This window comes from Heptranchias perlo, chromosome 19 (assembly GCF_035084215.1).
Source record: "Heptranchias perlo isolate sHepPer1 chromosome 19, sHepPer1.hap1, whole genome shotgun sequence".
In the NCBI taxonomy this organism is placed as follows: domain Eukaryota; kingdom Metazoa; phylum Chordata; class Chondrichthyes; order Hexanchiformes; family Hexanchidae; genus Heptranchias; species Heptranchias perlo.
The window spans coordinates 27,961,813-28,033,901 of record NC_090343.1 but is presented as its reverse complement, the minus strand read 5'-3'; the positions used below and the strand labels follow the sequence as shown (position 1 = coordinate 28,033,901).

At 42.1% G+C, this 72,089-nt stretch overlaps 2 protein-coding genes across 6 annotated transcripts; one reads left to right on the top strand and one right to left on the bottom strand.

Moving 5' to 3' along the window:
- Positions 1-20,158: 20,158 nt before the first annotated feature.
- arfrp1 (ADP-ribosylation factor related protein 1) lies at positions 20,159-44,279 on the bottom strand. Of its 4 annotated transcripts, XM_068000554.1 has the most exons (9): positions 44,177-44,279; positions 43,994-44,047; positions 42,224-42,317; positions 40,253-40,340; positions 36,421-36,503; positions 27,372-27,453; positions 26,465-26,535; positions 25,198-25,298; positions 20,159-22,524 (listed from the first exon to the last, which is right to left on the bottom strand). In XM_068000554.1, exons 3-9 carry the CDS (start codon positions 42,314-42,316, stop codon positions 22,437-22,439), a joined length of 606 nt encoding a protein of 201 aa, XP_067856655.1. In that variant the 5' UTR covers position 42,317; positions 43,994-44,047; positions 44,177-44,279; the 3' UTR covers positions 20,159-22,436. The 4 variants fall into 4 exon arrangements, with proteins under 4 accessions (XP_067856655.1, XP_067856656.1, XP_067856658.1 ...); XM_068000555.1 differs by lacking the exon at positions 43,994-44,047; XM_068000557.1 differs by lacking the exons at positions 43,994-44,047; positions 44,177-44,279 and adding an exon at positions 41,063-41,252 and having other exon boundaries at positions 42,224-42,310.
- Positions 44,280-48,105: 3,826 nt separating this feature from the next.
- zgpat (zinc finger, CCCH-type with G patch domain) lies at positions 48,106-64,766 on the top strand. 2 transcript variants are annotated; one of them, XM_068000551.1, is made up of 6 exons: positions 48,107-48,812; positions 54,371-54,504; positions 59,820-59,972; positions 61,842-61,973; positions 62,543-62,966; positions 64,096-64,766. In XM_068000551.1, the coding sequence occupies exons 1-6, from the start codon at positions 48,247-48,249 to the stop codon at positions 64,232-64,234; spliced, it is 1,548 nt and encodes a 515-aa protein (XP_067856652.1). In that variant the 5' UTR covers positions 48,107-48,246; the 3' UTR covers positions 64,235-64,766. The 2 variants fall into 2 exon arrangements, with proteins under 2 accessions (XP_067856653.1, XP_067856652.1); XM_068000552.1 differs by lacking the exon at positions 59,820-59,972 and having other exon boundaries at positions 48,106-48,812.
- Positions 64,767-72,089: the final 7,323 nt, after the last annotated feature.

Sequence of the window (72,089 nt, the reverse complement as noted above, 5' to 3'; positions counted from 1 at the left end):
TTTGTTTTTTAGTGATGTTGATTGAGGGATAAATATTGGCCAAGACACCAGGAGAGCTCCTGCTCTTCTTCGAATAATGCCACCTTTTATTGCATTCTTTTATATCCACCTGAGAGGGCAGATAGGTCCACAGTTCAACATCTCATTCGAAAAATCAGCACATCATCAGTGCAGCACTCGTTCAGTACTGCATTGGAGTGTCAGCCTAGATTATGTGCTCATCTCTAGAGTGGGCTTGAACCTACAACTTTCTGATCCAAAGCTGAGAGTGCTATCACTGAGTCATGGCTGACAGCTATGCCACATAATGAGGTAGAAATTCATCGGCGGCCGGTTTCGGGCGTGAAGGTGGCAACACGGCTGCAAACCATGCCTGAACCAGGAGGCCCGAGGCCAGCCCAGCATTGGGCCCCGGGCCTCATCTAAATCATGTGGTGAGCTGCCGGCACTTGTTGCGCCTCAACAGGAAGCTCGCCCTTCTGCAGGATCGAATCTTTGGGCTGCCTTCCTCGCCAGCAGTGGCCTCACGTAAGCTCTGGGAGGGGGAGGGGAAGACAGAAGGAAGGAGGTTGGTTGCAGCCGGCAGCAGTCCTCAGGAGGGCTGTGGAGCGAAGAGGAGCACTCCTGGTCCTCCTGGCTCCACATCAACATTTTAATAACATTTTTTAAAAACTTGCCTTTTTGGTTCTTTAAACTGCTTGTTAGGCTGCATTCACTTTAGCAAAACCTGAGCAGAGCAGGCCAGGCATTATTGGCACATGCAAGGGGCTTAATGCCTGTTTTAGGAAGTCGCCCCAGACACCTGAAAAATGGCATGACCCAATATTGAATTGGACGTTCAGGCGTCCTTGAGGCAAAGGACGATGGACCCAAAATTGGCCCTTGTTGCACCCATTTTACGCCCGAGGTATAAGTTCCTACAATTCCCTTGCTCAGGGGCAAAGATCGAAGTGAGGATTCGGATTGGATTACCCTTCATGTGGCTGTGGGTAAGGCAGGGGCTACAGCTTAAAAGCTAATCTGTTGTTTTGATGATGTGAATTTATCAGCTTTTGGGGTCTAAAGAAAGTCACACATTATATAGAAATACATTTGTAGATCATTTGTAATTTTTACTGTCAGGTGATGTGATTAGCCAGGATCTTGTCACATACATATATATATATATATACAGCTTTGCGGCTGTGAGAGTTGTTAGGCGTGGCAAGGTGGGTCAAATCTCCACCATTAATTGTTCCACATACTTCATAATCCAGTTCTATTTATAACTCTCTTTCTGTCTCTCCCTCGCCTCCGCAAACTGATACTTAACTGAAATGCTTTTGCCTAATCTGAGTGTATATCGTTGACCATATATATTAACTTTGACATTTCCTTCTTTCTCCGAGTAGTTCTCATTTTCTTACCCCAGCCATTATTTACCTATTTCCTTATCGACTCCTTTTATTACAGTGCAGTTTAAAGGTGCACTGATCTTTCCATAAACTATTTGGAAAGATTTTTTTTTGTCAGCGGGACCCCCAGAGAAACAGCATAAATGGTTAAGAACGGCTGTTTACATTGTTCCTTCAGGTGTTCTGTTAGCACCTTGTTGCTAGAAATGTTGGGTGGATCAAAGATAGAGAGAGCAGCCAACGTAATGGTGAAATCTCCTTAGATTCTCTATTACTCTTGGTGCAGGAACCACAGATACAAAAAGCAGCAGAAGGGGCACCAATATGCAGCTGGCAATGCCCCCAGTACCATCTAATCAACATGAGCTAGTGCAGAAAGCACTTTACAAGCATTAGCAGAAAGACGAGTTAAGACTGGTTGGCTTCTCACCAAAGGGAGCAACATCTGCACCAAACTGCCTCTGCTCCAGAGCAGTTTCTAGTTGGAAGGCGGCAGCTCCATCCCCACTAGGCACAGCAGTTCCCTGGGGCCGAGAGCAGTGAAGAGAGGAAAGAAAGTCATACTGTTTGCACTCTCCTCCATCTGCTCCTTTTTAAGAAACACACAAGCAACTAACCTTTGATATCTTTTTCCAGCATTTAATAAGACTACCTGAAAAACGTTACCAAAGTATTGCAAAAACAAGAGTAGTTATATATATATATTTTGTTTAAAAAATGCTCATACTTAGAATGAATTTGTTCTCAGACTTTAAGTTATAGAATCATAGAATCATAGAAGTTACAACATGGAAACAGGCCCTTCGGCCCAACATGTCCATGTCGCCCAGTTTATACCACTAAGCTAGTCCCAATTGCCTGCACTTGGCCCATATCCCTCTATACCCATCTTACCCATGTAACTGTCCAAATGCTTTTTAAAAGACAAAATTGTACCCGCCTCTACTACTGCCTCTGGCAGCTCGTTCCAGACACTCACCACCCTTTGAGTGAAAAAATTGCCCCTCTGGACCCTTTTGTATCTCTCCCCTCTCACCTTAAATCTATGCCCCCTCGTTATAGACTCCCCTACCTTTGGGAAAAGATTTTGACTACCTTATCTATGCCCATCATTATTTTATAGACTTCTATAAGATCACCCCTTAACCTCCTACTCTCCAGGGAAAAAAGTCCCAGTCTATCTAACCTCTCCCTATAAGTCAAACCATCAAGTCCCGGTAGCATCCTAGTAAATCTTTTCTGCACTCTTTCTAGTTTAATAATATCCTTTCTATAATAGGGTGACCAGAACTGTACACAGTATTCCAAGTGTGGCCTTACTAATGTCTTGTACAACTTCAACAAGACATCACAACTCCTGTATTCAATGTTCTGACCAATGAAACCAAGCATGCTGAATGCCTTCTTCACCACCCTATCCACCTGTGACTCCACTTTCAAGGAGCTATGAACCTGTACTCCTAGATCTCTTTGTTCTATAACTCTCCCCAACGCCCTACCATTAACGGAGTAGGTCCTGGCCCGATTCGATCTACCAAAATGCATCACCTCACATTTATCTAAATTAAACTCCATCTGCCATTCATCGGCCCACTGGCCCAATTTATCAAGATCCCGTTGCAATCCTAGATAACCTTCTTCACTGTCCACAATGCCACCAATCTTGGTTTCATCTGCAAACTTACTAACCATGCCTCCTAAATTCTCATCCAAATCATTAATATAAATAACAAATAACAGCGGACCCAGCACCGATCCCTGAGGCACACCGCTGGACACAGGCATCCAGTTTGAAAAACAACCCTCTACAACCACCTTCTGTCTTCTGTCGTCAAGCCAATTATGTATCCAATTGGCTACCTCACCTTGGATCCCGTGAGATTTAACCTTATGTAACAACCTACCATGCGGTACCTTGTCAAAGGCTTTGCTGAAGTCCATGTAGACCACGTCTACTGCACAGCCCTCATCTATCATCTTGGTTACCCCTTCAAAAGACTCAATCAAATTCGTGAGACATGATTTTCCTCTCACAAAACCATGCTGACTGTTCCTAATCAGTCCCTGCCTCTCCAAATGCCTGTAGATCCTGTCCCTCAGAATACCCTCTAACAACTTACCCACTACAGATGTCAGGCTCACCGGTCTGTAGTTCCTAGGCTTTTCCCTGCCACCCTTCTTAAACAAAGGCACAACATTTGCTACCCTCCAATCTTCAGGCACCTCACCTGTAGCTGTCGATGATTCAAATATCTCTGCTAGGGGACCCGCAATTTCCTCCCTAACCTCCCATAACGTCCTGGAATACATTTCATCAGGTCCCGGAGATTTATCTACCTTGATGCGTGTTAAGACTTCCAGCACCTCCCTCTCTGTAATATGTACACTCCTCAAGACATCACTATTTATTTCCCCAAGTTCCCTAACATCCATGCCTTTCTCAACCGTAAATACCAATGTGAAATATTCATTCAGGATCTCACCCATCTCTTGTGGTTCCGCACATAGATGACCTTGTTGATCCTTAAGAGGCCCTACTCTCTCCCTAGTTACTCTTTTGCCCTTTATGTGTTTGAAGAAGCTCTTTGGATTCTCCTTTGCCTTATCTGCCAAAGCAATCTCATGTCCCCTTAAATTGATAGTTTAGAAAATTGTAATAAATATTTGAAATACAGCTATAGGTTTTATATTAAAAGTTTTCCACAGGGCACACTCTTGCTGTCCACACACCTTACTACCTATTGTCATGATTTTTAGTCACATTTCCCATTCAATTTTGCTGTGTTACCAGTCATAATGTATTTGTAGCCTCTGTCCACCAGATGGCTTTGTGGAGCAAATTTAGACCGCATTTCCTGCTGCATCTTAGCTACCCTCCCTGCTCACTTCAAAATTGACATATTTGAGCCTGAGGTTGAAGGTGCAGAGTGTGAGCTGCCACAGGCATGGACTCCCATGCACAGCACTCTGAGTTTTTTTTTAGTGCTTCTCCTGATTTTTTTTATATACACTTACCCCTGGTGTTTGGCTATTTTTAATCCTGCTTGTGATTTTTTTTATATCATTAGTACGGCTCCTGGTATTCATGTACTTTTTAAATGTTGCTCTCAGTATCTCTGACTTTAAGTATATCTCTGCTGTTTTCTTTCAATCCTTGCTTCAAATTTTTTTTAAGTACAGGTTGGTGTTTGTTTTCCGTCCTACTCTCAGTGTTTATTACCGTCCGTACAGGTATTTAGTATTGCTCTCAATATTTGTGTTTTTAAGAATAACTCTGCTGTTCCCTTAATTGTTATAGACAGCATATCCTTCTAATTACCAGGAGCTAGCAAACAGAAGGTTTGTATAAAATAATATAAACATATATAATTTCAAATGGCTCATACTTTGGGTAAGCATTTTTTTTAACTTTGAGGTTTATTTTTGAAAGTTTGATTATCTTAATTAAATTTTTATCACAACTTTTAATATGTTAAATGTCTATTTTTGTTGAAATGATATTTTTTTTTATAATGACATACCTACCTAGAAAGATTGGGTAGGGGGTCCTACAAGGGATCTGTTGATCCATTATAAATTCCAAAATGCTGGAAAATGCACTAAATAAAATGTCAAAAATCAAAATTTGGGGGAGTAGGGTGAAGACTGTCCCTACAATCCCCAGAAAATAAATGTTGCACTTTCACCAGCATTATCACACTTTAGGCTTTTATGTACTTATGTTTTTTTCCTCCATTATAAATTAAAGGTATGACTGCTTACGTTTTGTAGCTTAACAGGAACAGTCCCTGGCAGTCAGTGGGAGGAGGAGTATGGAGGCAATTGGTGAGGAGGCCGGAACTAGGGAGGCCCAAGGACTCTTTGCGGAGCCTGGGGGGAACACTCCTGCTCCTCCAGGCCCACAAGGAGTTCTGACAGAAGTACTTTTTTAACGCTTATCTTGGCCTCTTCTGGCTAGTTGGCACCACCTGCTATGGTTCTGCCGTCAGGCTGCAGACGGTGCGGGACTTCCCCTGATTTTTAGTTAAGATTATTACCCGGCCCAATGACGTCTTTGGTGCGTGACTTTTGAATGTAAAGTAGGCCCCCGAGTACTCCACTCTGACCTACATACTAATTAAATCCGGCATATTTATTTTAATTTGATGTAACCGAAACAATAATGTAAAAAGTGCATTGTAAAAGATTGTTGCAACAAATGATAGCATCAGCTGGAGTTCAAATGAGGTTGCAAGGTGGACTGCTTCAGGAAATGATTCTACATAAAACTTTCCTGCAGGGGGGAAAACGTCCCCAGAACGGAGCACCACCACCTTAATGGAAAAAAGTGTTTGGAAGAGTTTTTGTTTGGGGTGGGGTACAAACGTAAAGCGCTGAATGTTGTTTTTAATTAATCATTTCACACCCAAGTGATGTGCTATGTGGTCTGAAACACAAAGAATGAATTGTGATTGCAAAAACAAAAAAAAAGCTTTCCAAATCGAATGTGGAAAGATCAGTCCACCTTTAAACTGCACTGCAATAAAAGGAGTCAATATAACGAAATAGGTAAATAATGGCTGGGGTAAGAAAATGAGAACTACTGGGAGAAAGAAGGAAATGTCAAAGTGATATATATTGTCAACAATATCATGAAAAGATATACATTCAGATTAGGCAAAAGCATTTCAATTAAGTATTAGGTTTGTGGAGGCAAGGGAGGGGCAGAAATAGAATTATGAATAGAAGTGGATTATGACGAATGTGAAACAATGAATGGTGGGGATTATGAGATTAATTAGTCAACAGAGTATTTAATTTCTAGTCAATTCCATTTTACAATTTTGAATCTTGGCAGGTGATTGCATTCTTCAATGATAATGTATTGTTGGACTCAAACTTCTGGGAAGCTGAATATTTTCAAAGATTTACTACAAAACTAAACTTTAAGCAGCTAATAGTTTTCCCCTTTCTGCTCCTAAAGTCATTGATTCAAGCTGAAGTGCAGTTCTGTAGACATTGGTTAACCTTTAGTATCTCCATCACCAAAAAACTATTATTGTATGAACCTAGACAGTGAATACCAGCAGGCTATTTATCTATGATGGAAAGAACGGGGGCACCACATACAAACTAGATCCTGTCCTCGCCTGACATATATGTAAAAATCCTTTACAAAAGTTAGTGGACAGTAGTCAGAAGTAGGCATCCTAGATGATTTTTGGCCTCCCATCCCTGGGGGCACCGAAGCCAACTGCAGCGGGTCTATTACCAGCCCAGTCGAGATCAATCAACTCAGCAAAAACTGAACTAGGTCCCAGGTATCAATCCAGCTGCTTTCCAGACTTGCCTAGGATTTCTGCAGGGTTCTCTGGTGCGAGATCAGCATAACCCCCCCAGATAAACAGCATGAATGGCCATGAATGGCTGTTTACAATGTTCCTTCAGGTGTTCTGTTAGACGCTTATAATTTGGATCAGATCTTTCAATGAAGACACTCCATAATGTAATCTATTTTAACAGGATTTATTGTAAGTTACAGATTTAACAGTGAATCAAATTGTAAAGTTCTGAACACAAGCTTAAATAGACTAAAAGAACAGATCTTACCTCACCGATCTGGGAGTCATGAAGGTCTACTAATCAAGGTTAGTTCTTTCTTTCTTGCAGTCTCCTGGGCGTGTAGTCACCACAGCTGCTCAAAATCTCTCCTTTTAAACTCTCAAGTGCTGGATGTAAGTGACCACAGCCATGTCTACCCATCATACGATTGTGCCAAAATGATTTAAACACAAGTCCATAAGCCGTAAGTGATTGCCTGAATAGAGAGTAATTACTGTGAGCTAGAAGCTGAATAAGCAGTTGTAACTGCAGTTCTCAAAAGGTGTATGAAGTAGAAGGTTATCTGCTCAACCACAGAGTGGATTGTGAACTGAGTGGGAACTGAGAATTTGGTGAGAGTGGGAATTAGGTGCCGAGGGGGAAGGACAGTGAACCGAGAGGAGGAGCTCTGAGAGATCTGGAATAAAAGGATGGGTTATTCAGGGTAAGTAAACTGTAAGTAAATTAATAAGAGTATCTAAAGGGAGTTTAGGAAAAAAAGGTTTCCAAACATAATGGACGGGCAGCCAAGGCCCATTGCTGCAATTCCTGCGCCATGCGGAAACTTCAAGATGCTTCATGTATCCTGGAGGGCCACATGTGCAGGAAATGCCTCCAGTTGCTCAAGCTGAAGCTAAGGGTTTCTGAGCTTGAGGGGCAGCTGGAGTTACTACAGAGAGGCTGAAGGTTTCCTGATTCATACATTCCAGGAGTTGGTCACCCCGCAGCCACAGAGAGTTCAGGATAGCAAGTGGGTGGCCATCTGAAAGGGTAGCAAGAGGCAGACAGTGCAGAATCTTCTGGGTGCATAGCACTCTCAAACCAATATTCAGCACTGAATATCAGCGAGGGTTACGACACCTCAAAAGAGTGCAGTCCTGAGCATGACACCATGGGGCAAAGGACTGCACAGGTGGGCACAGTGAAGTGTAGAAATGCAGTAGCCATTGGGGATTGGATTGTCAGGGGGACAGACAGGCGTTTCTGTGACCGCCGACGTGAGTCTCGCATGGTGTGTTGCCTTCCTGGTGCCAAGGTAAAGGACATCATGGAGAGGGTGCTGAACTGTCTATGGGGGGAAGGGGAACAGCCAGAATTCATGGTCCATGTGGGTACCAATGACATAGGAAAGAAAAGGGATGAGTTTTAGGAGCTAGGGAAAACATTAAAAAGCAGGACCTCAAAGGTAGTAATCTCTGGATTACTCCCAGTCCCATGCGCTAGTGAGTACAAAAATAGGAAGACAAGGGAGGTTAATGCTTGGCTAGAGGGAGGGCTTCACATTCTTGGGGCATTGGCACCAGTTCTGGGGCAGGAGGAACCTATTCAAGACAGATGGGTTGCACCTCAACAGAGCTGGGACCAATGTCCTCATGGGGAGGTTCACTAGTGCTGTGGGGGAGGGTTCAAACTAATTTGGCTGGGGAATGGGCACCAGGATGTAGCATTAGAAAGGAGAAACAAGGTGCACAAAGGATTGGGAGAGACAGGTAGCACCAGAGTAAGAAATAGTACAGTATTAGGTGGGATCAGGCAGAGAGAATTCGAGAAGGTCTAAGATAGGTTTAGAGTGCACGTGTGTAAACGCACGAAGCGTGGTAAACAAGGTTGGTGAGCTGCAGGTGCAATTAGCCACATGGGAATATGATGTAGTGGCGATAACAGAGACCTGGCTTAAAAAAGGGCAGGATTGGGTACTAAATATTCCTGGATCCAAGGTGTTCAGGAAAGATAGAGAAGGGGAAAAAAAGGAAGGGGGTGGCAGTATTGATTAAGGAGAATATTGCAGTGCTGGAGAGAGAGGATGTCCTTGAGGGGTCAAGGACAGAATCTATTTGGTTAGAGTTAAGAAATAATAGAGGCGCCATTACATTACTGGGTGTATCGTATAAGCGACCAACTAGTGGGAAGGATACGGAGCAGCAAATTTGCAGGGAAATTACAGAGAGGTGCAAGAACTATAGAGTAGTGATAATGGGGGACTTCAACTATCCTAATATAGACTGGGATAGTAATAGTGTAAAGGGCAAAGGGGGGAGGAATTTCTGAAGTGTATTCAAGAGAACTTTCTTGATCAGTATGTTTCCGGCCCAATGAGGAAGGAGGCATTGCTGAAGCCGGTTCTGGGGAATGAGATGGGTCAAGTGGAGCAAGTGTCAGTGGGTAACATTTAGGGAACAGTGATCATAGTATCATAAGGTTTAGATTAGTTATGGAAAAAGACAAGGAGCAATCTAGAGTAAAAATATTTAATTGGAGGAGGGCCAATTTCAGTGGGTTGAGAACCAATCTGGCCCAAGTAAATTGGAATCAAAGACTAACAGGCCAAGCTGTAATCGAACAATGGGTAGCCTTTAAAGAGGAGATGGTTCAGGTACAGTCTAGGTACATTCCCACAAGGGGGAAAGGTAGGGCAACCAAAGCCAGAACTCCCTGGATGACGAAACAGATAGAGAGTAAGATGAGGCAGATAGGGAGTAAGATGAGGCAGATAAAGGGGGCGTATGTCAGATTGATAATACAAGTGAGAACCATTATGGAAAGTACAGAGCAGAAATGAAAAAGGAAATAAGAGGGGCAAAGAGAGAGTATGAGAATAGACTGGTGACTAACATAAAAGGGAATCCAAAAGTCTTCTATAGGCATATAAATAGTAATCGGGTGCAGGAACCGAGAGACAAATGTTTGAAGGTGGCAGGACAGGTTGAGAAAGTGGTTAAAAAAGCATATGGGATCCTGGGCTTTATAAATAGAGACATGGAGTACAAAAGCAAGAAAGTTATGTTAAACCTTTATAAAACACTGGTTTGGCCACAACTGGAGTGTTGTGTCCAATTCTGGGCACTGCACTTTAGGAAGGATGTGAAGGCCTTAGAGAGGGTGCAGAAAAGATTTACTAGAATGATTCCAGGGGTGAGGGACTTGAGTTACGTGGATAGACTGGAGAAGCTGGGGTTGTTCTCCTTAGAGCAGAGAAGGTCGAGAGGAGATTTAACAGAAATGTTCAAAATCATGATGGGTTTAGATAAAGTAAATAAAGAGAAACTGTTCCCATTGGCGGAAGGGTCGAGAACCAGAGGACACAGATTTAAGGTTATTGGCAAAAGAACCAAAGGCGACATGAGGAAAAACTTTTTTTTATACAGCGAGTAGTTCTGATCTGGAATGCACTGCCTGAATGGGTGGTGGAAGTAGATTCAATCATAGCTTTCAAAAAGGAATTGGATAAATACTTGGAGAAAAAATTTCCAGGGTTACAGGGAAAGAGCGGGGTAATGGGACTAACTGGATTATTCTTATTAAGAGCTGACATGGGCTCGATGGGCCAAATGGCCTCCTTCTGTGCTGTAACCATTCTATGATTCTATATAAGGTAAATCCTGCCCTTTGAGCTTCACATTTAAGTAAAATGCTGTGCCACTACAACATTAGATATACAATTAACACAATTATAAGTAATTGGTTGAACATTTAGTTAATCTTGAAAGTCATCACGGACACATCAGGGTTCCCCCCCACCCTATCTCTGCAACTGTGTCTTGCACTAGTTTCTCTCCCATCTATGTCCGTGCCCACTCTGAGCTCATCTTGTCCATGAGCCCCAAGGCTGACCACACAATTTCCTTCCTAGTCTCCATGCTGGCTAACATTGCAAATGGTTCCCTCTCCTTGGGTACTATCCCCCTTCTTTTCAATACCACCGTTATCACCCCCTCCTCAAAAAAACCCTTGACTCCTCTGTCCTTGCAACCTACCACCCCAACTTTAATCTCCCTTTCTCTCCAAAGTCCTTGAACATGTTGTCACCACCCCAATTCATGACTGTATCTCCATGTTTGAATCTCTTCAATCAGATATCTGCTTCTGCCACAGCACCAAGACAGCCCTAACCAAAGTCATGACTGATATTCTCTGTGACTATGGCCATAGTGTATTTTCCATCCTTGACCTTTCTTCAGCATTTGATATGGTAACCATACCATCCATCTGCAATGTCTCTCATGCGTTTTCCAGCTCAGTGGGAATGCCCGCACTTGGTTCCATTATTACCTAGCCGGTCATAGCCGGAGCATCTCCAACAACTCCTTCTCTTTCCACCTCTGCACTTGGCCTCCTCCTCTTCCTTATCTACATGCAGCCGCTTGGCCACACAATCCGCAGACATGCGGTCAGCTTCCACAAGACTGTGAAGTAACTGCTTGCAGTTCTTATAAGCCTAACCATGGATTCTGTGTTTCATTATAAGCCTCCCACATGAGAGAATAAAGTAGCAGAAACTGAATGTTTAAAGATGGAATGGAATGGTTTAGGAACTTGTCCGTAGTGAAGACTATTGCAAAGAAAGGGAACTGACTGGTTCCAAGAAAGCAAACAATGTTTTTGTTGATTTATAAAAAGTTTACAACCTAAAAAAAAACTTACCATTTACGTACATTTTTCACTTAGAATTTCAAAAGTAGGAGCATTTGCTACTTTGAAAATTAATTTCATTGCCTGCCTCTTCATGAATAAACCAGTCTATAGCACTTACCTGACCACTGTACAATGTGGATGCAGCTGCATAAATTAGAGGGACAAATAGAGAAAGAAACAAATTCTAACAATCTTTATTTTTAAAAAATGGTTACAGGACATAAAATTTTGCCAGGATCATAGAGTACTGAAAATGTTTGACCAGAAATCTGTGCTAATGTTCCACTGGAGAAATAGAAAAGCTGTGAATGATCCTTTTTTTTTGAGGAAGTAAAAAAGACATGAGTCATTTCTTTAATTTGATATCATGTGCAAATCAAGGTTACCAATGAGATTCACACGAATAGAATTAGCACAGACATAACGTCCAGCAGCTGCAATGTTAGAGAGTGCTGATTTTCAATGGTAAAAGGTATAAAATGATTCATGTTTAAATACAGTCAAAGCTAATCAACTATATATCAGTGCAAATCACACCAGATTAACCTCCTGCAATGTAGTATGACTCAGAAAGCTACTTTATCTGAAACAACTCAGACTGAATCAACTCCATTCTGAGGAAGTGATAGTTACAATTTAGGCATATTTTCCTCCATTCACTAAGGGCTAGCAAAAAAACAGAGACACCTATTTTATACCTACCAATGTTTTTGCCAACATTAGTGAATGGAGGTAAATATACCCCATAACGTCTTCACCCAACAGTCACGTGCAAATTTCTAGCAGAAGTCAATGGAATCAGGCTTGGGAAATTCGTCTTTCATCAGTTTTATTCCTCTACTGCTGCTCCAGCTGAAATCAGCTAGCTCAGCACAGGCCACACAATCAGACCGGGGACTTTTCGCATCTGTGTGGAGGAGGTGCCATATTGAGTTCACGCGTGGTCAAATTACATAGCACAATATCATTTTTGGTCAAAGCAGGTTCTACACATGCAAATCCATTTTCCAATCCCACCACCACCACCAACTTCAATGTGGCTAAAAAAAAAATTGCCAAAAATATTAAGGTAAGTTCCTCTGACAGTGCACACACTGCCTAATGTAGTCTTGAGCCATAACTTTGAGGAATGTCTCAGGGTCCAATCCTGATCTGTAAATGAGTTAGTTATTCAGTCCTGGTGGTAGTAGGGCATTACAATTTGGCTTCAGTATGGTCTGCAGGGGGTGCGGGTGGGAAGTCAAGGTTCATGTTCCTGATCGCTATTCAGTGACCTATGCTAAAAATGCTCATATAGATGTTATTGTGAACTGCATTAGGCTTGACTATGATATCTCCCAGATCTAGCTGAACTCCAAGTTCTGACAGATAATTTCCAGACTTGATAGCTCCCAATCCTTCACTTTGACTGAACGTTCTAAATATGCAGAGACTGGGTAAGGTGTTGCCTTGGCTATGGTACTGGACCATAAACCCAGAGGTTAAGTTTAAATCCCATCATGGCAACTTGTAAAGCTGAATTAAATAAATCTGTTAATTTGTGAGCTAACACCAGAAAAATAACTCTGAAAATTGCTGGATTGTGGTAAAAACCAAACTGGTTCACTATTCTTCAGGAAAGGGAATCCGCCTACCTGGTCTGGCCACACTAGTCCACACACATGATTCACACTTAATGTCAGGTGTCAGCCTTGGCTCAATGATAGCATTCTTGCCTCTGAGACAGAAGGTTGTAGGTTCAAGCCCCACTCCGGAGACTTGAGCACATAATCTAGGCTGACGCTCTAATGCCGTAATGAGGAGTACTGCACTGTCAGAGATTATGTCTTTTGGATGAGATGTTAAATCAAGGCCCTGTCTGCCCTCTCAGGTGGATGTAAAAGATTCCACGGCACGAGTCGAAGAGCAAGGGAGTTCTCCTGTTGTCCTGGCAAACATTTACTCCTCAACCAACTCATAAAATAAATGATCTGGTCATTTATTTCATTGCTGTTTGTGGGAGCTTGCTGTGTGCAACCTCTTGGTTGCTGCTTTTCCTACATTACAACTGTGGCTACATTTCAAAGGTACTTAATTGGCTGTAAAAAGCTTTGGGATGTCATGAGGGGGTGGAATGCAAGTTCTTTCTTTAATGACCTCTAAAGTGGCCTAGCAAACCACTCATTATAGCCCTATCTTACTTTAACAGCCGACTTAACTCCATTGTCTGTGCCTATCCACCCTTATACCTGCCCCTTCCTCCTTGGATTCCCTCTTCTGATAACACTAAGGGGGTACATTTTCAACTTACTGCTGGAGTGTAAAACTAGTGTTGGAGTTGAGCACCTGTTAATTTTCCTTTTCATTGATTTCAAACGGTTTCTATACTAGGTGCTTACCGACAATGCAGGTTTTACGCTCCAGCGGTAAATTGAAAATTACCCACTAAGTATTTACCTAAAGCTCTGACAGGGCACCCTTGGTTTATTTCCCCAATTCTTCTTTTGCTCGTCTAATGAAATAATGCATTGTAGGATTCAAAGGAGAGATTAATTATCCAGGCATGCGTCTTTGCCACTCGGTTTCTATTTCTGGTTATATTTTTATGCTGTTGGTTCCTGTTTTAATTTGACCCACCTCCTGCTCCCTTGACCCCATTCCTGAACACCCAACTTCCCTTTCTGGCCCCCATACTAGCTGCCATTGTAAATGGCTCCTTCTCAAGTACGGTCTCCTTCCCTTTCAAAACCGCCATCAGCCCCGTCAAAAAAGCCAATCTTGACCCCTCTTTCTTTGCAAAATACCACCCCATCTCCAACCTCACTTTCCTCTCAAGTCCTTGAAATCTTTGCCCATCTATCCTGCAAATCTATGTTTGAATCTCTCCAATTAGGTTTCTGTTCCTCCACAGTATTGAAACGGCCCGAATCAGTCACACATTACATCCTCTGTGACTGTAAACGTGGTGCATTATCCCTCCTCATCCTTCTTGGCTTCTCTGCAACCTTTGACATCCTCTTCCAATGCCTCTCACCTGTTGTCCAAATCAGTGGGACTGCCCTAGCTTGGTTCCACTCTTACCTATCCAAATGCATAGGTAACATGCAATTCCAACAATGGCTTCTCTTCCCATCCCTGCAGCATTACATCTGGAGTACCCCAAGGGGGAACCTATCCTTGGCCCTCTCTTCCTCATGTACATGCTGCCCCTTGGTGACATCATCCAAAGAGATGGGGTGAGGTTCCACATGCAAGCTGACGATTCCCAGCTCTAGCTCCTGTGATCTCAGACTACTTGTTCGCCATCCAGTCCTGGATAAGCTGTAGTGTTCTTCACTTAAGCATTGGAAAGACTGAAGCCATTGTCTTTGCCACTTTTTCTAGCGACTGTCGCAGGCTGAACCAGATTGTTCATAATCTCTGCGTCCTATTTGACCCCAAGATGTATGTGTTTCTGACCCCATATCCTCTATCACAAAGACTGCCTACATCCACCTCTGTATCATCATCCGCTTCCGCCCCTACCTCAGTCCATCTACTGCTGAAATCCTCATCTATGCTTCAGTCACTTCCAAACTTGACTATGTCAATGCTCCGGCATCCTATCCGCAACCCTTCATAAACTTTAAATCTTCCAAAACTCTGCTGTTGTAATCTATTTCGCGCTAGGTCTCACTCACCCATCACTTCTGTCCTTGCTGACCTACATTGGCCCCTGGTCCCCCAATGCCTCAAATTAAGAATTCTCATCCTTGTGTTTAAAGCCCTTCATGGCCCTACCTTCCCTATCTTTGTAACCTCTTCCAGCCCTCCAACACCCACCCCGCCCCGAACCATCCCTTCCTGACTTTAGCCTCTTGTGCATCCCTTTACCAGTCTAGGCCATTCACTCTGGAATTTCCTCCTAAACCTCTCTACCTCCCTCTGCTCCTTTAAGACACTCCTTAAAACCCACCTCTTTAACCAAGCTTTTAGTCACCACTTCTAATATCTCCTTCTTTGGCATGGTGTCCTTTTTTATCTAATTACACCTCCGGAGCACCGTGGGACATTTATCTATGTTAAAGTTGCTATATAAATACAAGTAGTTGTTGTTAAAATCGTCATAGAGATAGCAGAGTAAGAAAGATACCCCGCCTATTAGTTTTCTAAACATTACCAGACACCCGTGTTGGATTTAGTTAGTCAGTATACCACGTATCATTACTCATTCAAAGGGACTGTTTATCGACATGTTCCACTTCTTTCTGGAACCACCCCACAATATAATAGTTACATTCAAGCACAGCTGTGTGTGATTGAAATTGCTGTAAATGACACCCTGTTGATGGGAACATGTAATAGTTGTTCAGACACTAATTTAGTCCACATATGTTTTTGTATGTTTTCTTAGTAGGAATGACAGAATACAAAGTCATTCATCTTGCAACCATTCCCCTTATCATAAAAGGATTCAACATTTCTTTTTTAAAAAAAGCCTAATTTACCAAACATATGCTCAATGGGGTAACTGGAATACAAAATGTATTAAATATGTTAGAAACATTTAACCGATGTAGCACCACTGACTAGGTTCAACCGTGTTGCTGGGGCTACTGAGAACTTGTCATGTGATGGTGTTTCCTGCTTGACACTTAAAATCACAGCAAAAGTTGAATTGATTTGTAGAACAGACGAGGAAAAGACCATTTGGCTTAAAGCAGCTCATGCGACTGGCACTCTAGCTCCAATGTTAGCATCCAACTGCATTTTGAACGTGCCTAATATTTTGTTTTTACTACTGTGCCTAGCAGATTATTTCAAACATCTATCATCCGAGTAAAGAAATTCTATCTAAGGGTTTTAAATTTACACTAATTTAAATTTATGTCCTCTGGTCCTACTTCTTTGGACACTTTGAAGTATTTTACTTTTTAAAAAAAAATTCGTTCATGGGATGTGGGCGTCGCTGGCAAGGCCAGCATTTATTGCCCAACCCTAATTGCCCTTGAGAAGGTGGTGGTGAGCCGCCTTCTTGAACCGCTGCAGTCCGTGTGGGTTAACCTTATTGAAACAACTTAATATTTTACTTACCCTTTGAAACCAGCTTTTTAGACAATGACACTTGAGCTTCTCTAATCCTGCCTAATGGTACATCCCTTTACACTTGGGATTGGTCTTGTTGCCTCACTTACTCTGTTGCTTCCAAATGTTTTTAGCCATGGCAACCAGAATTGAATACAGTATTCCAGATGTGGTTTGACCAGTGCATTGCATAACTTTTGTAAAGTTGTAATTCAGCATTCTATTAGTAATGATGACAAGAGTCAATTTAAAAAACACTAATTCAAGGAGATGAGTTTAATACGCCCAGGGACCTTTCTAGGTCTCCCTGTGCTAATTCAATTCCATTCCTTGTATATAGATATTTCTTTTTCAACCAATACAATATACTTCATCAGTGTTAAATTTCATTTTTATTTATCTGCGTAATTGCATAACCAATTTAAATCCTTTGGCAAATTTTCAGCAGCGTTGTCACTTTTACTCTCCCTATTTTAGCATCAATAAATTTGACAAGCTAATATTTGGTTCTGTTATTATTGACACACCTATATCAAGCTTTATATTCCTGAGCCTCCATGTTACTGGCTGCAGCCAGTGCCACAAGGCTGTTTTTTTTCCCCCAAATCAGCTTTGGATCCTTCCTCCAAAGTGAACAACTGGGCTCTTGTGGCACCAAATCTCACATAAGTTAGAGTTTAACAAGCAACAAAAAGTAGTCAGGGATATTAGAAGTAAAAGTAAAATTAAAAGGTGCTACACACTCACTTTTAAAGCGAGAATCAGTGATTCTTCAATTGCCTTTGGCAACACAGGAACTAATAAAATAAATTGAGTGCTGTCTTGACATGGTCTGAGATAAAACTTACTTCTGATAGAGAAACATTAAGGGAATATATTTGAAGGAAATCCAGGCAAGAATAATGAGGAAGGGCAGAGAATTAGAATGCTACTCTTTTACATCCTGAGATCTGGGTTCATATTCAATCTGATGGGATGAAAATCTATCCTTTCAATGTCAGCTTCAAGGGGCTTTCTATGTAAAATGAGTTTAAGCACTCTTAACTAAGTTTTCAATACAAAGGGTTCCAAAGCACAAAGTTGCTAAAAACATTCAGTACTATAGGTAATCTTACTTAGGTATGAAAATAGTGATGTGAAAACGGGAAACATTTACAATGGTTTGGTTCACCATGATGGGACAGTTGAGGGAGCTTGGCTCTGATGCATCTTACCCGTGGTCACTTGAATGCCAATATTAGTTGCCAATAGTCAAAAAAATGTTCCATTCTCCTGCAGACTCCTCGATGACCACAAAAATTCATTAAAAAATCTTTAGAAAATAATCTGCGTCAGATTCTACCCTTTCAATAAGGAGATCACAGAGATAAATTGGTATTATATAATTACTATTAGAATGTTATCTTGCAGAGCAGGCAATTCACACCCACAAGCAGTAACAATCACTTCAGCTCAAAGTAAACAATTTTACAACACCAAGTTATAGTCCAGCAATTTTATTTTAAATTCACAAGCTTTCGGAGGCTACCTCCTTCCTCAGGTGAACGATGCGGAAAATTTTCCATTTTCCGCATCGTTCACCTGAGGAAGGAGGTAGCCTCCGAAAGCTTGTGAATTTAAAATAAAATTGCTGGACTATAACTTGGTGTTGTAAAATTGTTTACAATTGTCAACCCCAGTCCATCACCGGCATCTCCACTTCAGCTCAAAGAGTTTTGATGAAGTGATAAGCTATCTTCGCAGAATTGCACGACAGCAACAACGAGAACATGACTGCTTTCTACTTCTAATTTTGTCAATAGAAATTGGCATGCAGACTGACATCCTGTATTTCTATGGCTGCACTGCTACTTAAAAGTATCCATAGTGATAATAGGACAGACCTTTTCAACAGACCATTGGAATGGTTCAATGTGAATTAAAATGATAAAAGTCATGGTAGAAAGCCCCTTGTACAGCTACCGGTAGAGGAGGTAAAGTAGGAACAATATCAACTTGTATTCAGTTTTAATTTCTCAATGTTTTTACTGGGAAAGCTCTAGGTGAGGTACTGTCAAACAATGTCACTTTCCAGGCAATAATTAGCTTTGGGATAACTTGCTTGTACATGTACTTTTACTGGAAATTGAAGTAGATCAAACATTCGGTCTCACCCTCAATTCTTGCTGTAGGATACAAGCAAGCAAATTCCTGGAAAAAATCACAACCCCAACTGGATGTGCATCCTTCCATATACCTGGAGTAATAGACACAATACAGTGCTTAGTGTTATGCTGCTAAAAAAGCAGAAGGGTGGGAACATAGAGCTGCAGCCCATCCATCTATAATATGATTGCCTCAGCATGTTGCTCCCCTTTCAATTAAAGAATTACTCCAAGACAAATAACAGATTTAAAATGCACCTTTAATGTAAAAAAAAATCGCAAGATAGTTCAGAGAGACAATATCAAAGAAATGGACACCTAGCCAAAGAAGGATGGGTGACCAAAAGCTTGGCCAAAGAGGTGGGGCTTAAAAAGAGGAAAGGGAGCAGAAGAGATTTAAGAAGGGAATTCCAGAGCATGATGCCTAGAGTGGAGGCACAACAGTCTGTGATGGGTCAACAGGAATGGGATGCACAAGAGGCCAGAGTCAGAGGAATGGAGAGTTTGGGTGGGTGGGTGGGGGTTGTAGGGCTGGAGGAGGTTGTAGAGACAGGAAAGGATTTAAACACACAGATAAGAATTTAAAATTTGAGGCTCTTTCATTTGGCCACTAAGAATAGTGAACGGTGTTGAGCACAAATTAAAGCAATTTCCAGCCCAATAGGTTTTAAAAGGGAAGTGGATGAATATTTCAAAGAAAAATGTAAAAGGGTATGGGAAGAGGGCAGTGGACTAGAGATAAGTGAAGAGAGATTTTTTTCCCCAAAAAGAGATTTAGCACAGACACTGGGTCAAATGCCCTCCTTCTGTGCTTAATAGGATCCTAACTGGCAAAAATTACTCAATTGGAAAGTCAATCATTGCTAGTTAAGATTTTAAAAATTCAGACTTTTAATTCATTAAAAAGTTAAATAGGACAAATATTTTACCCCAATAACCACTGTAGCACCTGGTCTTAATACATTCCTTTAATACTAATGGCTGATGGTCAAGGTTCAACTGTAGCCAGCCTATTACTAACAATTCTAAATTAAGATACACAATTCCAATAAATCAGGAGTGTCAGTGTCTGATGGCAGTAATGACCAGCTTCACAAAAGGATATTATACTCCATTGTTACATCAATACTGCAGATTTACATGAAAAACAAACTATGTGCAAATTTTATACATTGGTAAGCTATGAGGATGGGGTCACAAGTGAATTCCAGACACATACAGTCCAGAGTTTTGAGGGTAGTAGGTGCATGAGTTCTGACATACATTCCTGTAAGTGAGTCATAACATCCAATGTGTAAAACTATTCTTCCTCTTCCATTTCTTGGAAGGCTGAAGGACATCAAGAAAAATGGAACAGCATGGTACAAAAGGAAAATAATCTTGAAATTCTGATACCAGAACATGCAGTTCACAGAAATTACAAGTGGAAGCAAGCACAGGATCAGGTGTACATAGTGTGGGTATGCAGTGTACTGCTAAATTGGAACCAATACCGCAATCCCTCTTACAGCACTGTTTTATATATTATTTTGCCCCAATAGTTCCAACTAGTATATACCAATAGGATTTGACTGAACAACAGGATTAGCATTTTCAGTTTATTTGTATAATAATGCATGTCAAAAACATTCAAACTTCCTAATTATACATCATAATGTTCAGCATTGTTTACAGGAAAGTCACTTCTGTGGGCAATAAATAAATGTCAGTATGTGAATCCAGTGGAACTTTCGATTATCTGCCATAATAATGGGTGCTCACCCATTGGACAATGGTAACTGAAAGATCCCCTGCACTTAAGGCGGTGAGATTTTAGCTTCAGATTACTAATCAAAGTTATCAGCATGTGCAGATAACCCATGTTTTTCCATTTAAAAAAAAAAGCTATTATTGGGAAGGGAGGGGGGAGTGCTGACAGCCCAACTCCTGTTACTCTTCCAGATCAAAGCCCTGCCTCTCTCTGATCATCTATCAGCTACACAAAGTAAATTCTACCAGATTCTGGACATCTAGATTACTTATCCTCCTGGAGTATGAAAAATAAAAATAAAAATGCTCAGTTGCATTTTGGGTTATGTAAAAAGAAACCCCATATCCCAGAAAAAATCTTGCAGATAATCAAGAGGGTGGATAACAGGAATAGGAATAGTAGTGGCTTCACTATATTGAAAGCAAGAGAATGAACTATCTTCTCCCAATTATTGAGGCAGAAATTTTAACTTATAACAAGAAACATTTTTATTTTTTATATATCAAATGGAATGCATTACAACATAGATCACAGCTTCTTCAAACCCAAAGATGTTACTAATACATTTTTATACAAAATAAGGAAATAGAATGATTGACTACCAAAATACATTTCCAATTGCCATCCCATACCTTTGGATAAATACTTCCATAATAAAGGAATATTAGCACAGCAAAAAAAAAAATCTACATTTTAAAAATTTCTGCAGGAAAGTATTACTGTTCAGATATTTAGCCTCAATCCTTGTCCTGAGCCAACATTGAAAAAAAAGTGCCTTTTGCAGGAACTTATTGCAAATATTTAACAGTTGCAGCCAAATTTACTTGAACAGTCACAGATGTAAAAGATATATCATCTCCAACATTTATCAGTTACAAAGTCAGCAAAACAAAGAAACATCAGATAAAAGTGCACACAGCATCACTGGCTGCTTCCATCTAGTTCAGTGGTTCTCAAACTGTGGGGGTGTGGTGCTGAGAAAAGTAGAAGTTCCAGGCCTTTTCCCAACCTTTCATTTTACATATTACAACCATCCTGTTGCAGCCTTATATCACACAGGAAACCCCATTGCTTCCCAGAGGGATTAGTAGCATTTCCAGTCCAGCCATTCAGTGGACAATCAAAGCTTTCCTGGAAAATAGTCTTATCAGTTAGGATATCTCACGTCAACATTGCTTCCAGGTTGAAGCTGTTTAGTAAATATGTAGGATCTAAAATCACCAAGTTGTAACAGGTTAGAATTAGGATAATGTAATCTAAGTAAAACAAGCACTGGTCTTACTTGAGTGTAAAACCATTAAAAAAAATCCTTCCCCTCTCTTTTTTCCAATTTTCTCCCTCCCCTACCAATTGGCTCACTGGAGTATTGTTCTACAGGTGTCAAATGTGCTTTGGTACCTTGCTAAGTGACTGTTATTCATGAACGATCCATGGTAGGATTCTTGCAGGCTATCTGATTGTGGAGGACATCAGAGCCAAGCCCAATCTTGTTCTCACTCTGCATTCATGCATGCACACTTCAAAAACGGATTACTGTATAGCAATCAGGAGTCAGAATCTGGCTGATTTTTCTTCCCTAGCCCAGGAGTGCTGTGGTCATAGTGTTCCTTTCACTGCCCCAGCTGTGATTAGCTAACTGATCAAATCTAGCATCGAACATGAGTCTTTCCTGGTCTGCATGGTTCAGCTGCTCATTGGATAAACTCAGTCAGCCATCAGGAAGCTTCTTTTTTGCATTTAGTAAAAAAGCTGGAAGGCAGGAGGAAAGTTTTCTTTCTAAAACTGTTCAAGAATTATGAAGTCAATAGGCTTAATTGTTCCAATTAAATTATCAATGGGCAGAATGCAATATGTGCACTGAAGATACAGAAATGCACAAAATGAAAAGGAGACACCGATGCAGTGGGAAGTACTACTGGAGCATTATAGTGGTTATGCAATAGAAACGGATTTGCATCTGCTACAAATTATTGGGCATGAGAGGTTTTGACTATTTTCAAGTGGGGTATTCCCCGAGGAAGTCAGAGATCCACTGAACTAGTTGAACTACTATTCAGCAACTCTAATAAAACAGGATATTTAGCGCCCAGTCCAAGGTTTGAAAGGAGTGCTTTATGTGATATCCTTTTGCCTTGGTGGCCTGTGAATGTTCCTAATCACACATTTGACCATCCATTCAATCCCATCATTTACACCTTGTCTGGAGGAAGAAAAAAATGTTTTAGTCTAACAAAATCCGTAAGCTATCAAAAGGACAAAAGTGAGACATGTTCAATCAAGGCAGACTTCTGAAGAATCATTATAACTATAGAAAATTGGGACAAATTTTACAAGTATATGTTGTTAATTATTCTATTAAACAAATTTAAAAGAACCATTAACAGCTGATTTAAGCATATTCCTCTAAACTTGTGTGTTGACAAAATTGTTTGATACCTGACCTTTTTTGGGTATGGGGGATGGGGGAACAGAAAATACACATTTTGGTAAATGTAGTGGACATTTGTCTTAGTATTATTAAATGCTGCATCAATTCAATGTCCGGTTAGTTCTTCCCAGGACACTAATAAATTAGCATGCCATAGCAACTAGGGAGAAGCAGATAATAGATTTTTTTTTGGCTTGAGCCAAAATGTAACATTCATGAATGAACCCACAACATGCAATGTTAATGACAACACACCACGTGCACTACTACCATAAGTCCCTATCTCAGCCTCAATAAATTAGACCAAACACAAAGAAATAAGAACATAAGAAATAGGAGCAGGAGTAGGCCAATCGGCCCTTCGAGCCTGCTCCGCCATTCAATAAGATCATGGCTGATCTGATCCTAACCTCAAATCTAAATTCATGTCCAATTTCCTGCCCGCTCCCCGTAACCCCTAATTCCCTTTACTTCTAGGAAACTGTCTATTTCTGTTTTAAATTTATTTAATGATGTAGCTTCCACAGCTTCCTGGGGCAGCAAATTCCACAGACCTACTACCCTCTGAGTGAAGAAGTTTCTCCTCATCTCAGTTTTGAAAGAGCAGCCCCTTATTCTAAGATTATGCCCCCTAGTTCTAGTTTCACCCATCCTTGGGAACATCCTTACCGCATCCACCCGATCAAGCCCCTTCACAATCTTATATGTTTCAATAAGATCGCCTCTCATTCTTCTGACCTCCAATGAGTAGAGTCCCAATCTACTCAACCTCTCCTCATATGTCCACCCCCTCATCCCCGGGATTAGCTGAGTGAACCTTCTTTGTACTGCCTCGAGAGCAAGTATGTATTTTCTTAAGTATGGACACCAAAACTGTATGCAGTATTCCAAGTGCGGTCTCACCAATACCTTATATAACTGCAGCAATACCTCCCTGATGTATATTCTATCCCCCTAGCAATAAAAGCCAACATTCCGTTGGCCTTCTTGATCACCTGCTGCACCTGCATACTAACTTTTTGATTTTCTTGCACTGGGACCCCCAGATCCCTTTGTACTGCAGTACTTTCCAGTTTCTCGCCATTAAGATAATAACTTGCTCTCTGATTTTTCCTGCCATGCTCTCTGATTTTTCCTGCTCCGCCATTCAAACCACATACAAAATACCTTCTCTCTTACCCCAGCCAGTAATGGATCACATGCTTCCCTTTTTTTCCAATTTACCATCTGGCAATATGCTACAGGTTATTTCTCCCATTTTGTCTTTATAAGATCACAAAATAATTACAGATGAGGAAGGCCATCCGGCCTATCTTAGTTCAGCCACCCAGAAAGACCCTAAAGACCCCCCTTTGCAGCATCCAATTGCTTCTTAAATGATCGAGGGTTTTTGCCTACACTACTCTATTTGGAACTCCATTCCATATATTGATCACTCTGTGTGAAGAACTTCCTGATATCAGTCCTAAATTTGCTTTTTGCTAGTGTGAACCAGTGTTCTCTCGTCTTAGTCTTGCAATTCAGTTTAAAATAATTTTCTGGATTAACCTTTTCTGTCTCATTTACTATTAAGTCACTACACAGACACATCTGGTCAAGGCTGAAAAGTCCAAGTTTCTCCACTCTTTCCTCATAACTCAGACCCCCAACACTAAGGATCAGCCTTGTGGTTCAGCTCTACTCTGTCAATGTTTCAAGTTTTAAAACCATTCCTCAGGTCGGAGATATTACAGATGAACCAGTATCTGTTTACAGATTTCGAGCATCTGGAGTATTTTGATTTTTCTCAAAACAAAATATTTATTTTGTTGATTGCTGTTCTGCACTGGTCGGAAATAATGAGCGTTAAGTCTACAAGTCCCTTAGTCTATTTCAACTTCATCCTTAGCTAATTCAACACCATTCATGGAGTACTTGTGTCGCTCAGTTCTCCTGTCAATTTGCACTACTTTACATCTGTCTGCATTAAAATTAATTTGCAATTGTTCTGTACTTGCATATTTTGCCCATTTCATTTTGTAATTTTTGAGTTTACTCCCAATAATCAATTCCACTATGCTTCATGGGATTAAAGACTAATAGGCCTGTAGTTACCTGTGTTTGTTTTGTCATCTTTTTAAAAACTGGGTGCCATATTAGAATATTTTCAATTGACTGACGACATCTCAGTGTTCAATGACTCACAACGACCAGCTTCCCCCTCACTCAGGAATGTGTCTTCTCATGTCTAGCTAGTATTGTGAGTAGGCTTCTGTTCCTTCCTTCTCCACAAGTTCAATCACTAATCTGCTATATGTTCTCCCTGTACCCAATTCAAACAGTAATGTCTTATATACTCACTCTCCTTTTCTTTTCTTTTCTCCTCCTCCTCCCCTCCCCCCCCCCCCCCCCCCCACCACCAATCCAACCAGAGCCCTGCTGCAAGTGAAGATAATCATTACTTACCCATTAAGTGCTGAGCATGGTTGCACCAAGCAGTCTCTCTTCCCTATTTTTGGAGCACAATCACTAAAAGCTGTTTTTATGTCTCCAACTGAAAGGCAGGTCTACCAGTCACCGGAAAAAAAATGAAGCATTGTTAGAATAATTGGGCTCAAACTGTCACAAGGTGAGAAAATGGAGGGTAGTCATCCCAAACCATACAAAACAAAATCTATGCCATGCCAATGTCAATTCTACACTATGAAATAAACAGCAGTTTTGTTTGTAATGAGTAAATGTTACTGTTTGCAAAATACTTGATTGCATGCAATAGAGGAATAATTATTTTCATTAACAGATGTTTTAACGAATACTGAGCATGATACAAGTTTCTTTAAATTGTACAGTACAAGATGAAAAATAGCTTACTCACAAGAATGTTGCAGATCAATTTTGATATTTGTTTGAACATTTATTTGGTTTGTCTGAAAACCAGTATCAGAGGAGCCAAGCCATTTAATCAAATGCAAACATTCTATACAATTTATTCAAATGAACAGTGACTTGTTTATTGGCTTGTCTATCCATACACTTCCTTTCCCCTCTAATAAAGAATGATAGCTCCTTTGGTGCCCAGTGGGGCAGCACTAAGCCGTACAGACCAGAGTCTTCGGGTTTGATTCTTTGCCTGTGCTCAGTTAGCCAAGGCAGCATTTGTAGCCACAGGCTGGGGGGGGGGGGGGGGGGGGAAGAAATAAAACTGTGCTAAGATTCCTGTTCCTGATAGCTATCCAATGATCTCTGTGGGACGGTAATGTGCAAACATAAAGGCAAAAATAGCCTTTATGTCCTCAATGATTGAATAGCCTGCTGACACTTACTATCTAGGCTCATACTTGAAGAATTGCTACTTAGGCGAGAAGTCACAGAGCTGTCAATGCCCTTGGAACAGTACACCAGCAAAATAGAGTGCCTTGATGAGACAGCAGAAAATTGGAAAACAAAATGAAGACTGAATGAAGTTACACATAACTTCCCTTCATGAAGAATAGTCATTAGCATAAAGGGATAATGGAATTCTTTGTTCCAATATGCTAACCGCAATGTTAGAATATTCAATATAAAGAGAATGACTCCCCAAACTTCTCTGGAAAGATAGGCCGAGGGGGGTCTCTTCAAGTCTGCTAGTAATGCGGCACGTTTTAAGACAAACGTTCTCACCTAGGAAAATTGCATAGCATAAGAAAACTAAATAAGGGACAATAGGGATGAAAATTGCAAAAAAAATTACCTCAATGTCCTGTTTGTTAGCCAACACCAACAATGGAACCCCTTCAAGTACTTCACTAGTGATCATTTTTTCTGAGGAGGAACAAGGTTTACTAGTGTAATTAAACACCTCAGGCATACTTACAGCATCTTAAGAAAGAACTGGTATTTATATAGAGCCTCAATGTGTACTTAGAACATTCCAAAGCGCTTCAAATCATTACTGGAGCAATTAGAAAACAAATGACAAAACGCCATAAGAAGGAATCAATTCGTACATGCAGCATTTTGTTTAAGCCACAAGGACCGGGTGGTGCAATGGGTCAGCACGCAAGCCTTTCACTTCTGGGACCTGGGCATTAATTCAGCCTATAATGACAGGATGAAAAAAAATCTCCCTCTATCTGTAGCAAAGATTCTACGTGAAATCAGTTGGTGCAGACTAAGTGGGCAGGAGTACAGATTTAAAAAACTGCCCACCATTTTTAATAACTAGCAGTCTTGCTGAGAGAGCCATAAATGTCACATAGGTGCTGACATTAAGACAGAGTATATAAGAAATGCACTCTTATCTATGCTTCAGCTAACCTACATGATTAATGTTGACACATACAATGCAAAAAAAGTAGAAAAATGTTCCACTCCCCAGCACTGACCTTTCTCGCCTTGATGAGCAATCAGAAAACTATCCTGACCCAAGAACAGAATGGAGCAAGTCAGATGGGGGTCCAAATCCTGAATGAGTGATTTTCAAACACTGCACATTACCCTAATTCTCAACATTTGCAGAATGTCTTCAAAAATGTGCACTATATATGAATGGGAATAATATGGGAATAATATAGAAGACTTTAAAATTACTTTATTTACACTTGCTTGTGAATCAGAAATATTTAACAATACTTGATATCTTTTTGCGCTATACATACCAAAGGCTATTTTTGATTCAGATAATCTCTCTTCATCGGTTGAGTCAATGACATATATTACACCATGGGATTCTGCATAATACTAAAAAGAAAGAAGTTCATAATCTGTAGAGTTTAATGACAGTATACAGATAGAACATAATTGGTTTTGTAGCCACTGTAATGAATCTCCCATGGCATTGCTCAGAGGATGTGTTGTTTTATGCTATGTAGTGTACAATATATTGTCAAGGCCACTGCTTTACAATGTTCGCATAAATCAAATTCTGTTTTAGATTACAGAGTATTGTAGGGTGTCAGATATTTTTAGGCTCAATTGCTATGATTATGTGTGTATTTGTGTGGAAAACCATAAATCAATGCATTTGATTACTATTAAGTTACTTTAACTATGTAGTTAATTTTAAAATCAGTTTAAAAAAAATAATCCAGGAAATAGAAAATGATGATAGGAAAGATATTCCATGTTCCAAGTAAGTCGGAGGTAAGTTGATGGAACTACTTGTAGCAGCAATAGGGAGTTAGTTGACTGTACCAGTGATATTGTTGGGAGGGTAGTCATGGGGTTTGGGAGCAGACATCATGGGGTATGAGAACATAGAAGGGAAAAGAAAGGTCTGAGAGAACCAGAAGTGGGGTTGTGGGATGCCACTGACTAAACTGCAATAATGGGGGTTCCCACAGGGTGGATCAGCAGTGGGGCATGGGTCCTCAGCATACCAGCACAGGTGTTGGGGAGGAAAAGTACAGTTGGGGCAAGGGGGGGGATTTTCGTAAGAGGGCTCCTAAAGCAATGACTTAAGGATTCCTGTATTAGTTAAAATACAGGCAAGTAATTTAAATAGTAAAGATTTCCCCAGGTCACATCCTTTTAAGAAATCTTCTTCACTGTCCCTGCCTCTACTGTGACCGGACCCCAAACTTTCCTTGTGGACAAATGGTAATAGCCAGAGTGAAGGAATTTCTTTAAAGGTTTTCCCCTGCAACACCTACTGATTAACTTGCCAGCCTAGTTCATTTATAGGATCTAGAGCAGTCGACCCACCATAGTAGGTTGTAATTCTTCCCATTTGACTCCAGGTAATACAAGTCAGTGAACCGACGGATAAGGTGGTCCTGGTTGAGTATGCAACAGGAGACTTATTAATATTAATTGTGGTAAGTTGCATGGTTTAAATTAGTTAAACTCCAGCAGTACCATTACACATACTTGGGTATTCATCAACCTATACCTAAATTTTCTCGGCTTAGGTATGGGTGGGCATGACCCTATAGGGCGAAGATGTATACTCCACATCAGGCACGTGGAAACTTTACTTTAGTGGATTTCTCAGTAACATTTAGAAACTCCTCAGTGAGGTGATGAGTTTCTGGATTCCAGACATCCGGGTAATAAAAAAAGATTGCTTTGTTGTTCACAGCAGACAGGAGGCGTCATCTAACAAATACTCATCATGCAGTAATCCAACATAATTTAGTAGGGATCAAAGGTAAGATTGTGCTCCAGTACAATCCTCCTTTCATCTGAAGTCCTGATAACAAAGGAGACAGAATTTCACCTCATTAGCCCTACAGGAGAGGAAAATCCCCTTCGCTACTCCTTCCTGAAAATACTATCTACAAACCCATTGTCAAAGTAAATATAAATATGAATAGTACTGTTTAATATTCTACAACCACACAGAAAGCAATTTATTTAAAATGTTTTTTTAACCATGTTTCCAAGTTCAAATCTCACGTCTCTGCTGAGTTAGCTGATTTTAGCCATGGCAGCACGTGGGATGCTACAATTAGTGCGTGCTCCTAGGTTAGAAAATGGAGGAGAATAAACGGCCAGTGTTCTCACTTCGTTTTGCCATCCTTTGATCACAGTTGGAAAACGTATGCATGGATTTTGGTCAAGAACAGGATTAGACTTCTGCGATGCCCTTTATGTCAAAGAATCAATCACCCAATATCCACCGTCCCGAATCACCCAATATCCACCGTCCAAGCTTGAACATGAAAACACAATAAAACACTTTTCATAGAGTCATAGAGTCATACAGCACGGATAGAGGCCCTTCGGCCCATCGTGTCCGCGCCGGCCATCAGCCCTGTCTACTCTAATCCCATATTCCAGCATTTGGTCCGTAACCTTGTATGCTATGGCATTTCAAGTGCTCATCCAAATGCTTCTTGAATGTTGTGAGGGTGCCTGCCTCCACAACCCTTTCAGGCAGTGAGTTCCAGACTCCAACCACCCTCTGGGTGAAAAAGTTCTTTCTCAAATCCCCTCTAAACCTCCCGCCTTTTACCTTGAATCTATGTCCCCTTGTTATAGAACCCTCAACGAAGGGAAAAAGCTCCTTAGTATCCATCCTATCTGTGCCCCTCATAATTTTGTACACCTCAATCATGTCCCCCCTCAGCCTCCTCTGCTCCGAGGAAAACAAACCCAATCTTCCCAGTCTCTCTTCATAGCTGAAGCGCTCCAGCCCTGGTAACATCCTGGTGAATCTCCTCTGCACCCTCTCCAAAGCGATCACATCCTTCCTGTAGTGTGGCGACCAGAACTGCACACAGTACTCCAGCTGTGGCCTAACCAGTGTTTTATACAGCTCCATCATAACCTCCTTGCTCTTATATTCTATGCCTCGGCTAATAAAGGCAAGTATCCCATATGCCTTCTTTACCACCTTATCTACCTGTTCCGCCGCCTTCAGGGATCTGTGAACTTGCACACCAAGATCCCTCTGACCCTCTGTCTTGCCTAGGGTCCTCCCATTCATTGTGTATTCCCTTGCCTTGTTAGTCCCTCCAAAGTGCATCACCTCGCACTTTTCCGGGTTAAATTCCATTTGCCACTGTTCCGCCCATCTGACCAACCCATCTATATCGTCCTGCAGACTGAGGCTATCCTCCTCGCTATTTACCACCCTACCAATTTTTGTATCATCAGCGAACTTACTGATCATACCTTTTACATTCATATCCAAGTCATTAATGTAGACCACAAACAGCAAGGGACCCAGCACCGATCCCTGTGGTACCCCACTGGCCACAGGCTTCCAGTCACAAAAACAACCTTCGACCATCACCCTCTGCCTTCTGCCACTAAGCCAGTTTTGTATCCAAAGTGCCAAGGCACCCTGGATTCCATGGGCTCGTACCTTCTTGACCAGTCTCCTGTGGGGGACTTTATCGAAGGCCTTACTGAAATCCATGTATACCACATCCACTGCGTTACCCTCATCCACACGCCTAGTCACCCCCTCAAAAAATTCAATCAAATTAGTCAGACGATTCAATCAAATTAGTCATACTTTTGAACTTTACCTTTAAGTTTAAACTCTTATTTTAGATATTAAAAATTTCAATTTAGAGGGACAAATGATACCTGATTTGTAGAAATCTAATGGTCAGATAGCAGTCTCAGGGCAATGTACTCTGACCATAAAATAGCAACTATTGTGAGTTACACAGTGTTACACCTTTAACACTGAAAATACCTCTCTCAGCACCATCTACAGGAGGAACTAGTACCTGTAGAACTACGTGTTTTCAATGAAACGCACGCTGCATGTACCAAATTTAATATATAACTGGTCAATCTCCCAAGATATTGCACGTAAAGTCAGAGAATGTGGTCTTTATCTGTCCTGCTGTCTTCATGTTGCTGTTTCTTTCTCTCTCCCCATTTCTGCTCCTCTCCTGGTTTTTAAAAATGTTCTTCTGTCCTTTCAGATAGGAGGTGGTGGGTGGCATGGTGGAGAAAGGAGCCACCAACAGCTGCAGGCTATATTAAAACTGGAGTTGATGCAAAAATTTGACCCTCAATCGTTCCATTCCTCTCCCCTCCCTCAATCTCATGCTGCTCCCCACCCCTTTACTCCCATCATGTCCCCTACCCCTTCAACATCCCCATCCCACTATCTTCTCCCCATCCGATCACCCCTTCACTACCCTTTTGAACTACCTACTCAACTTATGTTTCCTGTAACCTATCTTCCCTTTGCTCCACTGTCGGTCATCTCACCCCTCAACCTTTCATACATCCCCTCCCACTCCTTTCTCCCAAGGGCAGGTGGAGAGAGGTCAGAGGTCCCCTCAACCTGTTTCTAACCTTCCCTCCAGACTGCAGAGTGATATAGTCTCACTATAAAATAGCAGTTATGGTGTCACACTGTATGATACCTTTAACATTGAAAAGGTCCATCAGAAATGCATGAAAATGCTCCCACATACTGAATGTAACCTAACTCGTTGATCCTGCAGTGTTGTACACAAGGACACACAGTGACGCCTTGTGTCCAAAATCTGCAACTGCATGCAAACCCAACCAGGTTTTTTTTTGTGTTAACTCTCAATATGTTACAATGGTGGTATTTGGACTGCCACAAAATGTTAGGTGGCACCAAAGAGTTTTCAATTGGTCCTGCAATTTTACATTTACAGCACTGCCTATTGGTGCAATACCTTTGGAATCTTGAACCCACTCACCATTTTTAATATAACTAGATAAATTGTAGTATTGCACATTTTCTTTTTTGGGTGATGATTCACCCCTTGCTGCCTCTGGCCCTACATTGCTGTGCTTGATAATGACCACAGTGTGCCCACCTGTGCACCGTTTGTCCTCCCCACTCCCAAAGCTGTTTTTCTTCAAATAAAAAAGTGTTTGTATGGACATTAGTTGGTGGATTGCCTCTGTAGGTCCCAGCCTCATGTTTCTCACTCCACTGAGTTTGACGGAGCCCCATATGGTCCAACCCGTTGACTGCATCAGTCCTGATTCAGAAGTGTTTCGATTTGAAAAAATAACATACAAATTTAGCTGTTTTGGGACAAAATGGGGCCAAAGAATCAATGGAGTATTTCCAACAGCAGGATGGGGAAAAGCATGCAGATCCAAGCCATTCTGAGCGTGAGGCACAGGACTGCAATCTTCAGGATGGCAAATTGGAACGGGTCAATTTGTGGTAATTAAATTTTTAACTAGTAGATCTCTCATGATGTTGATCATGGTGAGTCGGAGGTTTTATAAGAATAGGGGTATTATGCGTAGTAGTATTCCCAGGGGCACTGCTTTGTTAGCACTGTGGTAGCCCTAGAATCCTTTGGTACTGGGATGGGGGTCTCAAAGTCTAACAGTATCCCCATGAATACTGGAGCTGGACTTTCCAGGCAGATAATGGGATTGCTGGGAAAGGGTTTGTGGTCTCATGGTCTCAAGGTCTGGAAACACTAAGGGCAGGTATGGGTTTAGGGAGCACTAGGAAAGCAGTCTTGGAGTTCAGGAGCACTGGGAGGTGGGTAACGGGATCTAGTAGATGGGGAGGAAGAAGTGAGGTCCAGCAGGATATTGGAGGTTTTAGAGCATTGGGGAATTCTGGGATTTGGCTGTATGGAGGGGCGGGGGGAAGCAAGAGAGAGTAAGAACAGGGTCTAACACCTTTGTGGGTGAGGGGGCCAACGAGAATGGGACACAAACTGCTGTTGGCCTCTTTTCAACAATCAGGCCCCAATCCTCGCTTCAGGTACCTCCATCACCACTTTCCCCATCATCAGCCAATTCCTATCTTAAATTCTTGGAACACAAGAACATCAAGTGGAAATATTCTGCTTGTTAAAATGAATGGACAGAAAATTATGGGCTGGGGTGTGCAATTTCCTGATATGCACTCCTGGTGTGAGCCAGGAGTGCACTATTAGTGAGTATGCCAGCTTACACATTTTTTAAGAATAAAGCTTTTATAAACATACAACAATTGCCTCAATTTTTTTTTCAGTATAAAAAAATCATTTAGTCTCAAAAATGGATCAGGAGAGTTTGTAAACTGAATATATACAACCAAAAATGATGATTAACAAAACAAATTCTCTATATGCTTTCATTTCTAACCAGCAACGTTAGCTCCACAGCCCCTGAAATCTTGTTGCTTATAAGATCAAACAAAGCTCAGGAAACTTCACGATTACCAACTATTGCCCCTTCCTCAACTGATGAATTAGTACTCTTCCACGTTGAACACGACTTGGAGGAAATACTGAAGGAAACAAAGACATAGAATGTACTCTGCGTGGGGGGACTTCAATATCCACCATGTATAGCTCAGTTTTACCACCACTGACAGAGTTCAGAAGGTCATAGCTGCCAGACTGGTTATCAGGCGAGAAGGAACTAACAGGGGAGTAACCTACTTGACCTCATCCTTACCAACCTACTACTGCTGTCACATCTATCCACAATAGCACTGGCAGGAGTGACCACTGCAGACAAGATAGACTTCACACTGAGGACACCTTCCATTGTGTAGTGTGACACTACCACTGTGTGAGACAGACTAAGGACAGTTCTAACAGCCCAAAGTTGGGCATGCATAAGGTGCTATGGACCACCTACAGCAATGTAGACGTAAGGCATACTTGGACAATTTTCCATATTGTCGGGTTAATGCCAGTGTCATACCTACACTGGAATAGCTTGGCTAGGGGAGCAACTAGTTCTGCTGCGCAGGTCTTCAGCACTGCAGCCGGGATGTTGTCAGAGCCTATAGCCATTGCTGTGTCCAATGCACTTAGCCACCGTCTTAATGGTGAACCAAATTAGCTGGACATTGGCTTTTATGAAGGTGAGTGCCTTGGGAGAGAGCCAAGTGGGATCATCACTTGGCACTTCGCTGACGACAAACACTTCAGCCTAATTTCTTGGTCAAATGCTGGACTCCACCACAGTTGATGACAATGTTCATGGAGCCTCCTCCTTCCATTAGTTGCTCAATTATTCACCACCATTTTAGAGTGGATGTAGTAGTCTACAGAGCTTTGCTCTGATCCATTGTTTGTGGGACCGCTTGGTCTTCACAAGGATGTTGGCTGAAAGAAATGACCGTGTATGACCATGTCAGACTACTGCTTGATTAATCTGTGGGATAACTCCCCCAACTTGGGCAGGTGAGAAGAATTTTATAGGCAGATGGGCTGGGATTGCCCGAGTCCTGTCCTGATCCAATGTCCACGTTATTGCTAATAGGTCTGTCCGATATATCTCTCATTCTGTTTTTTGTAGCAATTGTTTTACAACTGAGTGGCTTGTTAGGCCACTTCAGAGGGCATTAAGAGTCTGGGACTGGAGTCACGTGTAGGCAGACTGGGTAAGGGTGGCAGGTCCCTTCCCTGAAGGACAGTAGTGCACCAGTTGGGTTTTTAGGATAATCAAGCAGCTTTCATGGTAATTTTTCTGATTTATTGCACACAGTTTGAACGTATGCCATCTGCATGCATTATCCGTCCAGTACCCTACACATGTGACTACCATCTTCCTCTAGTAATTTAGCTGCTGTAGTGAGCATTCTGATTAGTCGTGTTCGTAGTTTGTCACGTCGACATGTACACTCCCTCCTCCTCCTCCTCCTCCTCCTCCTCCTCCTGTTGAAGCTTGATTTGCACCCAGGCATGTTATAGGACAGTTACAATTCACTGTGCTACCAAGCTACTCTCCTTGCACCAAACAAATACATACTTTTGTCGTTTTGTGACTTAGAATTATTGCAGCACACCTCTAACCCAGCTAGCCCCTCCAGATCAGCTGGAAAGACTAGCTCAATAATGAATTATTCTGAGAAAAGAACCACCTAGAATCTAACCTAAATCTACCCTTGCATAACTGGTAGGAGTGACCCCTAACCCTCCCCAACCTATTCAGTTGAAACAGCTGGTTTACACAAACACAATCTAGTCTCTTCAACACCTTAGAAACCTTGATTAAATCACTCCGAAGTCTATGCTTTTCTAAAGTATAGAGGCCCAGCTCGTTGAGCCTATCTGGGCAACTAAGACGCTTTAAACTGGGAATCAATCTTGTGGCCTTCCTTTGAACCCTTTCCAAAGCCTCAATATCATGTGGGGAGACCAGAAGTGAACACAGTATTCTAACTGAGGCTTATCCAAGGTCTTAACTAGGACAAAATGGTATGCTTTGTTTTACAGTGAATCGTCCTGTAAATACACTCTAGCACCCTATTTGCATTAGCTATAGTTTCACAGCATTGGTCATGAATCTTTAGAGACTGATGCACTAAAACGCAGATCTTTCTTTCAACACTGGCTTCAATTCTTTTCCCCGATGAGTGTATGTATGTTCAGCATTTGACCTGCCCACATGCATAACACTGCACTTTTCTCAGTTAAACATCATTTGCCAATAACAGCCCAATCCCGCAGTGCATCCAGATCTGCTTGTAGTAGTTGAGCATCCTCTACAGTCCTAACTTTTGCACATATCTTGGTATCGTCTGAAAACTTGTAGATCATTCCCCCAACACCTACATCTAGATCATTAATGAAAACAGAAAATAGCAACGGTCCTAATACCGAGCCCATTGCATCTGACTGTGAGCAGTTAGTGGAACAGGGACAGATTACATAGGAGTGGCAACCATACAAATTCAAAATGATTGTTCTAATGTGGAAGGACGAGTGTAACAAAATTTAATACTTTGATCCTACTGATGGTAGGATCATAGTATTAGATTATTTCACCAAAGCTTCCCCTTCTCATTGGCTTTGTGGGTAAAGGCATCATATGGTGTAGCACTAAACCGTACAGAACATAAGGTCCTGAATTAGCAGATCTCAGCAAAGCCAACTGTAGGGACATTATACTTGTCTCCAGACTAGTGAATGAAAATTCAGACAGGGTTTCTGCTCCTGAGGATTCCAGTGGCCCCTGCTAGAATGCATCTGCATGTGGGTGTTGGGTGAGAACAGAATAAATTTTAGATTGTGATGACCTCCATGATTGGATTCTGCCAGCACTCAACATCTAGGCTCCTACAAAGAATGGTCACTCGAGAGGACTACTGGATGGCCATTGGTGGCTGCAGAACAGTTTCTCAATAATAATCAGAACAGGGGAGCAAACTGGCAAAAAGGAAAGTGACTATTCCCCTTATAAGTAAATTGTGGTACGGTGATTTGAATACTGACTGCTTTCTAATCAGTTTATCGATTTTCTGATGCAAGCAGAACATTTATTGGCAAAGTTTTAGATCAGAGTCAACAATACCTTATCCCATAATGACTGGAGTTCTTCCTGTCCTCCAAGATCCCAGAACATTAGACGTGCTGATCCAACATCAATGGTGCCAACTACAAAAAAAGAGCAAAATTAAATTTTAAAGATTTATAGCAGTGAGCGAGCATGAAGCAGTGAGAACTGAAATGAACATACTATTGTGGCTTAAATAAAAATAGAAAATGCTGGAAGTACTCAGCAGGTTAGGTAGCATCCGTGGAGAAAGAAACAGAGTTAACGTTTCAGGTCAATGACCTTTCATCAGAACTGGAAGTAAAGATTTAACAATTTTAAAGCAAGTAGGGAGCCAGGGAAAGGGGGCTGAGAAGGAGAGGAGAGGAGAGGAGAGGAAAGAACAAAAGGGAAGGTCTGTGATAGGGTAGAGGGCAGGAATGATCAAATGACAAAAGGGATGATGGTGCAAGGCAAAGGGGGTGGTAACAGGACAAGAAACAAAAGATGGGTCTAGAGGAGCTGTGAACAACAACAGCAGAACCATTAGCAGCAGTTGCTGTTTGGGGAAAAAATGGGAGCAGTGGTTATGATCTGAAGTTATTGAAGTCAATGTTGAGTCTGGAAGGTTGTAAAGTGCATAATCAAAAAATTAGGTGCTGTTCCTCAAGCTTCCGTTGAGCTACATTGGAACAGTGTAAGAGGCAGAGGACAGAGAGGTCAGAGTGGGATGGAGAATTAAAATGGCAAGCGACCGGCAGGTCAGGGTCACACTTGTGGACTGAGCAGAGGATGCAGCAAAGTGATCACCTAATCTGCGTTTGGTCTTCCCAATGTAGAGGAGACTGCATCATAAGCAGCGAATACAGTATAATAAATTGAAAGAAGTACAAGTAAATTGATGATTCACCTAGAAGGAGTGTTTGGGGCCCTGGACGGTGGGAAGGGAGGAGGTGAATGGGCAGGTGTTGCATCTCCTGCGCTTGCAGGGGAAGGTGCCGTAGGAAGGAGAACAGGTGTTGGGGGTGATGGAAGAGTGGACCAGGGTGTCGCAGAGGGAACAGTCCCTTTGGAATGCTGAAAGGGGAGAGGTGAAGATACATTTGGTGGTGGCATCGCACTAGAGGTGGCGGAAAATGATCTGTTGAATGTGGAGGCTGGCGAGGTGGAAGTCGAGGACAAGGGGGACCCTATCGTGGTTCTGGAAGGGAAGGGGTGAGAGCAGGAGTGCGGGAAATGGGGCAGACATAATCGGGGGCCCTGTCAACCACAGTGGAGGGGAATCCTTGGTTGAGGAAAAAGGAAGGCATATCCAAAGCACAGGTGTGGAAGATGGCATCGTCAGAACAGATGCGACGCAGAAACTGGGAGAATAGAGTCCTTACAGGAAGTGGGGTGAGAGGAAGCATAATCAAGGTAGCTGTGGGAGTCGGTGGGCTTATAGTAGACATTGGGTAACAGCCCAGCCCCAGAAATGAACATAGAGAAGTTGAGGAAGGGAAGAGTTGGAGATGGACCATGTGAAGGCGAGGGAGGGGTGGAAATTGGAAGCAAAAGTGATGACATTTTCCAGTTCGGGGCGAAAGCAGGAAGTGGTACCGATACACTCATCAATATACTGGAAAAAGAGGTGAGGGAGGGGACCTAAGTAGGACTGGAATAAAGAATCTTCCAGGTATCCCACAAAAAGGAAGGCATAGCTTGGACCCATACGGTTTCCCAAAACGACACCTTTTATTTGGAAGTGAGTGGAGTCAAAGGAGAAGTTGTTCAACATAAGAACAAGTTCAGTCAGGTGGAGAAGGGTGGTGGTGGATGGGGGCTGGTTGGGCCTCCGTCCGAGGAAAAAGCGGAGGGCCCGCAGATCATCCTGGTAGGGGATGGAGGTGTAGAGTGACTGGACATCCATGGTGAAAAGGAGACCGACAGGGCCAGGAAACTGGAAACTTTTAAAAGCGGCAGAAGGCGTCGGAAGAGTCGCGGACGTAGGTCGGAAGAGACTGGACATGGGGAGACAAAATAGACGAGATAGGAAGAAATAAGTTCCATGGAGCAAGAACAGGCTGAAACGATGGGTAATCCTGTTTGTGGATCTTGGGAAGGAGGTAGAAGCGGGTTGTGCAGGGTTGGGGGACTATGAGTTTGGAGGTTGGTGGGGGGGGGGGGGGGGGGGGGGCGCGGTGGGGTTGGAGCAGTGGAGATCACCAGAGATGAGGTCAGTGATGGTCTGGGAAACGATGGCTTGATGTTCGGTGGTGGGGTCATGGTCCAGGGGGAGGTAGGAGGTGGTGGTGAGTTGGTGTTCAGCCTCTAGCGTTTTCTGTTTTTATTTCAGATTTCTAGCATCCGCAATATTTTCCTTTTACACTATTGTGGCCGACTACTGCACTTACTGAAAATAGATTTGCAAACTGAAATAATTAGCAGGAGGGACACAACACTTTATAAATGACACAATGCTTTGCCAACCATCAGGCATCATCACACTATCAAAATATCACACTACAACATCTTTTGTCAGTTTTTGGACAAGATCGGTCAGCTTACAAATTTCAAAATACATAAATGCGCACAAAAGACTTTTACAAATTAATAAAAATCAGGTTTTAACTACAGGTGAAAAAGACTTCAAGAAGCGTTAGCTTAAATACTGCAGCAACAGCTGTGTGAAAATCACACAGCAAACTAAACACCTTTTGTTCAGAGTAAAGTCTGCTAAATATAACATATAACAGACACTAGAATCATTTAAAGCTCATTCTGTTAATGGTGTCACCTCAGTTTTAGTAGTAATTAAAATTAAATTCTGAAGATTTCTAATAGCGAATAGAATTTCCAGGAAACTATTGGCTCTGCTTATGCTTATGGAGAAACTGATTCAGCTTTATTACATTTTGCTTTGATGGATCTGGAGGGCTAACGATGCGTTAGATGTCATTTTGAAAACATTTCAGATGAGAATTGGAGGTAAACGTCAGGCCATTCTCAGAATTTCTATGCAATCACATGCATGGGGGGACCTTAAAGATCCTGTACATAGACCCTACCATTGATGAATCCCAGCCTTTCAGGGTCTGGTTGGTATATCTTCACATTCCACTTGGGTTGAGATTATGGAACACAGCCTAAATGAAGAGAATCACAGTCTCCACCTCAACTTCAGGAAATGGTTCCCTTTCCTTTATTATGTCACAGAGTGGAGGATAGGTGAAGGAGGGGGAAGGGAGAAATATCCTAGTTTGATGTAGATACGATTCCCCTTTAGTTATTCCCTTGTCAGGGATGGAGGTGACACCTGTTTTAACTCCCTTGACCAAACTTCCTATTCCTTGTGTTTCTTAATTTGCTGTACTTCTGTCCTGCCTGTCCCTCCCCAGTAGTACAGGGGCTTTAATAGCAATTGTAACTTTTTTTCCTTGTGATGATAGAAAAAGGGGAGAGCGGAGTCCTTTCAGGTTGTTCCTTCAGTTTCCTACAGCTTTACTTATGCCTGCTGTGTTCTCACTATTTATTCTTCAAGAGTGGTCCAGATCGGAGATATTTCAATGTCTAGATATTTGTACCGTAACTAATCATTGCTAATTGTTAAAGACTTCATTGTTTTACAGTTTGGATTTGTGGATTTGTCATTTACTTTTAATTAGCTTTTTGGAACATTATTGTTGTTTTATTCCTGTATAGCTTTTGGAAAAAAGCTATATTTGATGTATAGATTTCTGACCTTTAAAAGCCTATATGGCCCATCCAAAATCCTATGCTATACGCTTCAAAGCTCAAATACATATCTAACGTGGCCACAATGCATTAATACCAACATGTAGATACGTTCTGGAAAAACATTACCACACGCACACACACCCTAAAAACTTACTGTTTAAGCCAACTGTAGTAGTGATCTTCGATAAATTCATTCCCTTATAGTTTCTGTTGAACTTAGTTTTTGTCTGCTCCAGAAAGGTCTGGACATGTTGGTCAAGCAACAAGAAGTAAAAACAAAATTACATCACAATGAAACTCAAAGACCACAACACAAAAACACTTCCAATTTCTTTCTCCATCATGTTTGCTCATAACTAAGCCACATGAATAGCTGATGAATTTGACAATAGTACACACAGCAGTGAATCTTCAGAATATTTTTATACATTTGACAATATTTTACATTCTTGGTTCTAATTTTGTTAGTACGTATATCACACAAATATACACATACACAAATCAGAAAACAAATGAGATATGGCATTCCCAAACTGTGCCTGTTATGAACACATACTGAATCCATAAGATCATTCTCTATCCTTCATTATACTTTTAAGGCCAGAAACAATATACAGTTTACTCCTTGTAATTAAAAGTCAGTTCATTTGAATTATCTTCTAGTTCAATTTATTAAGCACTGCATTCCCACTTTGCTGCGTTTACATTGATTAATTTGAATTATTAGATAATTCAATTATTTAGTGCAAAAAAAACTTTGAATTATCAGGAGTAGATTGTATCTGATAATGTTCCCCAACTCTTACAATTTAGAATTTTGGCTATTTTACTCTTTCAGTTAGAGAGCTGAGGTATAACATTTCCCATTAAATGTTGTACAACTAGAGGGCCCAAGGCACCCACTGTGACATTATCCTATCTAAAATACATTACTGGAACAAGATCCAAAAGGTGGGCTGCAAACCTCTTGCCCGATGGTAAAGAATGAACTTAACAAGTTGAACTTCTCAACAAAAAGAGAACTTTTATTTGTGAGGTTACGGTTCTCTTTTTGAAATTCTTCTCTCCTTTCTCCAAGAGGTCAAGAAGACTACATGCTCCCAAGCATCCACCAAGGCTACTCCAAGGGGCCAGTTCTACTGTAAGGCCAGTACCTACAAAGTACAATACGGGGTCAGCTGATTTCAGTTATACTGCCAACTTCCACATCCCTCTAAACAAAAGACAATAGAGCTCTGATTATACATGGTTATACACAGACTCCGAGCTCCTCTCACACCTTACAAATGCTGGTTAAATTTTAATGTTACAAAAAATGAACACAACTTGAAGAACTCAATGGTATGAAAGGAAAGAAAAAGGATGAAAACCACATTCCACCACAGACAAAAATGTACCACTTTTAACCACACACAGAATACTGTGAAGAGTTCCAGTCTCCATATTATAAAAAGGATATAGGAGACACTGGAGAAGGTGCAAAAAAGATTTACTAGGATAATACCAGAATTGAGAGTTTATACCGATCAGGAAAGACTGAACAGGCTGGGGTTCTTTTCTCTAGAAACGACAAGACTGAGGGGTGACCTGATAGAGGTCTTTAAGATTATGGAAGTGTTTGATAGGGTAGACATACAGAAGATGTTTCCACTTGTGGGGGAGACCAGAACTAGGAGCCAATAAATATAAGAAAGTCACTAATAAATCCAATAGGGAATTCAGGAGAAACTCCTTTACCCAGAGAGTGGTTAGAATGTGGAACTCGCAACCACAAGGAGTAGTTGAAGCGACTAGCATAGATCATTTAAGGAGAAGCTAGATAAACACAAGGGAGAAAGAAATAGAAGGATATGCTGATAGGGTTAGATGGAGTAGGCTCGTGTGGAGCATAAACAACGGCATGGACCTGTTGGGCCGAATAGCCTGTTTCTCTGCTCTACATAACCAATGACCTCTTCACAGAGGAGGTGTTATGATGGGGGGTAGAGGGTAAGGAAGGGTGTGCGCATGCACGCATGAGAGAGAGAGAGAGAGAGAGCTAAAGAAGTGAGACAAATTACTATATTAACTAGTCACAAAGTTCATTACAGTGATGGTAAACCAAATGCCCTAAATATCAGCTTACAGTTTTGCCTGCATTGTCCAATCCCAGGATCAGAACGCAATATTCATCCTTCTGGAACATGTACTTCCACAGGCCGGACAGTAATGTATACATTCTGCAAAATAAATGTATTTCATATATTTCCATTACAAATAAAAATGTCAAAGCTATACTCACAATATTACAGCAATGTTGCAGACAAGCTCAGACTTTGGAGACAATGCTATATAAATAAAGTGGCACGAGTGCTTTCTGTGGAAAACACCTCTGCTGGCATGGCTTATACTGCTCAACAGCTTTAACAAGAAAAAGGCAATTGTGATAAATCCAGGGATACTGCAACTACATTGCAGCTACCAGTCCCAGACTGCTAATGTGGAGGACAATGCACATTTCAGTAGACCAGAATCATACTGCTGGCTGCAGCTTGCATAGGTCAACTACAAAAGGAGCCCTGCCCACGTATACCTCAATGCAAGTACAAAACTCTGCTGCTCAGGTGGTTAATTTTTATTTTAGGAGAGAGCGGGTGGACTGTTTTTTTCGTAACGTTAAAAAGATTCTATTCAAATTTTTAAAAAAGTTCACAAGAGGTCCCACAGAGCCTGTCGCTTTCTACCAGACTGCAACAATACAAACATGAAACTGAGAGAGACTATCTTGTGGGTGAGAGTTTCACATTACTTTGCTTTAATGCATTTGGGAATCAGTTTGGAATGGAACTCCCTAGTTATAGTCACTTTTGTCACTTAAAACATAAGAAATTTTAATTGCAACCTATTATTTGGAAGATCAGAATCATACCCCCTATTCATCAAGTCATTCCATTTAAGCAAAACTTCCAACAACTAATCTGAATTTAAAAAAATATTTTGCCACTTTACTGCCCCTCTCTTCCACCCCACAATCCTATTAAAAAAAAATTCCCACTGCAGCCACCTGGGGCACCCACTCCACCCCCCACTCCCCACACACTAGCTGCAAACCTTGCTCAATGGTTTGTGTCACCTCCCCTTACTGGCTTTATCAGTCTGGTTCTAGTCCTGCTGCTTCCGCCACTCACTCCCACCTCCACCCCACTAAACAACGTACCCTCACTGCAGTCAACTGTGACCCTTTCTCTCTCCTCCCCCTCCCAAAGCTGCTCTTTCCTTCAGCCTTGATCATGGCCCTTTCTCCCAATATGACCACATCAACAGGTACCATTGGCCAAGGACTAAAGTGTTACTTTAGCAAATGAGCACCATCTGCTCAGACAAATGTAATAAAGTTTATGCAAAGTCTGGGTAACAAATGAGGCAGTCACAACAGTAGCAGTGATAAGAAAGTGCTTAAAGGGAGAGAGTCTGCACCTAGGAGTTGAACAAAAGTACTTGTATCCCGTACAGAAGAATCTTAGCTTGCATAGTTCCCAAACACAGAGATAGCATCATTGTGATTGTTATAGTCTGTTATTTTAGGTAAGGTTGCCTCAAGGCAGAATATGACATATAGTGACATCATGCCTTAATCCAAATTATATTTGGAGATAAGGTGCTTTATTTGGCTAATATCACCCCTGATCCAATTATTCCCCAGACTGTATCCCCACTTGAGCTAAGGATTCCATTTAGTCTTGACTAGCCGCATGCAATGCCAATAAAAGCGACTAATGGTGCATAAAATTGTATTCCACAACTCTAAATAATGTGCCTTGTCTGTACACAAGTCTGAGTTTCCAAGCACATAAATAAGATACAGAGTATAAGGGTTTAATTCTTAGTATTTAGAAAGTTAAGAACAGCCCCAAACCTATAAAACTTGCCCAGCTGTCAATCTTCTCTGGTGTTAGCAGTTTAATGGAAGCTGTGGGGTATAAAAGTGACAACGATAATTCAACAATCTTCACTGCTTTTTCCATACTCCAAAATGATTACTTTCGATACAATAATCGCCTTTTCATTAACAGTAACACTTGCTAAAAGGGACTCCTACCTTTACACCGTTCTATCCATTTAAAAGCGCCTCTAATCTGCGTCACATGCCAAATTGTGGAAGCGACCCCCGAGTTACATTTAATCTGGGTGCAACCAGTGATTACACCGGATGTACAACGGCCCCTTTGTCTTCTGGGAGTGGTAGTTTTCGTGGTCCAGCCTTCTGAAAGCAGGCCCAGCATTAAAACTACAATATCCATGCTGCTTCGCGCCAGCACGTGGAGGCGAATGCGCACATGCGCAGAACGAACCCGTCGCCATTTTCAAATTAATTTTGTGACGTTGCAGGCTGCGCAGTGCGGAAATTGCATGACGTCACAGTGTGTCCATGCCCCTTTTGCTGATCTGAAGTTGCAATTAGACTCCAGCAACTCTGGCTGATCACAAATGGTGCCAACTTGCAACAAGTGGTATGAGAGCAGCATCTGAAGAATGTGGCTTCAATATAATAAGCCAAGCAAAATAAACGATTAAATAAATCCACTGAGTTTATCTGAATTTTTTAAAACTGGTATTTAAATAATATTTTAAAATTCACATACATACAAAGAAAAACTTGCATTCAGAATGACAGCTTATCACATCCTCAGGACATCCCAAAGTGCTTCACAGCCAATGGATTACTTTTGAAGTGCAGTTAGTGTTGTTTTGAAGGCAAACCCACAGCAGACAATTTGCACACAGCAAGGTCCCATTGCAGTAAATCAATGAATGGCCAGACAATCCGTTTTTGGTGGTGTTGGTTAAAGGTGAAATGTTGGTCAGGAGAGCTCCCTGCTCTCCTTTGAATAGTGCCATGGGATCTTTTACGTCGCCTGAGGAGACAGATGTGGCTTAAAATCTCATTTGAGAAAAATAAATTATATTAACACATACAAGTTTTCAATAACAATAATGGAAACATTGCATGGGTACAGTAGTGTATCGGTCATGTTACTGGACTCGTAATCCAGAGAAGGTGAGTTCAAATCCCACCATGGCAGTTTGAAAATTTAAATCTTGTTTTAAAAATCTGCAAATAAAGAATCACAAGAATAAAACTGGACGGGCCATTCAGCTGTGACCTAGGCATGGATTCATATGATGAAGGCACACCCAGCCTAGTCGACCTTGCAAAGTTCTCTTCGCTATTTAAATCTAAGAATCTATGAAATAGGAGCAGGAGTAGGCCATCAGGCCCCTCGAGCCTGCTCCGCCATTCAATAAGATCATGGCTGATCTTCGTCCTCGACTTCACTTTCCTGCCCTATCCCCATATCCCTTGATTAACCTCAGTGTCCAAATATCCATCGATCTCAGTCTTGAATATACTCAACGACTGAGCATCCACAGCCCTCTGGGGTAGAGAATTTCAAAGATTCACAACCCTCTGAGTGACTAAATTTTTCCTCATCTCGGTCCAAAATGGTCGACCCCTTATCTTGAGACTATGATCCCTAGTTCTAGACTCGCCAGCCAGGGAAACAGCCTCTGAGCATCTACCCTGTCAAGCCATCTAAGAATTTTATACGTTTCAATGAGATAATTTCTCATTCTTCTAAACTCCAGAGAATATAGGCCCATTCTAATCAATCTTTACTCATAGGACAACCCTCTCATCCCAGAAATCAATCCAGTGAACTTTCATTGCACCCCCTCGAAGGCAAGTATATCCTTCTTTAGGTAAGGAGACCAAAAGTGTACACAGTACTCCAGGTGTGGTTTCACTAGATCCCTATATAATTGCAGGAAGACCTCCTTACTCTTATACCCGAACCCACGTGCAATAAAGGCTAACATACCATTTGCCTTCCTAATTGCTTGCTGTACATGCATGTTAACTTTCTGTGATTCGTGTACAAGGACACCCAAATCCCTCTGCATACTAACATTTCTTAGTCTCTCAACTTTTAAAAAATATTCTGCTTTTCTATTCTTCCTACCGAAGTGAATAATTTCACATTTCTCCACATTATACTCCATCTGCCACCTTCTTGCCCACGCACTTAACCTGTCTATATCCCTTTGCAGCCTCTTTGCGTCCTCCTCACAGATTACTTTCCATCTAGCTTTCTGTCATCAGCAAACTTGGATACATTACACTTGGTCCCCTCATCTAAAGTCAATCCTTTAGTTGTATTGTTTCTGCTATGCTGATTGCTCTATAATCTCTCTTTATTTGGTTCTTATGTTTTGGGCAGAAGGCCAAGTGTTAGCATTTGTCAGTAGTAGCCTTCTCACCTGAGTCAGAAAGTTGTGGGTTCAAGCATCACATAATCTGGACTAACACTTCAGTGCAGTATTGAGGGAATGCTATATTGTCAGAGGTGCCATCTTTCAAATGAGATGTTAAAGTGAGTCCCTATCTGACTATTCAGGTGAATATAAATGATTCTATAGCATTATTCAAAGAGCAGAGGAGTTCTTCTGGCGTCCTAGCCAAACAGTTGTCCCTCAACTAATACCAACAAAACAGATTAATTGGTGAGTTCTGATGAAGTGTCCACATCTGAAATGTCAATTTGCTTGTTCTCACCGCAGATGCTGGCTGACCTGTTGAGTGTGTGCAAAATTTTCCATTTTTGTTTCAGGTTAATGGTTATTTGTCTCTTGGCTGTTAGCAGTGCCTTGCTGTGTGCAAATTGCTGCCTACAAAACAAGTGACTATACTTCAAAAAAGTAATTTAATTTACTGGAAACCGTTTTGTGGTGTCCTGAGCACATGAAAGATGCTATATAAATGCACGTTATTTCTTATGTAAAAGGTCAGCTCCTGAAGTAGAAGACACTGGGCGACAGAACTTTGGATCAAAAAAGGATAGAACAGGGTACTTTCTAAATGGTAAAAAGTTAAAAACAGTGGATGTCCAAAGTGACATAGGGGTACAGGTACATAGATCATTGAAGTGTCATGAACAGGTGCAGAAAATAATCAATAAGGCAAATGGAATGCTGGCCTTTATATCTTGAGGACTAGAGTACAAGGGGGCAGAAGTTATGCTGCAGCAATACAAAACCCTGGTTAGACTGCACCTGGAGTACTGTAAGTAGTTCTGGGCACTGCACCTTCGGAAGGACATATTGGCCTTGGAGGGAGTGCAGCGTAGTTTAATAGAATGATACCCGGACTTCAAGGATTAAGTTACGAGGAGAGATTACACAAATTGGGGTTGTATTCTCTGGAGTTTCGAAGGTTAAGGGGTGATCTGATGGAAGTTTATAAGATATTAAGGGGAACAGATAGGGCGGATAGAGAGAAACTATTTCCGCTGGTTGGGGATTCTAGGAGTAGGGGGCACAGTCTAAAAATTAGAGCCAGACCTTTCAGGAGTGAGATTAGAAAACATTTCTACACACAAAGGGTGGTAGAAGTTTGGAACTCTCTTCCGCAAACGGCAATTGATACTAGCTCAATTGCTAAATTTAAATGTGAGATAGATAGCTTTTTGACAACCAAAGGTATTAAGGGATATGGGCCAAAGGCAGGTATATGGAGTTAGATCACAGATCAGCCATGATCTTATCAAATGGCGGAGCAGGCACGAGGGACTGAATGACCTATTCCTGTTCCTATGTTCCTAGAACTAGGAAAAATAATGGAGTCAAAACACAAGATGGACTGAAAAAATGTACACGGGAAAAAAAGTTTAGAAAGAAATCGAAACAACAGAATAGAATAAGCCCTGGAGAGAGGAGACACACAAGTTATGGTCACATTTTTTTGCCAAATCCAAGACAGGGCAGGATAAGGGACATGACTTTAGTTCTGATATTATCTTTGCTCCTGATGAAAACCTTAACAATGTTTCCACACTGTGAAGCACAGAACAAGAACAGATTTTTGAAGCACAGAAGTTTGTTTGGTGTCCTGTTCACAGGGCCAGGTGGCAGCACTGGACCCAAGTGCTGCAGAGGGTGGAGAAAAGGACCAAACTCTGACTGGGAGCACTCAGCTTCAGGTCAGGGGTCGCCGCCGTTTCCTTCCGGTGTGGTTGTTGTGGCCGGGATGGCGGTGGGAAATGGCTCTCCGAGGCCGTAGGCCGGCTGACCGACCGACCACTTTCCCGTTGTTAATCTGAGTGTGAAGCGATGGCCATGGACGAGACGAGTCTGGAGGCGGCGATCGAGCTGTACAAGGCGCAGCTGCAGCAGGTGGAGATCGCGCTGGGAGCCGAGGCCGAGGCCCAGGCCCAGACTGAGGCCGAGGCCCAGTCCGACCTACTCCAGCTCCGGGCCGACCTGCAGCAGCTGATCGCTCTGACCGAGTCCAGCCTCCTGTCGGTCCGCAAGAGCCAGCTCCTGGAGCAGCTGCACCGAGCGGCCTCCCCGGGGCCCGGGTCTGGCGAAGGAGCTCAGTTGGACGCGGAATACACCGCTTTCCAGGCGGCTCTGAGCGGGCTTGCCGACGGGGAGGCTCCAGAGCAGAACCAGGAGCCGGAGGGGAGCGGGGAGGAGATCGGTGGCACCAAGGTGCGGGCTCCCTACCGCACCGCCTGGGGGCCGCTGCAGTATCACAACGCCATGATCGTGGGCATCGAGAGCGACGAGCCGCCGGAGCCAACGGTCCGTGTCCTTTGGATCCATCCGACCCAGCGCGCCATGAAGCCCTGTCCCTTCTATCTCAGTGGGACCTGCCGCTTCCTGGACTCCTGCAGGTAACTGAAGAAGGCTGAGGGGTGACCTAATGGAGGTCTTTAAAAATTATGAAGGGCTTTGGTAGGGTAAACGTGGAGAAGATGTTTCCACTTGTGGGGGACTGCAAAACTAGGGGCCATAAATATAAGATAGTCATCAATAAGGAAGATAGAAACTTCTTTAGTCGGAGAGTGGTGAGAATATGGAATGCGCGACCACATGGAGTAGTTGAAGCGAATAGCATAGATGCATTTAAGGGGAAGTTAGATAAGTGCACTCGGGAGAAAGGAACAGAATATGTTGATAGGGCGAGATGAAGTAGGGTGGGAGGAGGCTCATGTGTTGCATAAACACCTGCACAGACTGTTGGACCAAATGGCCTGTTTCTGTAAATTCTATGTAATGACAAAAGGTTAAATGGACCTGGTACCTTGAGGATTGTATGGAATCTTACAACACCAGGTTATAGTCCAACAAATTTATTTTAAAATCACAAGCTTTCGGAGATTATCTCCTTCGTCAGATGAATGATTCATTCGTCTGACGAAGGAGACAATCTCCGAAAGCTTGTGATTTTAAAATAAATTTGTTGGACTATAACCTGGTGTTGTAAGATTCCTTACATTTGTCCACCCCAGTCCATCACCGGCATCTCCACATCTTGAGGATTGTGAAAGAGTATCTGGTTGTAAACCCATTCAAATGTGACTTTTTTTAAGTGACCATCAAAATAATATCCTAAAATGAAAACCAAAAATGCTGGAAATAAACAACAGGCCTATCAGCATCTATAAAGAAAGAGACAGGTTGCCATTTTTGGGTTAGACCATTTGTCGGGTATAAAATTTTAAAAATTATGATTGTAACACCTGACGAGTGACATGGCAGGCTTACACTTTACATGGTTAAGTTCCTAGTTGATGGACGATGTTAAACGTATAGTCATGAAAAATCATACACTTCGCATTCTACCTTGAAGCAGGAAATAAAAACAGCCATTGGCAGTCCCTGCTTTGAGCATCTTCCGCCAGCTGAACACTCAACAGCATTGGTGATGGTGAGATCGACTGTGACTGCCCAGGGTTCCAGCTGAAGGAAGTTGCATAGAGTTGACAGGCTTCTTGGAAGACAATTAAGAAAAATGCAGTTGGAAAAATGATTTAACCTTGGAAGAAGTTGAAAGATCTATTAGTTAATTTTATAAAGTGCCTTATGTCAGATATTGCAGGAACTGAATTGGATTTTGCTCCAACGTAACTAGGAATGAAAGACTAATGTTTGCAGCGGTATAAAGAATCTAATCCTTACATTAGCACCTAAACACGATCCCCCTTAAAAAAAAATCAAAATTACAGTCTTTACCTTCCTGCCAAAAATTAGATCCAGAGATGCACATGTATCGCATCAGCGACATCAGTGTAGCAAATACAGCAGGTAACATTTTGCTGATGTCCTGAATGCAACGTGTGCATCTCCGGACCTGATTTTTGGTAAGAAAACAATGGGAAATGAGTTTTGCCTCAAATTCAAGCAGATATTTTTATTTTGTTAAATCAACATCCAAAAAAATCCTGGAATTTATGGGTGGAAATTGGTTAAAAAGTTATCTTAATCCCTAAAAAGAGTACAAATTGTCCTTTTATTTATACAAAGGAAGTGATGTGTTCCAATTGAGCTTTCTGTGTGCACAGGAAATGATGCAACACAACTGTCTTGGTATTGTTTCAAGATGAAAGGCAAAACAATACCAACCCATTCTTTCAATAAATTGGAGTTTTCTCTGAGATTGCCACTCTGCATGGCTGCCTTAGTTGCTGCCTCCTACCTTGTCCTAAACCCTGCCCCGGCTCCTCGCTCACCTTTGTCCCAATCCCTTATCACTCTATAGCTTCTCTCCCGATGCCCCAGCCCCTCGGCGACTCACTTCCGCTTCCTTGACCCAATGCTAATTAACTAGTTTAGAAAGGCATCATTTCCCTTGTCTTCAAAATTGTGGTCAACACCTCCTTCTCAAAGCATGCTACAAATCCCACTGTCCATTCAAACTGCCTCCCCACCTGTAACCTCTCTTTTCTCTTTAAGTAATTTGAACATGTTATTGCCACCAAGTTCCTTGTTCACCTCTTCCACAACTCTCTGTTTGAATCCTTTCAGAAAGGTTTCCCCTTATTCCACCATTCTGCGATTGCCCTGGATATCTTCTGTGATTGCAACTGTGGCATATTATTGCTCCTTAACATCTCCCTGGTATTTGACATGGTCAACCACTCCATCCTCCTGCACCACCACTTCGATGGGATCGTCCATGCGTGTTTCCACTTGCCCCAACATAGACAGGACATCTCCAGAAGTAGCTTCTCCTTCCATCACTGGCAGACCTCACAGTTCCCATTTTGGTCCCTTTTTTTTAAATGTTTCTGCTCAGCAACATTCAGTTTCTATAGGTATGCGATGACACTGTACTCTACCTCTCCACTACCACCCTTGATTCCATGACCATCACCATATTGTAAGAGTATCTGACATTAAGTTGTGGATGAGTCAGAACTTCCTCCAGTTGAGCATTGGGAAGACCAAATTCATTTTAAACTTTGTATCTTGCCCCTGCCTATATCCCGTCACTGACTCCCTCTTCAAGTTGAGCCAGAGTGCAAAACCTTAATGTCCAGTTAAATCCTGAGCTAAGCTCGAACCCCAATCCCTATCCATCATCACTGACTTTCACCTCTGCATATCACCTTCTCTGCCCTAGCCTCACCCTCATTCCCACTGCCACTGAAACCCTTGTCAACGCTTTAATTAACTCCAGATTCAACTTCTCTGAAGCCTTTCTTGTTTGCTTCCTGAGTTTCCTCATACACAAACTCCAACTCATCCAAAACTCTGGAGTCACATCCTTTCTCCTAATCGTGGAATGTTACAGCACAGAAACAGGTCATTGATCATCAAATCTGCACTTTTTTTCTTTACATAATCTAATTCCACTCTCCTGCTCACTTCCCAGCCCCATTAATATTACTTTTTTTCAAACAACTATCCAACTCCGTTTTTGAAAGAATTTATGGACTCGTTTGCGGCAGAGAATTCCAGTTTCTAACCACCCTCTGTATAAAGACATTTTTTTCTAACCTCCCCTTTAATTCTTTGTATTATATTTGTGCCCACTTGTTGACTAATTGCTTCAACATAACCCTCCATAATCTTGAAGACCTTGATCAGATCACATCTTAACCATATCGGCTTTAGTGAAAAAAAACCTAACTTCTCAAGCCTCTCTTCAGCCCTGGTAACATGTTACTGAATCTACGCTTCATCTTTTCCTTCGCTTTTATATCCTACCCATAATTGGATGTCCAAAACTGCACATAGTACTTCAATTGCAGCCTAACTCTCAGCATTACCTCTTTGCTTTGTATTCTACACCTTTAGGTGCAAAACCAAGGATTCTATTTGCCATTTTTTAGGGGCTTATTTACTTCTGCTATCACCTTTAATGGCCTGTGTTTTTAAACACCAAGATTTTTTTTTTTCTACTCCATTTAAAATCTCACGCCCCACTTGCTCCCACTGCTGTCCTTACTGACCTCCATGGGCCTCTATCCTCCAACACATTCAAAATGCTCTTACTCTTTTACAACTCCCTACATGATCTCGCCCCACCTATCTACTGTGATGTCCTCCGATTCCGGGCTCTTGTACATTATTCCCTCTTCCCCCTGCTATACCACTAGCAGCAGAGCTTTTGACCCCCCAGAAACACCGCTCCCTCGCCACCAATTCCATCCCCATCCCTGGCCATTGTCGCAGGTGGAACCAGACTGTTCGCAACTTCGGTGCCTTTTTTGACCCTAACCTGAGCTTCCGACCCCATATCCCCTCCATCACAAAAACCCCTACTTCCACCTATGTAACATTGCCTGTCTCCGCCCCTGCCTCTGCTTATCTGCTGCTGAAACTCTCATCCATGCTTTTGTTACCTCCAGAATCAACTAGTCTGATGCTCTCCTGGCCAGCCTCTCATCTTCCACCCTCCATGAACTGGAGCTCACCCAAAACTCTGCTGCCTGTATCGTAACCTGCACCAAGTCTCGTTCACTCATCACCCCTGTGCTTGCTGACCTACATTGGCTTCCAGTCCACCAATGGCTTAAGTTGAAAATTCTCATCCTCATGTTCAGATCCCTCAATGGCCTCGCCCCTCCCTATCTCTGTAACCCTCTCCAGCTCTACAAACCTCCAAGAACTCTGCATTGCTCCAACTCTGGCCTGTTGTGCATCCCCCAATCCTTTCGCTTCGCGATTGGCAGCTGTGCTTTCAGCCATCTAGCCCCTAAGCTCTGAAATTACCTTTCTAAACCTCACCACCTCTCTCTTCTTTAATATGCTCCTTAAAACTCTTTGACTAAGCTTTTGGTCACCTGTCCTAAAATCTCCTCCTTTGGCTCAGTGTCAATTTTTGTCTGATTATGCTCCAGTGATGCACCTTGGGACGTTTTACTAAGTTACTGGCATGATATAAGTGCAAGTTGTTGACTCAACTGCACTCTCTAAACAACATCGTTTCCTACTTCTCTCCCCTCCATTAAAGGCCTTCTAAAATCTTTTGAACCATGCCTTTGGTCATCTCACCTATAATTTCTTCTGCTCAACATCTATTTCTCTGTTAAATGCAGGGATTTTATAAATGAGATTGTTGCGAGTTTTGTCTAATGTAATAGCAACCTTGCTGTTGTATACAAAATTAATGTACATAATATTTCACTTTATTCACTTGTATGTTATTTTTATTTATGCATTGCTAATTTTTTGAGGTGGGGGGGGGGGAAACTCATGTCAGCCATTGAAAGTGTGTGTGTATAATGATCCAGTACTTGATTATGTCCTGAAGCACATTGCAGGTGCACTCAATTCTGAATTGCTGCAGTACTAGCTTTCAGTCACAAGATGTCCAAAATAAACTCTCTCTAAGTGGAGGAAGTGAGTACTACAAAATGCAGTCTTTGTTTTTCACATGTACACTGGAATTTCTGTGATGTTTTGTGTAAATAAAGAATATTCTGGTTATTGGACATGTAGAATTTCAATCCCTTTCTGCTCTACTAGTCTTTAAGGAAAATGGACAACTTTCAAGACATGTTTTTTATAGCTTAACTGCAGTAGAAATTCCGTTTCCTTTTTAGAAGTTAAAAATGCATTGTAGGTGAAACTGAGCCATACAGACTAGGTAGGTCTCCGTTTTGATTCCCAGTCTGTGCTGGGCATTTGGGCTCAGACAGGGTGGCAGTAAGGGGTGCTAGAGTTGGCCACAAGATCATCCGGGGTTTTCCCTTGCTTCAGTGAATCCTGATGAAAAGTGTGCATATGTGGATGTTGATTGTGATACCCCATATGGTTGACTAGTCTAATGTCACTCACGTGTGAAAAATAGTCATTTGCGTGAGGTACCGGAAGCCCCTGGTGTATGTGAATGAGAAAAAGAGGAGGGAAAATTGGACTAAAAATGTATGATGAAAGACTTATGAAAAATGCGTATTTTAAAAGAAAGTTTACAATGCTGAAAATAATTGTGTCTGACTAGATACTCACATGGAGACGTTGTGGCTGTGTCTGAACTACGGGGGTTTGAAGAATTGGACCTCAGTTCACTTGAGGTGGGGTCGCCCTGTTTAGCTAAGTATGAAGATGAGATTTGGTATGCAGCTAAAATCCTAGGTAAGTACAGTATGTGTAAATTTCCTGACTGATCACACTTAATCTTGCACAATTTAAATGCTGTTAAAACGAAACATGCTAATCACGGTTATGTCTGTGTATATTCTCCTTTGTTAGTACATAGACTGTTGAATCCTAGTGATACTACTTGGTGAGAAAGTGGACTTTAATATATGTTTGGATTAAAGCCTTGATTTGTAGAACAAATTCAACTGTTGCATTTCAAAAAGCCACTATTTTATCTGCTAAAAGTTGGAATGAAAATTACAGTATCGCTGGACTGCAATTAGAGACTTCTAGCATGAGGATGTGCTGAAATTTTCACTGCAGTTATATTATTTAGCAAAATAACTTTAAAAATCTAAATATTTAATGATTTCTCTGACTTTTAGCCCTTTTACCAACAATTATTAAACACAGGGTACGGTAGCATAGTGGTTATGTTACTGGGCTAGTAATCCAGAGGCCTGGACTAAAATCCAGAGTCATGAGTTCAAATCCCGCCACGGCAGCTGGCGAATTTAAATTCAATTAATTAATTAAATTCAATTAAATAAAAATCTGGAATTAAAATACTAGTATCAGTAATGATGGCCATGAAACTACCGGATTGTCGTAAAAACCCATCTGGTTCACTAATATCCTTTAGGGAAGGAAGCCTGCCGCCCTTACCCGGTCTGGCCTATATGTGACTCCAGACCCACAGCAATGTGGTTGATTCTTAATTGCCCTCTGAAATGGCCTAGCAAGCCACTCAGTTGTAAAATCTCGCTACGAAAAGTCATAATAAGAATAAAACCAGACGGACCACCCGGCATCGGACCAATAGGCACCAGACACGACAACGGCAAAACGCCAAGCCCAGTCGACCCTGCAAGGTCCTCCTTACTAACATCTGGGGACTTGTGCCAAAATTGGGAGAGCTGTCCCACAGACTAGTCAAGCAACAGCCTGACATAGCCATACTCACAGAATCATATCTTTCAGCCAACGTCCCAGACTCTTCCATCACCATCCCTGGGTATGTCCTGTCCCACCGGCAGGACAGACCCACCAGAGGTGGCGGTACAGTGATATACAGTCAGGAGGGAGTGGCCCTGGGAGTCCTCAACATTGACTCTGGACCCCTTGAAATCTCATGGCATCAGGTCAAACATGGGCAAGGAAACCTCCTGCTGATTACCACCTACCGTCCTCCCTCAGCTGATGAATCAGTCCTCCTCCATGTTGAACACCACTTGGAGGAAGCACTGAGGGTAGCAAGGACACAAAATGTACTCTGGGTGGGGGACTTCAATGTCCATCACCAAGAGTGGCTCGGTAGCACCAGTACTGACCGAGCTGGCCGAGTCCTGAAGGACATAGCTGCTAGACTGGGCCTGCGGCAGGTGGTGAGCGAACCAACACGAGGGAAAAACTTACTTGACCTCGTCCTCACCAATCTACCTGTCGCAAATGACAGTATTGGTAGGAGTGACCACCGCACAGTCCTCGTGGAGATGAAATCCCGTCTTCGCACTGAGGACACCATCCAACGTGTTGTGTGACACTACCACCGTGCTAAATGGGATAGATTCAGAACAGATCTAGCAGCTCAAAACTGGGCATCCATGAGGCACTGTGGGCCATCAGCAGCAGCAGAATTGTATTCCAGCACAATCTGTAACCTCATGGCCCGGCATATTCCTCACTCTACCATTACCAACAAGCCAGGGGATCAACCCTGGTTCAATGAGGAGTGTAGAAGAGCATGCCAGGAGCAGCACCAGGCGTACCTAAAAATGAGGTGCCAACCTGGTGAAGCTACAACTCAGGACTACATGCATGCTAAACAGTGGAAGCAACATGCTATAGACAGAGCTAAGCGATTCCACAACCAACGGATCAGATCAAAGCTCTGCAGTCCTGCCACATCCAGTCGTGAATGGTGGTGGACAATTAAACAACTAACGGGAGGAGGAGGCTTTGCAAACATCCCCATTCTCAATGATGGCGGAGTCCAGCACGTGAGTGCAAAAGACAAGGCTGAAGCGTTTGCAACCATCTTCAGCCAGAAGTGCCGAGCGGATAATCCATCTCAGCCTCCTCCCGATATCCCCACCATCACGGAAGCCAGTCTTCGGCCAATTCGATTCACTCCACGTGACATCAAGAAACGGCTGAGTGCACTGGATCCCAGCTGAAGTCTTGTGCTCCAGAACTAGCTGCGCCTCTAGCCAAGCTGTTCCAGTACAGCTACAACACTGGCATCCACCCGACAATGTGGAAAATTGCCCAGGTATGTCCTGTCCACAAAAAGCAGGACAAATCCAATCCGGCCAATTACCGCCCCATCAGTCTACTCTCAATCATCAGCAAAGTGATGGAAGGTGTCGTCGACAGTGCTATCAAGCGGCACTTGCTCACCAATAACCTGCTCACCGATGCTCAGTTTGGGTTCCGCCAGGACCACTCGGCTCCAGACCTCATTACAACCTTGGTCCAAACATGGACAAAAGAGCTGAATTCCAGAGGTGAGGTGAGAGTGACTGCCCTTGACATCAAGGCAGCATTTGACCGAGTGTGGCACCAAGGAGCCCTAGTAAAATTGAAGTCAATGGGAATCAGGGGGAAAACTCTCCAGTGGCTGGAGTCATACCTAGCACAAAGGAAGATGGTAGTGGTTGTTGGAGGCCAAGCATCTCAGCCCCAGGGCATTGCTGCAGGAGTTCCTCAGGGCAGTGTCCTAGGCCCAACCATCTTCAGCTGCTTCATCAATGACCTTCCCTCCATCATAAGGTCAGAAATGGGGATGTTCGCTGATGACTGCACAGTGTTCCGTTCCATTCGCAACCCCTCAGATAATGAAGCAGTCCGAGCCCGCATGCAGCAAGACCTGGACAACATCCAGGCTTGGGCTGATAAGTGGCAAGTAACATTCGCGCCAGATAAGTGCCAGGCAATGACCATCTCCAACAAGAGAGAGTCTAACCACCTCCCCTTGACATTCAACGGCATTACCATCGCCGAATCCCCCACCATCAACATCCTGGGGGTCACCATTGACCAGAAACTTAACTGGACCAGCCATATAAATACTGTGGCTACGAGAGCAGGTCAGAGGCTGGGTATTCTGCGGCGAGTGACTCACCTCCTGACTCCCCAAAGCCTTTCCACCATCTACAAGGCACAAGTCAGGAGTGTGATGGAATACTCTCCACTTGCCTGGATGAGTGCAGCTCCAACAACACTCAAGAAGCTCGACACCATCCAAGATAAAGCAGCCCGCTTGATTGGCACCCCATCCACCACCCTAAACATTCACTCCCTTCACCACCGGCGCACTGTGGCTGCAGTGTGCACCATCCACAGGATGCACTGCAGCAACTCGCCAAGGCTTCTTCGACAGCACCTCCCAAACCCGCGACCTCTACCACCTAGAAGGACAAGGGCAGCAGGCGCATGGGAACAACACCACCTGCACGTTCCCCTCCAAGTCACACACCATCCCGACTTGGAAATATATCGCCGTTCCTTCATTATCGCTGGGTCAAAATCCTGGAACTCCCTTCCTAACAGCACTGTGGGAGAACCGTCACCACACGGACTGCAGCGGTTCAAGAAGGCGGCTCACCACCACCTTCTCAAGGGCAATTAGGGATGGGCAATAAATGCCGGCCTTGCCAGCGACGCCCACATCCCGTGAACGAATAAAAAAAAATGTATGTATTTATTAATGGTGATTTTAATTCCTTTTTATGTGTTTTGAAATGGCATTGCCATCTTTCAGTAATGTTGTGATATCTTTTACCATAAATTGCACTACTGTAAACTAAACTCTTCTGAGTTTGGAACAGAGTAAAGAGAACTTTACAATATGGTTGGCTGTAATATCTGATCTGCAAGTGTATCTGGGTGTAAAAAAAAGTTTGTCCTGCTCCCTGTCCTAAATCCCTTACATTTAATCTTATAAATATGTCCCCTTATTCTAAACTTCTCAATCACTGGAAACTGTCTTTTTCTATCTACTGTTTCATCCCTTCATAATCTCTATCTATTAACCCCTTAATCTCCTCTGTTCTAATGAAAACAGACACAATTTTTCCAAGTTTTCCTTTGTATTTAGGATGATGCTGGTATAAAGAAATATAATGAATCTGTGCCTCTATTGCATCAACTTCTTCCTACAGTGTGGAGCCCAAAACTTCACACAGTACTCCAACTGTGGTCTTGTTAAAGTTTTATATCGATTCACCATTACATCATGACTTTTATTTTCAATACCTCTTGCCTTAAACCATGTCTTGCTTTTTTATGGCCTATCAACCTTGGTTTTCAAAAAGCACTTGACAGGGTACCACATCTGCTGCATTAGTTATGACTTTCACAGTGGTTAGTAAGTAAATATCCCTTTCTGGCCCTACACTCCCATTAATTAGGCCGGCACATTGTGTTTTTTAGTAGTGAGTGGGGGAATCTCAAGCAGCTTGGCTATCCTAGCACATATTGTTTTGCGCTGCAGTAAAATATAATATAATAAATCATAAAGTGGATTATAAAATGAATATCTTGGAATACCTTAAGTTCTGGTCATTGCTTTAAGTGAGTTGAATTTATAGTATATATAAAACTTGCATAGGGCCTCATGCATTTATATCAATGTTTACAGTGCAATTTTGGTATGTCAACTTTTCACTATTTAGTTGTTGGTTCTGGTCACTAGGTGGTATCTGGAGTGAGTTTCTGAACTCTGCCATTTTATTCTTTTTAAAATTTTTAGACATTGAAGGTAAGTTTGAAGCTTGTAACTTTTTAAATACATAAATTTAAATATAAATATGAAAAGTCACCATCCCCACTTACATCTCTGCTGTTTCTTTTATACTCAAAGCCTGTTCCTGTGCTTTTTTTTGGAACCCCCTTTATAGAAAATTTAAAAAATTATCTTTTTCTCTCTTTCCACCCCCCACCCCTGCCCTGGCCATTCTTGACCTGAGACTGTGGCCCCATTTCCAGCTTTGCAAAACAACTACTCTTTAATCCTGGATTATAGCTGCACTCCCAGCTGTAGAGAATATTAAAATGTGGGTTGCTGCTCTGCCCCCTTTTACCTCGGGGCTTCTGGCTTTGTGTAAAATGAATTTGAAAAATTTGGCTTAACAGAGATTGGGTGAGTGGTAAGATAGCATGGGGGAAAAAGAGATGGACCAGGTCTCAAAGATCAGGTGAGGAGAGGATTCACCATGAGTAACTCTATGGGCAAAATACTAGTAATTTTAGAAAAGTTCATATTCATGAAACTTGGCTAATGCACGGAAATGGTTTGTGTTTTTCAGACATTGACGATGGTTATTTTACAGTAAAATTTGATTCCTTGCTTCAGAAGGAAATTGTAGTGGAGGGGGATGGGATTATGCCAGTACCTCGGATTGACGAGTCTTCCTCCTCCTCTAGCTCTGAGGATGAGGGGCAGCTTGGTTATGCAAAACGTAAGAACTATAAAATAGGTTACAGCTGTTGTTTTCTTTAGCAAATCTAGTCACAGTTTTATCCTGGAATTTAACAATTAACATTTTCTTCACAACTAATTAGGTATTTTTTGTGTGATTTTAGTTGGAGAATATTGCCAATAAAAAAAAGTGTTCTAATCTATTTATTAGGTAATACATGTAAAATAAGAGATGATGTTTGGTGAGCTATTGTAAAATATCTTTGCTTAGAACATTATCAAATCGTAATTCTGTGGCCTCAGTCATGGTATAAAACATCTTGGGATATTTGTTCAGGCCCTATCTTTGACCAGAGTAGGGCATGTATTCTCGAGTTCCAGACAAAGGTAATCTCCAGTGCTCAAGGCCGATTTTATTCTCCATTTATTTATGAAGCCACCAACCCTTGATGAATACATTTCTGAGCTCTACTTGTTCTTTCCTTTCTCTGCCATACAGAACTCTCGAGTGTGGGAAACTATGGGCTAGTTCTACTTTTGTATACACAAATGCACTATGCCAACAGACTGCTGTCTCTATCAATACATTTTTGTTTATCAAGAACTCACAATTGAGTAAACAAATTGTGTCAGAAGTAAATATGTTGGCTTGTGAGTTATGATGTCAGCCATCTACATTCAAAAAGCCATATTGTGGGGATCCTCTAGGTCCCATATACACTATAGGAACTTGGATGAAGTGAGACGTCTTCACTAATGGCACACTGTTCATTTTGCATTCAAGATTGTTAGAAAATGTTTGTGAATTGAAATCTTGACTATAAGTAACTTTCATTGATTGCTCAAACCAGCCAGCATGGGTGTGATATAACAATACAGATACATGGAGCCAGTCCTTAAGATACTGAGATGTGCACTTATTGAAATTATGTACTAAAATGTATCTGAGGAAGTTAGCTAGGAAATTTACATACATTCACCGAATGAGGTGGGCATTCAATATGAAGAGATACCGGTGTAGATTTTCACGTTCGCCGCCCGGGCGGTGATCTGGAGAACAACCCACAGGTTTTCATTGAAATCGATGAAATGAAAATCATAGACCACTTGGCCTGTTTCTGTGCTGTAAGTTCTCTGTAATGTAAATAAGACAAGTTCTAATACGGACAGGAGATCACTCCGCCGGATCACCACCCAGGCAGTGAACACAAAAATCGACTCCACCGAGTCCATATTTAACAAAGACATTCTCTAATTTGTCATTTTAATGTATCCAAATATTGAATTATTTGGGTAAATTGATTTTCATCAACTAATACACAACTACTTTACCTATATATGTGAATTGGTGTATAGTCTGTGTAGCTTGTTTAAGATATATACAAAATAAAAATTGCCCTAAACATAAACAATATGGTTGATTTTAAGAATAGTCCTCATCCTTGTCTCCCCAACATAATAATTTCAAAATCCTTGTCTTGAAATCCCTTCACAGCCTTGCCCCCCATCACCTCTGCAAACTCCTGCAGCCTAACATCCCAGCACCCATTTTCTGCTTTTGCTATTCTGGTCTACCATGCTTCCCTTGCCTTCTTGCTGTCTACCACCGTGCTTTCAGGCACCATGTCCCAGCACTCTGGGACTCTCTTCCTAAATTTCACCGTCAGAAGCCCAGTCAAAACATACCACTTTGGCTATGCTTTCAGTCACCTCCCCTAACTTTTCTCCTGTTTCCTGCTTGACACCCACACTTCCTCCTGTCAAACACCTTGGGACATTTTGTTATGTATATGAATGTAAGTTATTTTAATGTTCAAACATCTTGAAGTCATAAACTGAATTTTTAAAAACCAAAATGGTATTCTGTTTTTTTTAATAACTTTTCCCACTCCATTATCTTGTTTCACAGTTTTGGATGAAAATTCTGCGGAGAAAGGAGATTGGACTCCAGCTTGCAGCTCGACATTTGCTGGTTGGGAAGCTCACACTCGGGGCATGGGATCCAAACTAATGGTTAAAATGGGTTACGAATTTGGAAAAGGTAAGACTGCAAGAACTTACCATGCTGCATTACTGTCCAAGTGTCACCTTTTAGTAGATAAGTACCATGTGTTTAATGCCTTTGCTGAGATCCGAAAATAACACTGACTCAAGCAATTGTTTCCTAGTATACGCAATAACCAAACTAAATTATTCAGCTTTATGTATTAAATGTAATGTCAGTTATATCATATTGCATCAATTTAATGGATGCATTGACATGCAACAGATGATGCTATATAAATTCAGGAAAGGTAAAGGATAGTTTCTTTTATAAATTCCACCCAAACAGCCATGTTCATTTTTGGGGAGATGAGAGACAGAGTTTTAGTTGTCACAGGCAGTATGCAGCTTCCCAAATTGAACCACTTACTGTTTTCTGCATCTCTAACCTTGACTTTCCATATGGGTGTGGTCTTGAGAACAGGTTATGCAATACTAATGAAGAAAACATTGTTTTTTTTAAACCAAAAATTGTTTGTTTACTTTTTAAAATTTACATTCATAATCTACTTCATTTGAAAGAGAATGACTTGTAACTGCTGCGGCGGGGGGTGATGTTTCTTTTAGGTTTGGGGAAGAATGCTGAAGGTCGAGTGGAGCCTGTACAAGCAGTGGTTTTACCACCAGGGAAGTCCCTAGATCAATGTGCTGAAATCCTGCAAAAGAAGCGAGAAGGAAAACTGAGCCACCTCCACAAAAAGAAGCACAAGAGGAAAGGCGAAGGTGGTTCACATGTTGTTAAAGAGCGAAAACCTCGCCAGACTGTATTTGACTTTTTGAATGACAAACTTCAAAGTACTGGACAGACTAGCAGTTCACCAGTTCAAACTGCATTCCCTATGGGGGAGAAAAACAGCAAAGAACGTTACCGGGGGAGTAAAAGCATGAAGAAAACTCTAAATATCCAGCTTTTTCAGATAATGGAAAAAATTGAGCATACTGAAAAGGACATTGCAAAAATTATGGAGGCACTTGGAAGAAATGTTGGAAGGTATCTTATCTACTGCTCTGTTTGCAATTTAGAGCTTAATCAATTCAGTTAGATGGGTCTATCTATTCTAGTTTACGTTGTATTGTTTATGATGGTAGATGCTCACCGTAAAACTCATTGAAAGTGACCAAAGACATCCTATTTGGTTCCCATTAGAAAATCCACACTTACACCCCTCATTCCATCCCTTTCTTAGCTGCTCAATATGTAATCTGGGGGGAACCAGGAATAATTTTCACCTTCACTGGACATTAATCTGGCAGTGGTTCACCCGCCCACTGTAAAACCTAGCCAATTTTCATTTCCATTGAAATCGGGCAGGTTCTATAATGAGCGCGCAGATTACTGCCCAAGAGGTAACGGTGAAAATTGCCTCCTCATATCCTGTTTAATTCTTGGCTGAGCTTCAAAATCCCACATTTGGACCAAGACTTCCTGCTTCAATCTCCTGTCGGATGCTCATCCCTATTTCTACCTTGCTGATGCTGCCATCCGGCCACGTCTTCGTTACCCCCAGGCTGAACTTTTCCAACACCCTCTTCACTAACTTCCCCAATTCCTCTGTTAACCCTGTTCACCTATCATTCCCATCTACGCTGACCTCTGCTGGCTTCCCATTCCCCATTGTACTGATTTCAAAATCCTTGTCTCATATCCTTCTGACTTGCACTACCCTACCTCTGTAACCTCCTCTAGTCTTGCACACCAGCTCGCAGCCTACACTCCTCCAACTTGGATTTGCTATTCTTCTTTCTCTCCCCTCTCTCACACACACATACACACACTGAGTGCATATTGCATCTTTTTATATGTTGGTAATTTCTTAATACACATATAAAGCAGAATTGTTTAGTTTTTTGTTGGGACTTGTAGGTGTCTACATAGATTTTGTTTTGTTAAATTACTGCAGATTAATATTTTTAAAGGGAGGGCAAAAGCTATGTTAAGTGGTTTATCCGCTGTAGAGTCCTAGAGTGTCCATTGGGGGACTTGTATAGTAAAGTAACATTCAGTGCTCAGTAGAGTAAGGGTTAAGATTTAACTCCGTCGCTGAGGAGTATCGACAGGTATGTCTCCACAACATCACTTAGTCACCTATGTTTCAGTTTTGTTTACTGGTTTATTACAGAGACAAAGCAGTAACTTCCCATCTGGAAGAGAAGTTGTCTAATGCAAAGAAGCAATTGTCCTATTTAAAGACTCAGGAAGCCGGGGCCCAGCGAGAGCAAAAGAAAGCAGACACGCACAAGAAGATGACCAAATTCTGATTTTAAATAATTCGTTGCTCTTTGTCCTTGTTTTGAAATGTACCAATTTGTGCAGCATTTCTTTTCTGTATGATACATCCAATGCAATTAACATAATATGGTTCTTGTATTTTGTGTTACTTGGTATGTGTCCTTTTGAATGTTTTGCATTTCAGTGCAGAGAACTAATAGTGAAAATCATTTGTGTTATTCAATGAGGCTTGATGTACAGCACCCAGAAATGATCATAATTGCTTTAGTAACTTTTTAAAAACTGAAAACAGTAACATTGTTTATGTCAGTGTTGTAAATTCTATACTGTTAGTTATATAAAATTATTTCCTCCCATGACTTTTCTTCAGTACTTAAAAGGAACCACTCTGTTAAACTCAAGATAGCTTTTAACTTTTTTGATACTATTCATAACATGATAGAATTCCTCATTAAGATGGAGAGTGACATAACGTGATAGAATTCCTCATTAAGATGGATAGTGAAGTAGTTGAATCCAAAACTAGGGTCCTGAATCTAAATAAAGGAAATTATGAAAGTATGAGGTGCGAGTTGGCTATGATAGATTGGGGAACTTTACTAAAAGGAATGATGGTGGATAGGCAATGGCTAATATTTAAAGAACGTGTGCAGGAATTACGACAATTATTCATTCCTGTCAAAAATAAAACAGGAAAGGTGGCTCAACTGTGCCTTACAAAAGAAATTAGGGATAGTATTAGATCCAAAGAGGAGACATATAAAATTGCCAGAAAAAGCGGCAAGCCTGAGGAATGGGAGCAGTTTAGAATTCAGCAAAAACGGATCAAGCGATTGATGAAGAGGGGAAAAATAGAGTATGAGAGTAAACTTGCAGGGAACATAAAAACTGACTGTAAAAGCTTAGATTAGTGAAGATAAATGTAGGTCCCTTACAGTCAGAAATGGGGGCAATTATAATGGGGAACAAAGAAATGGCAGAACAATTAAACACATACTTTGTGTCTTCCTTTGTGAAGACAGAACCAAATAACCTACCAGAACTGTTAGGGAACCAAGGGTCTAGTGAGAGGGAGGAACTGAAGGAAACCAGTATTAGTAAAAAAAAAACAGTGCTAGGGAAATTAATGGGGCTAAAGGCTGACAAATCCCCTGATAATCTACATCCAGCGTACTAAAGGAAGTGGCCGTGGAAATAGTGGATGCATTGGTGATCACCTTCCAAAATTCTATAGACTCTAGAATAGTTCCTACAGATTGGAGAGTGCCAAATGTAACCCCACTATTTAAAAAAGGAGGGAGAGAAAAAACAGGGAATTACAGACAGTTAGCCTACCACGAGTAGTGGGGAAAATGCTAGAGTCTATTATAAAAGATGTGATAACAGAAAACTTGGAGGGCATTAATGGGATTGGACAAAGTCAGCATGAAAGGGAACTCATGCTTAACAAATCTACTGGAGTTTTTTGAGGATGTAACTAGTAGAATAGATAGGGGAGAACCAGTGGATGTGGTGTATTGTATTTTCAGAAGGCATTTGATAAGGTCCCACACAAGAGGTTAGTGTGGAAAATTAAAGCACATGGCATTGGGGGGAATATACTGGCATGGATTGAGAATTGGTTGACAGACAGGAAACAGAGAGTAGGAATAAATGGGTCTTTTTCCGGGTGGCAGGCAGTGACTAGTGCGGTTCCGCAGGGATCAGTGCTTGGGCCCCAGCTTTTCACAATATATATCAATGATTTGGATGAGGGAACTAAATGTAACATTTCCAAGTTTGCAGATGACACAAAGCTGGAGTGGAATGTAAGCTATGAGGAGGATGCAAAGAGGCTCCAATGTGATTTAGACAAGTTGGGTGAGTGGGCAAGAACATGGCAGATGCAGTATAACGTGGATAAATGTAAGGTTATCCACTTTGGTTATAAAAACAGAAAGACAGATTATTATCTGAATGGTGATAGATTGGGAAAAGGGGAGGTGCAACAAGACCTGGGTGTCCTTGTACACCAGTCGCTGAAAGCGAGCATTCAGGTGCAGCAAGCAGTTAGGAAGGCAAATAGAATGTTGGCCTTCATTGCAAGAAGATTTGAGTACAGGAGCAGGGATGTCTTACTGCAGTTATACAGGGCCTTGGTGAGACCACATCTGGAGTATTGTGTGCAGTTTTGGTCTCCTTATCTGAGGAAGGATGTGCTTGCCATGGAAGGAGTGCAATGAAGGTTTACCAGACTGATTCCTGGGAAGGCAGGACTGACTTATGAGGAGAGATTGGGTTGACTAGGCCTATATTCACTTGAGTTTAGAAGAATGAGAGGTGATCTCATTGAAACATGTAAAATTCTAACAGGACTAGACAGACTAGATGCAGGGAGGATGTTCCCGATGACTGGGGAGTCCAGAAACAGGGGGCACAGTCTCAGGATACGGGGTATGCCATTTAGAACCGAGATGAGGAGACATTTCTTCATTCAGGGTGGTGAACCTGTGGAATTCTCTACCACAGAAGGCAGTGGAGGCCAAGTCATTAGATGTATTCAAGAAGGAGATAGATATATTTCTTAATGCTAAAGGGATCAAGGGATATGGGGAAAAAGCGGGAATAGCGTACTGAGTTAGATGATCAGCCATGATCATTTTGAATGGCGGAGAAGGGCCGAATGGCCTACTCTTGGTCCTATTTTCTATGTTTCTGTTTCTACTCAGCTTATAAGCGGCTTCCATGCAAAATTTTCCTTTTTTGACATGGGAGTTTTTCTGCCACTACATGTGGACCTGCCTGAAAACTCACTTGCACTGATCTGTCAAAGATCACCTCAATAAAAGAACATTTGACGTTGGGATTCAAACCCAGGTATTCAACACTTTGCCATTTGAGGTACTAGACTCCAACCTTCACTTCCACTTATGCGTAAAAATATATTCTGCTGGAACCCTGCAGCTGTTTTGTATCTCAAAAGAGATCTTGTTTAATCCTGAGATCGTTTGATAAAGTACTCAGTCACAGATGGTAGAGCAGAGAGGGAATCAAGAGTCAAAAGAATTGAGGATGTGAGAGCTGGAGGATTTTGCAGAGGTGTAGGTGAGACAAGGTCATGGAGAAATTTGTTAATGATGATTTTGAAATTATGGTGTTTAGTGGGAGCAACAGCAGTGGAGGGTGGCAAGTACGGGGCAATAGGTGAGTGGGACTTTGTGTGGGTAATGGCGTTTACGTAAGGAGGAGGTTGTTGAAGAGAGTTTGAGAAATCAAGCATGCTGGTAACTGGTATAAATAAATAGTTTAGTGCCATTGGAGTTGATGTATGGACAGAAGTGGGTGATGATACACAGGTGCTTCAAATGTCTTCTGCTAAACAGGATTTAAGAACATAAGAAATAGGAGCAGGAGTAGACCATATGGCTCCTCGATCCTGCTCTACCATTCAATAAGATCATGGCTGATCTACCTCAACTCCACTTTCCCGCCCTATCCCCATATCCCTTGATTCCCTTAGTGTCCAAAAATCTATTGATCTCAATCTTGAATATACTCAATGACTGAGCATCCACAGCTCCCTGGGGTACAGAATTCCAAAGATTCAAAACCCTCCGATTGAAGAAATTTTTCCTCATCTCGGTTCTAAATGGCTGACCCCTTATCTTGAAACTATGACTTCTAGTTCTAGACTCTCCGGCCAGGGGAAACTGTCTCTCAGTATCTACCCTGTCAAGAATTTTATACATTTCAATGAGATCACCTCTCATTCTAAACTTGAGAATATAGGCCCATTCTACTCAATCTTTCCTCATAGGACAACCCTCTCATCCCAGGAATTAATCTAGTGAACCTTCATTGCGCCCCCTCTAAGGCACGTATATCCTGCCTTGGGTAAGGAGACCAAAACTGTACACTACTCCAGGTGTGGTCTCACCAGAGCCCCGTATAATAGCAGCAAGCCTTTCTTGCTCTTGTACTCCAACCCCTATGCAATAAAGGCTAACATACCATTTGCCTTCCTAACTGCTTGCTGAACCTGCATGTTAATGTTCTGTGATTCGTGTACAAGGACACCCAAATCCCTCTGAATACCAACATTGCTTAGTCTCTAATCTTTTAAAAAATATTTTGCTTTTCTATTCTTCCTACCAAAGTGGATAATTTCACATTTTGCCACAATATACTCCATCTCGCCCACTCACTTAACCTGTCAATATCCCTTTGCGTCCTCCTCACAGCTTACTTTCCCACCTGGCTTTGTACCGTCAGCAAACTTGGATACATTACACTCGGTCCCCTCATCTAATTCATTAATATATATTGTGAACAGCTGAGGCCCAAGCACTGATCCCTGTGACACCCCACTAGTTACAACGTGCCAACCTGAAAATGACCCGTTTATTCCTACTCTTTTTTGTCCATTAACCAATCCTCATGAGCCCTAATCTTATGTAACAATCTCTTGTATGGCACCTTATCGAATGCCTTTTGGAAATCCAAATATACCGCATCCACTGATTTCCCCCTTATCTCCCCTGCTAGTTACACCCTCAAAAAACGAACAGATTTGTCAAACACGACTTTTCTTTCATAAAACCGTGTTGACTCTGCCTAATCATATTATGATTTCCTAAGTGCTCTGTCACTATGTCCTTAATAACAGATTCTAGCATTTTCTCTACTACTGATGTTTGGCTAACTGGCTTATAGTTCCCTGTTTTTGCTCTCCTTTCTTAAATGGCTGTGTTACATTTGCTACCTTCCAATCCATGCAGACCATTCTAGAATTAAGGAAATCTTGGAAAATCAAAACCAATGCATCCACTATCTCTGCAGCCACATCTTTTAAAACCCTAGGATGTAGGCCATCAGGTCCAGGGGATTTGACTGCTTTTAGTCCATTAATTTCTCCAGTACTTTGTACTAATATTAATTACTTTAAGTTCTTCACTCTCATTAGACGCTTGGTTCCCCACTATTTCCGGTATGTTTTTTGTATCTTCTACTGTGACGACAGATACAAGATATTTGTTTAACTTCTCTGTCATTTCCTTGCTCCCCATTATAATTTCTCCTGTCTATACCTCTACGGGACCCAAATTCACTTTTGCTAATCTTTTCCTTTTTACGTACTTGTAGAAGCTCTTGCAATCTGTTTTTATATTTCTTGCTATCACATTCAATTTTCTCCCTCTTTATCAATTTCTTGATCATCCTTTGCTGAGTGGGAGCCGACAACAGTCTTCAGCACCGCAGTGGAGCAGTAGGAATGCTCCTCCCAGCTCCATATTCAGGTAAGTATTTTTTTAATAAACATACCTTTTTGATGGTAGCTCCCAGCAGTTTCCTTAAGGACTGCTGGTTAGGTTGCATGTAAACCACATTTTCCTGAAGGCAGCTGGCCCCGGCACCAGCTGTGTTCAGGGCAGACCAATTTTGCATAGGGCATCAAACAGGTATTAGGTCCCATATTTGCATATGCAAAGGTGCTTTTTATGCCTTTACCAATATGGCGGATGGCACATTTCCACCCACCATATTGAACACTTTGATGCCCATTTTACGCCTGTAAATCCAATTTCTAGGCCAACATTTTTGCTGAAAGAAAAAGAAAGTAAGATACAACCTCAGGATGTCCCAAAGCATTTTACAGCCAATGAAGTACCTTTCAACTGTGTAGTCACTGTTGTAAGAAACACAGCAGCCAATTTGCACACAGCAAGGTCCCACAAACAACAGCAACAACACCTTGCATTTATATTGCGCCTTTAACGTAGTAACACGTCTCAAGGCGCTTCACAGGCGCGATATCAAACAAAGTTTGACACCAAGCCACATCAAAAGGTATTAGGACAGGTGACCAAAAGCTTGGTCAAAGAGATAGGTTTTAAGGAGCGTCTTAAAGGAGGATAGAGAGGCGGAGAGGTTTAAGGAGGGAATTCCAGGGCTTAGGGCCTAGGCAGCTGAAGGCACGGCCGCCAATGGTGGAGCGATTAAAATCAGGGATGCGCAAGAGGCAAGAATTGGAGGAGCGCAGAGATCGCGGAGGGTTGTAGGGCTGGAGGAGATTACAGAGATAGGGAGGGGCGAAGCCATGGAAGGATTTGAAAACAAGGATAAGAATTTTAAAATCAAGGTGTTCCCGGACCAGGAGCCAATGTAGGTCAGTGAGCACAGGGGTGATGGGAGAACGGGACATGTTGCGATTTAAGATACGGGCAGCAGAGTTTTGGATCAGCTCAAGTTTTGGAGGGTGGAAGATGGGAGGCCAGCCAGGAGAGCATTGGAATAGTCAAGTCTAGAGGTAACAAAGGCATGGATGAGGGTTTCAGCAGCAGATGAGCTGAGGCAGGGGCAGAGACGGGCGATGTTATGGAGGTTGAAGTAGCGGTCTTGGCGATGGAGCGGATATGGGATCGGAAGCTCATCTTAGGGTCAAATAGGACGGCAAGCTTTCGAACTTTCTGGTTCAGCCTCAGACAGGGAGAGGGATGGAGTCAGTGGCTAGGGAACGGAGTTTGTGGTGGGGATCAAGACAATGGCTTCGGTCTTCCCGATATTTAGTTGGAGGAAATTTTTACTCATCCAGTACTGGATGTCGGACAAGCTGTGCGTCAAATCAGAGACAGTGGAGGGGTCGAGAGAGTTGGTGGTGAGGGTACATGCGGAATCTGACGTGTTTTCGGATGATGTCGCTGACGGGCAGCATGTAGATGAGAAATAGGAGGGGGCCAAGGATAGATCCTAGGGGGGCTCCAGAGGTAAAGGTGAGGGAACGGGCAGAGGAGCCATTGCATGTCATTCTCTGGCTACGACTGGATAGATAAGAATGGAACCAGGCGAGCGTAGTCCCACTCAGCTGGACAATGGAGGAGAGGCATTGGGGGAGGTTGGCGTAGTCAACCATGTCAAAGGCTGCTGACAGGTTGAGAAAGATGAGGAGGGATAGTTTACCATGGTCACAGTCACATAGAATGTCATTTGTGACTTTGATACAGGCCGTTTCAGTACTCTGGCAGGGCCGGTAACCTGATTGGAGAGATTCAAACATGGAGTTGTGGGAAAGATTGGCCCGGATTTGGGAGGCGAAAACACGTTCAAGGACTTTAGAGAGGAAAGGGAGGTTGGAGACGAGGCGGTAGTTTGCAAGGTCAGAGGGGTCAAGGGTGGGTTTTTTTGGGGAGGGAGGTGATGCCGGCAGATTTGAAAGGAAGAGGGACAGTACCTGAGGAGAGGGAATCCGTTAACAATATCAACTAACATGGGGGCCAGGAAGGGAGCTGGGTGGTCAGCAGTTTGGTGGGAATAGGGTCGTGGGAGCAGGAGGTGGGTCTCCTGGTCAATATGAGCTCGGAGAGGGCATGAGGGGAGTTAGGAAAGAAATTAGAGAAAGATGCGAGTTTAGGGCTAGGGCAGGGGGGAACCTTAGGGGAAGTTTGGCTTGGTGGGCTGGGGGAAGGGAGGGAAGCGGCAGAAGCATCTGAACGGATGGTCTCAATCTTAGTGACAAAAAAGTCCATGAGCTCCTCGCACTTTTCGTTGGAGGTGAGGGTGAAGGGGGCAGGGGAGAGGGGTTTAAGAAGACGGTTTGTAGTGGCGAAGAGAAACCGGGGGTTATCTTGGCAGTCCAGGATGATCCTGGAATAGTGAGCAGTTTTGGCAGAGGAGAGCAGGACCCAAAAGTGCTTTCTGTGATCTATCCAGACCTGGCGATGAATGGCTAAATCAGTTGTCCACCATAAACATTCAAGTCCGCCATAAACATTTAAGCAGTAAGATAATGACCAAATCATCTGTTTTTTAGGTGTTAATTGAGGGATATATATTGGCAAGGACACTGGGGGAACACTCCTGCTCTTCTTCGAATAGTACCGTGGGATCTTTTACATCCACATGAGAGGG

Bases quoted from the DNA above. Each gene is read 5' to 3' on its own strand.
- arfrp1 (XM_068000554.1), bottom strand. From the start codon at position 42,316: ATGTATACATTACTGTCCGGCCTGTGGAAGTACATGTTCCAGAAGGAT. The intron at 27,454-36,420 runs GTATTGTTGACT...CTTTCTTTTTAG, and splicing joins TCCAGTCATTATGGGATAAG to TATTATGCAGAATCCCATGG. The intron at 22,525-25,197 runs GTAAGTAATGAT...TTCTTCCTCCAG, and splicing joins CCATGCTCAGCACTTAATGG to ACAAGGTGTAAATGATGGGA.
- zgpat (XM_068000551.1), top strand. From the start codon at position 48,247: ATGGCCATGGACGAGACGAGTCTGGAGGCGGCGATCGAGCTGTACAAG. The intron at 54,505-59,819 runs GTAAGTACAGTA...TGTGTTTTTCAG, and splicing joins GTATGCAGCTAAAATCCTAG to ACATTGACGATGGTTATTTT. The intron at 61,974-62,542 runs GTAAGACTGCAA...TGTTTCTTTTAG, and splicing joins GGGTTACGAATTTGGAAAAG to GTTTGGGGAAGAATGCTGAA.